At 50.2% G+C, this 69,715-nt stretch overlaps 3 protein-coding genes and 1 long non-coding RNA gene across 4 annotated transcripts; 1 reads left to right on the top strand and 3 right to left on the bottom strand.

Annotated features, from left to right (window-relative positions):
• Positions 1–11,035: 11,035 nt before the first annotated feature.
• Positions 11,036–12,295, bottom strand: LOC144455019 (uncharacterized). The gene is made up of 2 exons (XM_078147894.1): positions 11,870–12,295; positions 11,036–11,216 (listed from the first exon to the last, which is right to left on the bottom strand). Exons 1-2 carry the CDS (start codon positions 12,219–12,221, stop codon positions 11,155–11,157), a joined length of 414 nt encoding a protein of 137 aa, XP_078004020.1. The 5' UTR covers positions 12,222–12,295; the 3' UTR covers positions 11,036–11,154.
• A 12,005-nt stretch (positions 12,296–24,300) lies between these two features.
• LOC110200008 (actin-binding protein WASF3-like) lies at positions 24,301–46,714 on the top strand. The gene is made up of 6 exons (XM_020975093.2): positions 24,301–24,570; positions 25,821–25,938; positions 32,033–32,208; positions 33,616–33,879; positions 37,254–37,645; positions 39,183–46,714. Exons 1-6 carry the CDS (start codon positions 24,437–24,439, stop codon positions 39,338–39,340), a joined length of 1,242 nt encoding a protein of 413 aa, XP_020830752.2. The 5' UTR covers positions 24,301–24,436; the 3' UTR covers positions 39,341–46,714.
• A 3,847-nt stretch (positions 46,715–50,561) lies between these two features.
• Positions 50,562–53,999, bottom strand: LOC110199982 (uncharacterized). The gene is made up of 3 exons (XR_002322133.2): positions 53,567–53,999; positions 52,575–52,709; positions 50,562–51,714 (listed from the first exon to the last, which is right to left on the bottom strand). It is a non-coding gene; the product is annotated as an uncharacterized LOC110199982 (long non-coding RNA).
• A 10,582-nt stretch (positions 54,000–64,581) lies between these two features.
• Positions 64,582–66,011, bottom strand: LOC110199981 (uncharacterized). Its single transcript, XM_020975040.2, has 2 exons — positions 65,397–66,011; positions 64,582–64,727 (listed from the first exon to the last, which is right to left on the bottom strand). Exons 1-2 carry the CDS (start codon positions 65,945–65,947, stop codon positions 64,721–64,723), a joined length of 558 nt encoding a protein of 185 aa, XP_020830699.1. The 5' UTR covers positions 65,948–66,011; the 3' UTR covers positions 64,582–64,720.
• Positions 66,012–69,715: the final 3,704 nt, after the last annotated feature.

The raw sequence follows: 69,715 nt of genomic DNA, 5'->3' as shown, positions 1-69,715 counted from the left end.
CCCGGCACTGGAAGGCTCACTGCTCACTAGGGCCAGGCCAGCTCTTTGCCCAGTTCTGCCCTACAAGTCACCAAGAAAGCAGCCACTTGGGCCCCCCAAAGAAGAGGGAAGCGAGTGTTGCCAAGTGGGCGCCGGGCCGCCCTTAGTCGGGATAGGCAAATGGAAATGTGTTGAGTATGTCACCAGCCTCATTTTTGGTCTTCCTGTAGACCCAGCGCCGGTTGCAGCGACACTTGACCGCACATTTCTTGGAGTTGCACTTGGGGCAGGGGTAGAAGCAGCCAGGGCATTCCACCTTGAGGCAGTCACACAGGTCTATACCATTACTAAGGAGCCTGCCTTTCCAGTCATATTTCCTCCTGTCTTCCTCCCTCTGCCATCCCTTCTAGACAGGTCAGGCCCCTGGGCAGTGGGTGAGCTAGGGCTCCCACCAGCTGCCTGAGCTGCTGTTTCCTCCCTGCCTTCAGGTTTGGCCTCTGCTCCCTGGCGGATACTCTTTCGAATATTTAAGGCTATTAATTGCTCTACCACTGTTTGAATTTCCTTCTCTCCCATTTGATGAAGTTTGAAAGTAGGCCCATCCCCTGTAGCAGCTCCCTCTTGATTGGCACTGGACTTTCTCCTTCGCCTTTGACCTTTGCACTCATTCTGGCAGATCTTCCACTCTGCTCCATTTGGGCCTTGCTGCCTGAAGGCTCTCCTCTAAGTGGCTCCACCTGGACCTTGGGAGAAGAGCACAAAACATGGGAGAGATGTCCTGGAGCAGAAGCTGCTGCTGGCCTTGCTGGGTGCCTGCTCCAGAAAGCCAGACCACCTGGCCCCCAGCCAAAGCAGCCCCCCTCCCCCGAGTTGGTGGTAGTGTGGCCACCACCTCCCCTCCCTCTGCTTTTTTAAAAAAATTTTAGGCAATTGGGGTTAAGTGACTTGCCCAGGGTGACACAGCTAGTAAGTGTCAAGTGTTTGGTCTGAGGCCGCATTTGAATTCAGGTCCTCCTGACTTCAAGGCCGGTGCTCTATCCACTGAGCCACCTAGCTGCTCAACCTCCCTGTGCTTTTAAAACTGCCCCCCCCCCCCACCTCTGGGGACTAGCTCTGCAAATACCCTCTTGCTCAGTTTGGGTCTGCCCATCCTCCCATTGTCCTGGCTCCCCAGTCTGGGTCATCCAATCTCACAGCCCTGGGTGTTAACAGCCAGGCCACCCAGCCTCCTTCCTTCCAGTCGTCCCTCCTGCTCCTGAAGCCCATTCCAAGCCTGCTCTGGCTCACTGCCCTGGGACTTCTGGCAGCCCGGCTCTGTGGCCTATGCACTCCCCTCCATCGGTGCTCTTTTCAAAGAAGCATTCTGTCCACCACTTCAGCTCAGAACTGGACCTACTTTCTCTGGGGCAAAGGAGGGAGGGAGGCTCACCAGGCTGTTGGACTGAGGTCATCTCCTGAGCCCAGGTCATTTTCCCGATTTGGTCAAAGACTCTGTTACCAGAGCTCCTGTTCCTTCTTCTTCACCCTAGTCCCTATCCTTATCTTTGGGAGGCTTCCACACTCCTCTTAAGAGCCTTTCTAAAGATGGGAAGATGGAGCTCTTAGAAGGGATGCTTTGTGCCCTTTGAATGAACCAGAATGGGCTGGATCTGAGATCTCATCTGAGCTGTTCACCTAGAGACGGGCCAGGGAAGTGAGGATTGAGGAAGCAGTGGGGGAGGCGGAGGGGGGGGGAGGGGGAGGGGGAAGCCAGGGGAGACACCTGTTGACTAAAGTTTAGCCAAGAGGCAGGAGAAAATAGGACAATAGCTTGGGAGGATGCAGTGAGCAAGGGAAAACTTTGTAGCAGAAGGAGACCTGGGGATTTGGGACAAGCAGAAGGGACAGAACCAGAAAGAAGACTGTGTACATATATGTGCATGCCAACCCATCTCTATAAACATGGGCAGAACATGAGAGGAGAGCATTGCCCTGAGCCAAGTGCTTCCTTTTCCACTAAGAAATCATTGGGGTTTTCGTAGTGAGAAGTTAGGGGTCAAGGAGAGGGAAGGGTGGTGTCTCATCCCCAACTTACAGAGGGCAGTCACGAGTCCCTGGGTGCTGGTTCTGCACTGTTAGGCTCACAGAAGGGGCAGCCACTTGATGTGCGGGCGATGATCCAGAAAGAGGCCTCTTTGGGTGGGAAGAGGAATGGGTTTCACCAGGGCCTAGGTACCAAACAGAAGTTTGATTCAGAAACACAAATACAGGAGGGAAAAACTGGGAGCAAGCAGGCAGGCTTGATTGTTAGGGTGACGTTTCCTGCAAGTCAGTGCAGCTTTCCTTTCTGTGTCCAGGCAGCCCCCTCTTTGTAGGCCCAGGCATCCCCCCAGTCACCTGTACCCAAGCGATGGCCCTCCTTCAGGGCCGGAAGCCTCTGCCCGCTCATCCCCTGGTCCTAAGGAAGATGCCACGTGGGCAATGACTGAGGGAGGCGGCAGAGGCAAGGAGGACAAGGAGAAATCTCTGCCAGGGAGTGTTTAAATTGTTTTAAATGGCCAAGTCTGGCCTGGAAGGATGGGCCCTCTCCTGGATACTTGGGTGGGGGGAGGCCTGGTGGTGTGGCCATTGTGGGGGGTCATCCAGAAGACCCACCTGTCCTCCAGGTCACCATCTGGCCTGCCACTTGACCTATTTAATTCTTACTTCACCAGCTCTGGGATAAAACCAGGCTCTTCATTAACTAACACTTCTTCACTTAGTCTCCATGAATCAGCTAAGCTCAAAATTCCCTCATCAAATATTATATTAGTTATTATATCATATCGAACATATCAAATACCCTGCAGAAACCACCCCTCCCCATTTCTGATTGGTCAAAGGCCCCAGGGCCACGGGTAAAGGCCTCAGCAGGCCTAGGAGGCCCGAGGCAGCACCTCGCACTCAGACCCCTGAGGAAACGCAGCCATAGTGGCTTCAGTGCCTCCAGAAGCTCCTTCTGGGGCCCTGCCCCCACACCCCAGACCCTTGCCCTCCCACTTAGAGGATGGAGAAGGATCAGAAATGAGGCCTACCTCTCTCAGGAGACCCTCAGACACACCCTGCCTCCAGGTCTCCCAAGGACAGAAAGGGAGGAGCCTGCTCTGCCCCCTAGGGATAAAGGGATGCAGGCGAAGGCACAGGAAGGGGCGGAGAGAGGGGGAGGGGAGGGTCAGAGGGTCACCCACAGGGAGGGAGAGGAGCACAGGGGGTGGAGCAGAGAGGCCCAGAGGTGCTGCTCTGCCCCTAGGGATAAAGGGATGCAGGAGAGGGCACAGGAAGGGGCGGAGAGAGGGGAGGGGAGGGTCAGAGGGTCACCCACAGGGAGGGAGAGGAGCAGAGGGGGAGGAGCAGAGAGGGCAGAGGTGCTGCTCTGCCCCCAGCAGGGGCAAGATGGAGTTAGGCTGGAAGGGGCCTCACAAAGTCATCTAGGAAAACCTCCTCCTTTTACAGGGGAGGAAATTGAGGCCCATGGAGGGGAAGGGGCTTGCTCATGGTCATGCATAAGATCATAGATCTAGCTCCCAAAGCGGGTGATACTGCCCTGGGGGGCTCTGGAACGATCCAGGGGGATGGTAGTAGAATAGGATGCAATTGGGGGCACTGAATAAAAATAAGGGGGAGTGGAAACATAAAGAAAGAAGACAAGTAAATTGTTTTCTTTTTTGTTTTTTTATGAGGTAATTGGGGTTAAGTGACTTGCCCAGAGTCACACAGCTAGTGAGTGTTATGTGTCTGAGCCCAGATTTGAACGCAAGTGTTGGCAGGCGAGGATGTTGAACAAAGTGAGGAAGTCCAGCAGGCATCTCAGGAATATGTGTATTCAATGACTTGTTTACAACATACTATATGGTTATATGGCACAATATGCATCACCAAAATTTCAATGCAGGGAAAAAACCATGAATTTAAAATGAATTATTAAATTTACAATGCATCATGTTTTTAGAAAATTTTTTATATTTTTTTGAAATGATGCAAATTTTTTAAAATAATGTACAGGTTAAGGAAAATAGATTTCCAGGGGCGCTGAGCTTTTTTTTTTGAAAAGGGGCAGTAAGCCAAATAATTTTGGAAACACTGATGAAGAACTTGACCAGACCTAATTGTCATCTTTTAAACCCCTTCATTTTACAGAGCAGGAAAGTGAGGTCTAGAGAGGTCAAATGATGACCTATGGTCATGCAGGCAATTATGCAGAGACAAGACTGGAATCATTTTTAGTAACGAGAGACAGCGACAGAGAGACAGAGACAGGGACAGAGAGAGAGACAGAGACAGACAAAGAGGGAGAGACAGACAGACAGAGAGACACACACACACAGAGCCTGTTAGAGAATTGATGATGCCTGCCTCTCCACTCCAAACTGGGAATCCCCTTCACACTGAACACATGTAGCTGCAGCCTCAGCTGTGGGCCAGAGGTGAGGGCCACAGGGCTCACTCGCCCTTTAAAAGAGATTGGAAATTTTTTTAAAAAAAAGGGAGAGAAATTGGACTGGGATGAAGGAGCCCTCGCCTGTTTGCACAGAAGCCACCTCCTCCACTCAGTGGCTAGATGCTCTCCCATCTATGTACTTATTAACAAGCTCTCCCTCAGTGCTGCCAGGCTGCCACACACTGAACTAGGCACCAAGATCCCCATACAGAAGGGAACAGGACCCCCCCAAGGCCCTTCCATTCTCCCGTGGGGATGCTCTGGCAAAGAGAAATGAAGACAAACATTCCTCCCTGCACTCCTCCTCTGGGGGAAGGGAGGAGGCCACTTTGGGAGCCTCCTCCTGTCCAGGTAACAGGGGCACAACTGCTAGTTACTCTCTTGGGAGCATGAACACAGCCTGGGTTTTGGCCCCTTTCTGTCCCCAACGGTTGGGTGACATTAGGCAGCACATTGACCTTTTTAATTTTTTAATGAGCCTCAGTTTCCTCACCTTTCAAATGAGAGCCTTTGCCTACGGAAGGAGCCCTTCTGGCTATAAAATGCCATGACTTCTGAACACAAGTTTACTCTTTTAAATGACACAACTTTATAGTCGTATCTTCTCTTTGGTAATCAATTAAGTCTGTCTTCTTTTCTATATCAATCAGCAAGTCCTCATGAAGCACCTACTGTGTTCCAGGCACTGTGCTAAGCTCTGGTATTGCAGAGGACACAATCCCTACTCACAGGAGATACATTCCAATAGGGATGAAAATACTTAATAATAATAATAATAATACTATCCACAGTATAACTACAAAGAGTATAAATACATATATACACATACATACATATATAGTAGTTGGGGAAAGAGGGCACTCGCAGGTGGGGGTGGGAATCAGGAAAGGCTTCATGGGGAGGGCATTGCAGGCATGGGGGACAGCCAGTGCAAAGGCATGGAGGTGGGAGATGGGGTGTTGTGAGTGAGGAACACAGAGGGAGCCAGTTTGGTGAAGAAAGGGTGCAGGAAGGGAAGGGATGTCCAATGGAGCTGCAGAGGCAGGTTGGGGCCACTTTGTGAAGGGCTTTCAAAGCTAAACAGGGGAGTTCCTTTTTCACCCTAGAGGAAAGAAGTAGATCACAGAGATTTCAACACGTGGCCCTGAACTGAAAGTCTGGCTTAACAGGGACAGCATTCCCTCTGGAGGGCTTCTCACTAATCCCGCTTTGTTTGGCTTCTCTGTGGAAACATCAGTGTTTGAGTCATGCCTGGGTCACTGAAGGACACAGAAAGAACCCTCTGGTCCCTTGCAAGTACTGAGGCTACGATACATCGAGCATAGGACGGATTTTATTTACCCCACAAAAAACATAGAAGACTCACCTCTGAGCCTGTAACCAGTCAAAACTCTTCTCCTTCCCTCTCTGGTGAGCCTCTAGCATTTTTCAGGGACTTATGTGGCCCTATGGGAAGCCAGGTAGGGTTGTGGTAGATAAGAGTGTTGAGTCTGGAGTCAGGAAGAGACATCTTCCTTGGTTCAAATCCAGCCTCAGGCACCTACTGCAGCGGACCCTGGGCAAGTCCCTTAACCCTGTTTACCTTAGTTCCTCATCTGTAAAATGAGCTGGAGAAGAAAATGGCAAACCATTCCAGTATCTCTGCCAAGTAAACCCCAGGTGGGCTCACGGAGAGTCGGACGCGACTGAAAGGATTCAACAACAAATATGATCCTATAAACGACCAGCTCCCACATACTCCCATAACTCCAGGGTTATGGTGGTAAATATTTAACAACCAGCTCTCCAGGTGTGTGGGGGAGATGTGCACAGAACCCAGTTTTAGGTTTAACCTGTATTACTAACATATTTTCCTTTACTCTCTTTAGTCTCGACCCTGAAAAAAGCAAGAAATAGTGAGTGCCCTGGTTTGTAGTGTTTGCCAATTTCCAAGGTAGCAATATTCAAATGGAAAATTTAAAATGCGCTCCAGCACACCCCTGGATATATCCACAGTAATGGTGCCAAATTGGACCAGGATTTCTGTAAGTGGAAGTCATGAGGAAAGACTTTATTGATATATAATTAGCCCCACGATGCTGAGAGTCCAGGAACATGGGACGGACACCCAGTTCAGTTCATGTCCACAGCAGAAGGTTATCCTATTCACAAGCTGCTTCCTTCATGTCACCCTGATGCTATCAGCAACACATTCGCTTCCGTGGTTCCTCTGTCTGGGCACGCCAGGAAACTTCAAATCAAAAGGCTTTGAATGAGATTTTAACCTGAATTCAGCCAAATGTATTTGTGAAGTAGACACCTTATAGACAAACATTAGCTGGATATTTCTTAAAGCAAAGACTATCTAAAACTGTATCTACTGGAGATGCCCTAGACACTCCTTCCTTGACCTTTCTACCACCCCACATCCCTCTTCCCTTTCATTTTTAAACTTTCCCGAAGGGTTGACTTCCCCCAATGTTTCCATTTGCTCACGCCCCTCTCTCCTCTACGTTCCTCCCCCAAAGCTCTACAGAAACTGCTTTCTTTGAAGTCACTGATGACCTGCTAATCACCAAAGCTAATGGCCCGATCTTTAAAACAATAGTAAATTGAACTGGTTCTTTTTGCTTTTACAGCACCAATCTTGCTCCCAATGCCTCTTCCCCTCTCGCGTCCCAGATAACTATTCCCCAACAAATACTATTTTACAAGAGAAAAAAAAGGAAAAAGCAGAAGAGACTGTTAAAAATCAGGAAAACGGATCCATATGGTCTCTTCTTTGTAGAAAAAACAAGTGTTTTATTGAAAACCTGATAATGAATACCACCTCTAAACTTGTTCCTCATAATTTACAGTTAAATTCATTTATTTCAATAAATAAAATATAATTTTCTCGCTATCTATGATTAACATAGCTCCCCTCCTGTCCCACAATCACAAAAACTACCGTCAGAAAAAACAAGTAAACACGTTGGCCACATCCGGAAGCCAAGTCCAGGAAACTATAACTGGTTCAGAATCGATCCTTGCCTTAGTCACAGCTCTGAGGTCTTTCAGACCTCTCTGGTGATCAGTATTGTGTTAAGCTATCACACGCTCCCCTAGTTCTCCTCACTTCCCTCTGCATCAAGTTATAGGCGGATCTCCATACTTTTCCGAATCCCCATAAACTGACTTTTTTCTCAGTCCCCATTCTCCATGGCCCCTCTGCAGCATCGGACACCCTGACCATCTCTTCTCCTTGGCCTTATAGACACCACTTCTCCTGGTTCTCAACCTACCACTCCCCAGTGGATGCTTCTTGGTTTCTTTGTAGGGCTAATCACCCTCTCCCAGACCTCTTAAGATGCTGCCTCTAGCCTCCCTTGAGAATCCCTGAGGATCTTCTCCACTCCTTTAGCAGCCCCTAGCACCTCCCCACAGATGAGCTCTCTTCACAGCTCCAGCCCCATAAGGCCAACGGTTTTCAGGACATCATCACATAAGCTGAGCCCAGCATCTTTCCACAGAGCAGCTGCATCCTCACTTCACTGTTCCTTCCAATGTCCCCTGTTCAAAGCCTTAACAAGCTCCCTCCTCTCTCACTTCTCACATCCCCTTCACTTACCAACTCTGACTCTTCCCTCCTCCCTGGGATAGACATCTCGCATGCGTGTCTTCCTCTCTGTTCCTGCTGTGACTGTGCATCTTTCTTTGTGCTCCTCATGGACTACTGCAATAGTCCAGACTCTCCCCCATCCAACGCATCTTGCATGCCAATGCCAGACTCATCTTCCTGTTCATACATCTGTGGTGGTTTGCTCTGCTCAAAAACCTTCCATGGCTCCCTATTGCCAATTGAGTCAAAGAAGGGTAACCTCCTTTCCTGGCATTCAAGGCCTCTGCAATCTCACTCCCTTATCTTTCCTGCCTTATCTCAGGCCACTCCCCACCAAGCTAGCCTAGGCTTCAGCCAAACTGGACTCCTCTCTTTTCTTGGAACCCCCTACCCTTTCCCCCCCTCTCTGCCTTTGCTCATATTGTTCTCCATGCCTGGACTCCCTCCACACACACACCCCTCCCCGCACTGCCCTCTCCTCCCTTCACCTGTTCAATTCAATTCCTACCACCCTGCAAAGTCCCATTCGAACCTTACCTCCTCCCCACTGATCTCCCCAAATGGAAACGCTGCTTTGCCTCCAAGCCCCAGCCAGCTCTTTCCTTATATATGTCTCTAGGCCACTAATCAGGTGCCATTTTCAACATGATCGTTCTCTCTGGGTCTTACCCTAGGAGAGTCGGTCTCGTGGTGGCAAGCCTGATTGCAGTGTCAGAAGGATCGCAAGGCTTCCCAAGGTGTCCCACCTGACTGCTAGCTCCCTGCTTTGTTGGAAGGCTTCGGCATCCAGCGGGGCAAGTTTGCCAGGGTGGGTGAAAGTGATTCATAGGAATGATTTCAGTGAATCTTCTACCTTCGCGAGGTCCGGCGGGAGCAAATGATGGTAGCTTGTGGCCTCTTCCCTCATGTGAGATGCAAGACAATGGGCTGTGGGCAGGGCAGACAGTTCAAGCAAATCTGTGTGGAGTCTCATCAGCGGAGTAAACGGAAGCACAATGCCAAAAGAGCAAGAGGTTCTTTCCGCTGAGGGTCTTCACTGGAACTGGGGCTTTAGACATGGCCTGGTCCCGAATGAAGACCGGAAGTCCTAATGCCAAAGTCACTGAGGTGCCCGGAGCAAGTCACATGATGTCTCAGAGACCCAGGCGACTCCCTGAGACTAACAGGCCAGGAGGTGTGTGGGAAATCCCCATGGACTGGTTCTCAAAATGCCTACAGTCTACTGTGGGGGACACAAGTCACACACGACTTGGGACTCAGCGACCCTTTCCTGGCATGACTGAAGGAGTGCAAACCAGTGTAGAACACAAAGGGTGAGGGGCTTTAGAGCAAAAGAGGGGTTAGGTGAGTGAGGTCAATTCAAAGGTCATGTGATCAGCTACCAGGCTGGGATGTGCCGGTCACTGGCCTGCTGCTGGGTAAGGTGAGGAAGTAAAACGAGGCACAGTCCCTGCCCTGAAGGGGCCTCCTGACAACCTGCGGGTCGAGTGTGTGGGGATAAGACATGTGCGTGTATGTATGTATAAGTACATGTATATATATATAATCAGGTCTGTGACAGGTCACAATCACACACTCTCTCCATGCTTAGCAGATGGACTTTGTGAGTGGTAGTAAAGTGAGACAGACAGACAGACACAGAGACATTAAGACAGAGTTAGAGACACAGACAGAGAGACAAAAGGAAAGAGACCACATGAGACCGAAAGAGACAGAGTCAAAGACAGAGAGAGAAGGAAAGAATAATCATTTTAGAAAACCTAGCAATAACACATCAGTCTGGACTGGCTTGGGGAAAAACGATGTTCCTGAGAAAACATGTCTTCTAAGTCCCCTGTCTAGCCTTTGAGAGTCTGTGGCCCACACAGGTGCACACACATGTGGCGGGCACATGCACACACACACACAAGCTTCCTGCCCCCTCCCCATTCCTCCTCCCCCACCCTCCCATTACCCTGGGAGCTGCTCTGTTGTCCTCTCAGCAGGCACCTTGACTGTTCCTTCCACAGTAACCACACAGCTCATTGCTGGGCTGGTCCCTGAAGCCTTTCTCCAGCTTGGTAGGGTACCTTGCCATGACCACCAGTGGAAAAGATACTTACTGTGACTTCTAGGAAGCAGGCTAATGGTTCCTTCTGAGACTTGGCTGTTGTTCATATTTGCTCTATTTGACTAATAAAGTTGGATTGCACGTTGGAGAGGTTTCAGTGTTTAGTCATTGAGGAAAGGTGTAAGTAGCAGTGTCTCTGCCTTAAAGGTAAATTGGCTAGAAGCATGCATCATGCATCCCACCGGCTTGAAAACTTCCAGTGCAGGAACTAGCCAGTTCCAGGGACCACCCCTTCCACTCCATGGAGGCCAAATTCCCCCTGCAATTTCCAGCCATCCCCCTGCTTGACTCCCTGGGTCAAAGGAAACAAGGTCATTCTTCTCCCACAAGCCAGCCCTCCAATGAGAGCTGCCCACCCACCTGGAAGAGGGTGAGCAGGTCACCTGCTTGACCTTTCTCCAGGGTCACTGTCCCCATCTGCCCAAGACAGGCTTGAGGCCCTTACCCACCCTGTTTTGCCTGCATGGACTCTGGCCAGCTCACCAAGCCCCTTCCTCTCTCTCCCTCTTGTGCATCCCATGGATCTTTGCTGTTCCCCTTCTTCTCCCTCACCCCCCTTTCTCTGTGTATGTGTGTGTGTGTGTGTGTGTGTGTGTGTGTGTGTGTGTGTGTGTGTGTCTGTGTCTGTGTCCTTGGGGAGGAATTGAGATCCTAGCAGTCTCTAACATTGTTTCAGGGGAATAACCAGAGAGGTGTAGCTGGGCATGCTGGGCCACAGGAGAGGCCTCTCCAGAGGACCACTGTTGGAGGCCCTTCTCCATCTGCCAGGTGCCTACAGGTGAAAGAAAACTCCTTGAGGCAGGGACTGCTTGAGCTTTGCCCGTGGGTCCCCACGATTAGCACAGTGCCTGGCACAGACAGGGTGCAGCCTCCTCCCTCCCTGTTGTTCTGAAATGAAGGCAACGATAAATTAACTTCACAAACTTTTTTTATTCTTTTTTATCTGCTTTCACTTTAACAATATATATTCTTCTGTTGTGGAATCTCAAAACTATCTTAAATATATATGCATATATATTTTTTTCCACTTCATAAACTGCAGAAGGGAGACTCTGAGAAGAGTCCCAGGAGAATCCAGACTCCTTTAATACCTGCAACAAGATGAGAGCAAAAAAGCGTTAGGCAAGTGGTAGTTGTCAGAAAGTCCAACTCTAGAACCAGGGAACCATGTAGACAACATCACAGACACAACATAGGACAGACACCTACATGACCATCTAGACGTGAGAACAAACACATGACAAATGGGAGAAAGATCCTTTTTCTTTGTTCTTTTGTTTGTATATCTAGCACTAACTGAAACAGGAAAGAGTTTTAGGAACCTGGAGAATTCTGGCCTGGCTCTAGGGATGGCTGCAGCTGGAAGGGGGCAGGGCAGGAACCACATTCCACCTTCTGTGGAAGGAAATTCTCAAGTTCCAAAAGACTCAGCTTTAGGAGAGACGTCGGCAGGAAATCTCAGGCAAGATGGCCGCTTGGGGTCCTCTATGGGTGGAAGCCCTCTTGGTTTTCACCTGCATTTTTACCTAGCCTGGGCTCAGAGTGAAGGCATTTGGGAGAAGAGGGAGGCAAGCTCCCGGGTGCTCATGGCAATACTGCTGGGAGCCACAGGAGTCAGGATTGCCAGGCCAGCTTCCTCTCCAGGCAGGGATGCTCAGCCAGGAACAGAGGCACACAGAGACACACAGAGACACAGAGACACGACACACAGAGACACACAGCCACGTGGAGCTCAGGCCCTTACTTAGCATGGGGAAATGGGAAGGTGCTGACCACATTTCCAATCTCGTTGGCACTGGCCTCGTAAATCCACTTCTGGGTGTGGCAGTAGGTTGGCCCACACTTGATGGACTTGCACTTGGGGCATCGATACAAGAAGCCCGGCGCTTTCTCTCCAGGTAGTCACGGAGGTGTTCTACATTCAGATTCCGCCTGCGGTACTTCACACCTTTCTTGGCTCGTGGTGGCTTCAGGTGGTTGAGCTGAGTGGGGACCAGCTTGGTCATAGGGCGCGGCTTGGGTGGCAAGGCCCCTGGGGCAAGCTTGGCCAGGGGAACCAGCTCGGCCATGGGGACAAGCTTGGCCACAGCGGCCATATTGCCACGGGGGCCCACTGCAGGGCGCTTGGCTTTTACCTCCCCGCCGGTTGGCTTCTTCTTCTGAACTTTTGCTTTCTTCTGGCCTCAGCTCTGATCTGATGCTCCTCTTTAACCACCTGCTTCTTGGCCTGCTTCTTCTGCTTCATCATAAGGCGTGCCGATTTCCTCACAGCCACATCCTCCTTTTTCTTACACACTTGAGAACGGGTAATCATTTTCGGTCACTGGAAGGCAGCTTCTCTTGCTGCCTCGAGCTCTCTTGGAAGTGGCTGCGGGACCTTGGGAAGGACAGCAGGCACATAGGGTCACTAGAGGCGAGTGTATGCATACTGGTGCGAGGGACATTGGATTCAGGGACCGAGGCAGCGCAGAGGTTGAGGGCACTGTCCAGGCATGGAGCCTGGGATGGGTCGCTGCAAAAGGGGAGTTCCTTGACCACCTCTCCAAAGGAGGGAGAGGGAGGATGGGAGAAACCAGACTGAGGAGGCCACCTGAAAGGAAGAGCCAGGCCTGGCTCAGGCCACATCTCCTCTCTCTCCTTTGTTTGTTCTTTCCCTGCTCCCCAATTCTCATTCCCCGACCTGGCTTCAGCTCTGTACCAGGACCATCAAAGCAGCTGACACTAAGGCCTGAATGGGGTCCCCTGTCCTCTCCACAAATCTCCTCTTGGTTTGGGTCTGGCTATCCCCCCGTTGCCCTGGCTCCCTGGTTTCGGCCAGCCATTCTCCCAGCACTGGGTGGAAAGGCCAGCCTACTGCTGCTTCCTCCTCCTCCTCTTCCTCTATTTCTTCCTTACTGCAACCCTTCTAGGCCATCATGTGGCCCATTGCTGCTGCTCTTCTGGAAGCCCTGTTCTGTGGCCTACCAGCTCTCCTCTGTCCTTGACCTTTTCAAACAACATTTCTTCAACCCCCTTCAATGTAAGGGAAACCTTAGCCTCTCAGAGCTGGGTGGGGGTAACCAGCTTTTCTCTGGAGCAAGGCAGGAGGAGGTGGGGAGAAAGCTACCCTGGGAGACCCCCTCCCACCCCCATCTTTCTCCTACTGAAAGCGAGCATGGGGCTGGGGTGGGCCTTCAGTGGATGAAGCTACTCAGCCTCCATTGCCATGGGGTGGGGGAGGGCAGGAAAGACCTGATCTCCTAGAAGAGAGGCCAAAGGAGATGAAGAGGCAGTTTTCAGATAAAGCAATGGAAGCTCTTCAGGCAGGCTGGGCTGTGATCTCCTTGTCCAGGGAGAAAACTCCCCCTTACTCCTCCCTGGAGGCCTACTTTCTCTGCACTTAGAGTCTTAGAGATTTGCTTAGAGCAGAGGTGGAACAGTCCCTGAGGTGGGGAAGTCCAAAGCAGATTCAAATGGAATTGGGAAATGCTGAGCAGAATAAACAACAGACTTCAAAGTAGATAATGCTCATTTCTGCCTTTCTAAGTCAATTTGGCCCTCAGGGAACCTTTTCCATTGGAGGTTGAGGCCCCTGGCCTGGGGCCTCCTGAAAGGTGGTAGCTTGCCCAAGGCCTGACTTGCCAACATGTGCTTTGGGGCTTTGAGGCCAGACTGATTTATTATAAGGGAGGGCTTGTACTCAGAAATGGGGGATGGATGGAGGTGATAACAAATGGGGGACATAGTCTAGTTCTTCATCGAAATTGACTTAAGTGCACGTGGTCAGACAGCAGGTTTAGATGGTGTGTTCAATCCAATAGGTTTGTACAAGCCGGTGTTTCCATTAGGGGAGTGAAGGGGAGGGGGTTATCACCTGACAAAAAAAGAGCAAATTTCATTTAAATGTCCAGCTGGGGAAAGAAAATGTGCAGAGGGACAGGCAGGGCCATTTTGTCACTGCTTGGTTAAACACAACATCTCTTCCTTCCAAAACACCAGCATTTAACACAGCTCTGAGTTCAGAGCTGGCCTCAGGCACTTGCTAGCCGTGGGACCCAGGGTAAGCCGTGTCACCTGTCTGCCTGACTTTGCTCAACAGTAAAATGGGGCTAAGAACAGAACCTGACTCCCAGGGCTGTGGTGAAGCTCAAATGAGAGACTTGTAAAGGACTTTAGCATAGTGCCTGGCCCACTGTAGGTGGGAAGAAAGGCTTCTTCCTTCCCTTCCTCCTTCCCCTGGGTTTTGTGATGGTTCAGTCCACAGGAACAGAAAGACCTGAAACCTTTCCAAAGGGGAGGCTGGAAGCAAGGCTCCCTAACTTGACACTTTGGGATCTAACTCCTAAGTGCAAGTTAGCATTTCCTTCCTCTTTCAGTGAAAACCAACATGATTCTGAGAGGGGTCTTGGGCCTCGCCAGACTGGCCCTGGTACGAGGCCAAAAATGGCTAAGAAGGCCTGCCAGGGCCAGTGGTCAGGAGACCCTCCCTCTCTGGAAAAAGGCCCACCCCTTTCATCTGGGCCCTTCACTGAGAATCCTCAGCTGCTGACTGAGCCCTCCAGAGGCAGTGAGAGGGGCAGGGCTGGGCAGAGAGGCTCAGAGATAGAAGCCCCTGCCTCTGGGGCAAGGACAGGAGCTGGGCTCAGACTGGGACTGTCCCAGGGCCTCCCTACAAAACAGAGAGCTCTCTAGAGGCATGAGGGAGAGGAAGAAGGCCTGGGCAGGACAGTGCTGAGTGGCTACAGACACCAAGGGCCCTGGCTCCCAGTTGTCTTGCCACCCACTGCATCTGGGCTTTCACTGGTAGGGGTAACTTGCCTTTGGAGTCTGCTGCCAGATAACTCGTTGTCTTAGACAAACCTGGAACAAAAACCAACACGGGTGTAAATGAGCGACATTTCTGCCAAGCCAAGAGAGCCACAAGAGGGACCTCCCCTGCCCTAGGGTGGTTCAAAGCCTGAGAGATTACAGAGGGTCCCACGGCCAGGAGTGCACACTCTCCTTGCTGACTGCAAAATCAGCAGGTAGGTGGTTCCTTCTCTGTGCCTGGCAGTGAGCGAGGTAGGTCCTGGGGAGCCAAAGAGAAGAACAAAACCGTCCTGGTCTTCAGGGAGCTTACATGATGCTGGGGGATACCACCTGCCCTCGCCTGAGGGAAGAGAAAACCTATGTCCTCAGAAGGCATGACTGAGTCCAAATGTTCAGCTCCCAGATGTCCATTAATCCAAGTGCTGAGGCATGAATTCTTTGGGCTCTAAGGTTCCACTTCGGTCAGTTAGAGATCACCGAGTCCTACCAATTCATTTTCTAGAAGGGGAAACTGAGGCTCTGAGAGGCTAAATGCTATCCTTGATCTCATAAAGTTCATTCATTGCAGGACTGAGGCCAGAACGCAGATTTCCTGATTCTCAGTTCAATGTTCTGTCTGCCTTTGACTGGGCAGATTGAGAGGAACGGGGGTTTAGGTCTGGGGGAGGACGATCAGCCTGTCTCTTCCTGCCCTAGTCCTGGACTGATGGACCCTCTGCAGGACTCTTTCTACAGAGGCAACTATGTGGTCCGGTGGATAGAGCACTGGACTTGAAGTGAGGAAGCACCTGAGTGCAAATCCCGCCTCAGACCAAACACTTGACATTACTAGCTGTGTGACCCTGGGCAAGTCACTTAACCCCAAATACCTAAAAAAAAAAAAAACCCTTTGTACAGTCTAAGGCCCAGCAGGTACACGCCATTTTAGGGGCTCTTGCAGAAAGTCAATGGGAATAGGTGGCTGAGGGGAGGAGTGAGCCCCGGCAGCAGCTAGGCCTCCCCTCCTGGCCAGCAATACACAAGGGTCACCTACCTCAGTGTGGGCCACCTCTCTCAAGCCAAGCCCTAGGGTAATCAGGGGTCTCTTTACCTACTTCCTCATTCATCAATAATAACATTTCCACCTATTTTTCCATGATTCACCTAAATGCAGAACCTTCAGCCCTCCAGCAAATATCATTTATATAACAATGAAATAAAATAATAATCACATAATATAATATCATATTATATTAAATCATCCCCTATTGAATGCCCTGCAGAAACCACCCCTCCCCATTTCTGATTGGCAAAGGCCCCAGGCCACGTGGTAAAGGCCTGAGCAGGCCTAAGAGGCCCAAGGCAGCACCTCGCACTCAGACCCCTGATGAAACACAGGCATAGTGGCTTCAGTGCCTCCAGAAGCTCCTTCTGGGGCTCTGCCCCAGACCCCAGACCCTTGGCCTCCCACCTAGAGGATGGAAGAGGATCAGAAATGAGGCCTACCTCTCTCAGGAGACCCTCAGACACCCTGCCTCCAGGTCTCCCAAGGACAGAAAGGAAGGAGCCTGCTCTGCCCCTAGGGATAAGGGATGCAGGCAAGGCACAGGAAGGGGCGAGAGAGGGGAGGGGAGGGCAGAGGGGCACCCACAGGGAGGAGAGGAGCACAGGGGGAGAGCAGAGAGGCCCAGAGGTGCTGCTCTGCCCCCTAGGGATAAGGGATGCAGGAAGGCACAGGAAGGGCAGAGAGAGGGGAGGGGAGGGCCAGAGGGGCACCCACAGGGAGGGAGAGGAGCAGAGGGGAGGAGCTGAGAGGGCCTGGGTGCTGCCCTCCCTAGGGATAAGGGGATGCAGGAGAGGGAATGGGAAAGTGCAGAGAGAGGGGGAGGGGAGGGCCAGAGGGGCACCCACAGGGAGGGAGAGGAGCAGAGGGGGAGGAGCAGAGGGCCTGAGGAGCTGCTCTGCCCCTTGCAGGGCCAAGACAGAGTTAGGGCTGGAAGGGGCCTCCCAAGGTCATCTAGGAAAGCTGCCCCTTTTACAGGGGAGGGCTAATGCTTGCTCAGCATGCCCAAGGTAGCAGGATGAATATTGGCATTCTCCAGCTTTGATTTTGATGGCCTCCCCTAACCCTCTTTACAACTGGAGAAACTGAGGCCCAAGGTTGTGGGCAGCTTGTCCACTGTGGTCCCTTCTTACAAAAGGTGAAACTGAGCCCCAGCGACCCCAGAGGTGCCCTGTGAGGTGTAGAGCTATTTTATCCAAGTGGAAACTGAGGTCCAGAGATGTCTGGCACTTCCCCAGTCACAAGCCCAACCAGAAGCTTGCTGGACTCCCAGGCTCTTGGGGGGCAGGGGTGGGGGGTTGTCGTTAACTCAACAGGACGTCTGTGTGTTGCTGGCCTGGGTGGGGGGAGGGACAGGGCAGAAGAAGCAGAATGCCAGTCCAGCTGTAAGCTCTGTAACCCTCCTTGGTGTTTGACCCGGTAGTGCCTGCCAGAAAAGAGCCCGACATCCTAAGGGTGAGCGGCATGGGGGAAGCAGAGGAGGGAGAAGCCAGTCGATGACTTGAGCAACAATGTTTACCGAAATCCAACTGGTGCCAGCCAAGTGCTTTGTAATCAGGCAGTCAGTCAACAAACCCTGAAGCTCCTGTGTGCCAGGCACTGGGCAGGGGATTCAAATACAAGCAAAAACAGCCCTACCCTTAAAGGGCTTACACTCTAATGGGGAAAGGCTCCCTTTACAGCAGTAGTGGAGCTGGTGGACCCCTCCCCAGAATGCAGCGTCTGGGAGGAGGAAAAGGGGCCAACAAGGGTGAAGGAAGGAGACTTTGTGATAGGTGGGGGAGGAGTCTTCTGAAGGAGCTCACACTGTAGGAGAGGAATAATCACAGACATTTATATAGTGCCTACTGTGTACCAGGCACTGTGGGGGCCATCTCCAGTTGTCCTGATTATGTATCTTGCCACTGGACCCAGATGGCTCCAGAGGAGAAAGGGAGGCTGCTGACCTTGCCCTGCCCTCCCTCCCTTAAATCCAATTCACTTGCAAGTCATGGCACCACCTCCCTGATGTCCTGGTCCTCTTCCAGAATGAAGGACAAACAAAAACTGGGGGGGTTGGGGAACTGAGGCCCTCGAGGTAAAGTGGCCTGCCTTAAGGTATTTGAATAGTAAAGGGGCAGAGAATTCAAACTTGGGTTTTTATTTCTTTTCTATTTTTCTTCTTAATGATCCCCTTTATAATATATATCATATATATAACAGCCCTCTTTATCACAGATATCTTATACATAACAATATATTATCAGAATCCCCCTTTATCATACATGTGGTATGTATAACAATATATTATTACAACAACTCCCTTTATAATATATTGTATATATGTCAATATGTTATTATAATGACCCCCTTTTCCCCTTAGAAACCTCCCTTACAACAAGTCTGTACAGTTAAGTGCGGCATGGCCCTCACCTAGACTCCTCATCTGCACAGTGAGGAGGCTAGAGCAGGTGACTTTGGAGATCCCCGCCCCCATCTCCAAGTCCATAGAATGGTGAGAATGGACCAGGACATTGGCTGTGTCTGAAAACGTCTGCCTTATTCTGTCCCTGTGCCGAGAGGACGCCTCCACCATGATGCTCCTCTGAGGTCTTGCTCCGAATTCGAGAATCTTTTCTTTGCAGGGTAGTTCTCATTGGGTACATCAGTCTCCTGTCATTCATGTATAGAGCACATCCTAAATTCAACTGGATAAACGTGTAGGGCAGGGCTTACCTGTTATGAGTGTCCACCCCACCCCAAATTTGGGGGAGGGCCTTGTACTCTGTATGTACATATTCCCCTACCCCACTCCTTAAAGCACACATATGCTCTCATATATACACATATTACCTCATGTACACTCATTCCCAATATACTTTAATGCACGTGCTCACTCCTGCACACACTTCCACATGTGTATACAGACTCACAGACATGTAAATGGAGATGTAGGATGCACTTACCAACATGTATCTCCTATCACAATTCCAGATGATGCAGTAGATAGAGTACCGGGCCTGGAGTCAGGAAGACCTGAGTTCAAATCTAGCCTCAGACACTTCCTAGCTTGTGACCCTGGTCAGGTCACTGAACCTCTGTCTGCTCCAGGTTCCTCATCTGTAAAATGGGGATAGTGATAGTACCTACCTCCCAGGTTGTTACAAGAATAAAATGAGATATTTGTAAAGCAGTGGTGTCAAAGTCACTATACATAAGGAATCCTGCAAGCGTGTATGCACTTAGAAAACTACATGTTAACATTATCTACGTTCTGTTGTATTTTTGTGCTAAATATTTCCCAATTACATCTGAATTTGCATTTGGCAGCACTTGGGAGGGTCCATGGGCAACGTGTTTGACACCTCGGCAAGCCTCAAAGTGCGATATAAATGCTAGCGATTGCTATTACACAGACACGGGCTTGTACATAGCTTCTCAGTACCTGGTGATGGGCCTACTGATTCTCCCCGACGACAAAAAGCTAGCTGCTTTAACAATGGAATCCACTTAGCTTAATTACCTACAAAATGCTGGGAAGCAGCATTCAGGTGCAGACATCCCAGAGGAGTAGCTCCTCTACTCTGGGCTATGTTGGGTAACTTAGAGTTGGGCAGGACGTTGGAGGCACAGTCTGGTTGTAGGATTCGACACGCCACAGGCTGATAATTCAAGGCTACATTTCTCTGAGGCCCCTCGAGGTAAAGTGACCTGCCTTATATATATCACATATGTATAACAGCATATTATTCTAACAGCCCCCTTTATCATATATCATATATATAACAATATATTATTATAACAACTCCCTTAATAATATATATGTATTATATACATAAAACAATATATTATTATAATGACCCCCTTATAACAAGTCTGTACAGTTAAGTGTGGCATGGCCCTCCAGCAGGTGACTTTGGAGATCCCCCCCGCCCCCCCCCCCCCGTCTCCAAGTCCATGGAAGGGCCTATACCCTGCTGCGATACAGGCTAGAGAAGGGAACCTGCTACAGGCATCGTTTTCTCAGGGGCCAGGAACGTTCCCTGGGTTTTGCCCCTGGCCCAGCTTGTCTGTTACAGGTTGTCCTAGCCTACCAGCTAAACCACCTGGACCCAAACAGACCATAGGTACCAAGATTCTCTTTCCAGAAATTGTTCCATGCATTGCTTGATGGGGATTTCTACCCCCTAGCATCAGTGTGGGTTTGCTTCATGAAACGGATGTGTAACTGTATAGTGACAGCTGGCCTTTGGGCCAGTCACTTCAACTCTCTAAGCCCAAGCTCCTTCCCCTGTAACATAAGGAAGTTGGTGGACTAGATGACCTTTGAGGGTTCTTTCTAGCTTTGTGATTCTAGAATCAGGCATTCTCGAAGGGCCCTTCCCATTCTGATGGTTTGTGGTCCAAGAGTTCTTCCAGCTCTGAAATCCTGTGATAACGCTCTTCTGATCTCTGCCTATGGTGGGTGCTGAAGGCCGGCAATACTGTGTTTCAACTACTTGCCTAGTGCGTAAAGGAAATCAGGCATTGGGCCTAGGTCCTACAAGACAGCCTTAGGCTTTTCTTTCTAGTTGTGTTCTGGTTCCCGTGGGATAGCTGGGCTAGGGCTGGAGCTCCGTGTGTATGTGCCAGACGCAAACACTAGGCTTCTCAGGGCTGGTGATGGGCAGGAATGTGCATGGGGCACTGTGAGTGGGAGCAGTGCACATTATGTGGTGGGAGTGGGTTTCTGGTGGCCCACGGAGTTTTGACGATGACTCGAACGTTGGTTTTTCCACGGTTGAGGTCACTGGTGAGTAGCAGTTACTTCAAGTTTGCCATCTAGTGGCCATTGCCAGAGCAAATAGCTTGGGGAGGGGGTGATAAAAATAAAATAATGCTTTTCTAGAAATGAGACTAGTTTTAAAAGACCAGCTTATAGGTCTACAAATATTGGCACTGCAGGAGAACCCCTGTATTACTGCCGAGGATGAAGGCTGAGGCCAAGATGCCTGTCGGAGACTTTCTGCATCATACTGTGAAAGGATCCTTACGTCCTAGAACAAGAACAGGAAGGGGCCTCCGAGGTCACCTCATGCGCCCCCCTCAACTTACACAAGAGGAAAGTGGAGCCCAGAGCAGGGAGTATGACGTCTCCGAGGTCACTCAGATAGTAAGTGGCCCGAGCAGGACTCAAGGCTCCAACTCCTAACTCCTAACTGCAGCACTGTAATTAGCGCTCCTCAATCTGCCACTTACCAGCTGTGTGACTTGGGGCAAGGCACTTCAGTCTCTGTTTCTCAGTTTCCTCATCTGTAAAATGGGGATAATTGTGCATTTTCTGCCTTCGTGTTGCGAATAAGTAATTATGTAGGCCTTAAAATCCTACAGACATGTGAGCTGCTTTTACATATTTGGGAGCCATTAGCATCCTTTCCTGTGTCTTCCAGGAGCTGGCCCCTTCACTCATCCACCCCTCTCCTAAACCTGCAATTGCTCCCCCCCTATCTCCTGGCTGCTTCCCTGCTGCCCAATAAATCTGCTTGGCTCCCTGCCTTATTTACCAAGCTTTCCCTCAAGTCATCGCTCTAGATGTCTCTTCCCTCTCATAACCAAACTCCTAGAAAAAAATGTTTTTACTTGTTCCCTTCCTCACCTCCCGTTCCTCACACCCTTGGAATCTAGCTCCTAGACTCCCCACTCAGCTGAAGCTGCTCTCAGCCTTTTCGTGGACCTCCTCCTTCTTGTTCCTTCTGCAGCTTTGGCACCATGGAGCGCTGCTTCTTTCTCGATGCCCTCCATGCAGGTGACTGCCAGGTGTACATAGCCAGCCTCCATCTCCTTGCTGGCCTCCATCCCTGCATCTCTGGCTGTCTGCTTGGTTCTCCCCATCGTATGTCCCGTAGGCATCTCTCCTTACCAGTTCTTCTTCCATGTGGCTGCCAACTTGAGATTCCCGCAGCACGAGGTTAACCATGCCACTCCCCTGCTCAAGAAGTGTCTTGAGGAGGAAATACAAACTCTTCTCCCTGGCATTTCAAGCCATTTGCAATCTGGCACTAGCCCGTCTTTCCAGTCACCCTAAAACTGGCTTGCTTGGTATTCCCCATTCCCCACCTCTGTGACTTTGCCCAGGTTGTTGCCTGTTCCTGAAATGTTCCCCTTCCTCACCTTCACCTTTTGGAGTCCTTTGCTCCCTCCTTATCATGCCAGGTCATGTTCAGAATCTTCCTGACAACTTAAGTGGAAGCCGTTCCATTTCCTGGCATGGCGCTAGTAGACGGTCCAGGTTTCACAGGCATACAACAATGAGGTCAGCACAACAGCTCGGTAGACCTTCAGTGTGGTAGTCAGTCTAATACCTTTTCTCCCCCACACTTTCCTTTGGAGCCTCCCAAACACTGAGCTTGCTCTGGCAATGGGTGCGTCTACTGTGCCTGGCAGGATAAGGTACTGGACACTGAGGTCCTTTCTCCAGCTGAACTGCTGAGCATAACTCTGATGGGCTGGTCACGTTGTTCGAATGCCAAATATACACTTGTCTAAAAGACTGTTTTACAGAGAACTCACACAAGACAAGTGTCTCACGTGGTGGTGAGAAGTGATACAAAGACACTCTCAGGGTCTCTCTGAAGAGCTTTGGAATCGGTTGTGAGACATGGGAGACACTGGCATAGGACCGCCCAGCATGGCGTGCCCCCCATCAAAGAAGACGCTGTGCTCTGTGAGCAAAGCAGAATCCCAGTAGCACAGAGGAAACGTGAGTTGCACAAATCCAGAGACATCTCCATTGCAAATGTTCTAACGGACTGCTTGGGCCCAACCTGTGGTAGAGCCTTCGGGGCTCATGTTGGACTGATCAGCCCCAGCTGGACCCCAACATTGGGATGTTACTGGGCGTCTTAGACAATGAAGGGGGAACAGCACCAACTGTACTCCAAAATTACTTTATCTTGAATCCATTTGTATTTGCGCATCAACACACGTGTTGCTATTCCCCTAATAGAATGTAGACTGCTTGAGAGCAAGAACAATTGTACTGGTAGGGAATGAGATTTGAACTCCGTCTGTGGTGTGGGCAGGTGCTTTATAACGGGGATTTATCGACTCTTTCTTTGTTCCCAAGAGCTTCTTTGAAAAGAAGGGCCCAGAGAAAGCGGGGATCTTGTCACCAAGAGCAGGGAGCATCCTGAGTCTTTAGATGGACCTAAAGGCCTGTCTCCATTCTGCAGGCTGTGGAATGTCAAGCCAGAAAGGACCTGAGAGCCAGGTGACCCTAGAGGTCATGTCGTCCAACCCTCTCATTTTACGGATCGGGAAACTTGCCCTGCATCAAAGTCTGTGGCAGAGCCAGGGCTAGAGCCATCACAGCACTCCCTGTGCCACAGAGGCCCTTTTTAGTGCCAGCCAAATCAGCCCCATTTGGAAGGGATGTCCGGGGGAGGCCTGCAGCTGAAGGGGAAGTGGGCCCACGCTGGAGCCTCAGAGGGCCCCTAAAGTGCTGAGGAGCTTCTAGTACTGGTCTGACGCTGACGTGCCGTGTGACCTTGCACAAAGAAATCCCCCTCGCTCCTTAAGGCTCAGTAGGATTCCAGATGCTGTAATTCTAGGGGATTCTTAGTGTACCTGACTGATCGTCAAATGAGTCCCAGGAAGGGGATTGGGTGCTTAGCGAAAAAGCCAACAGGCAGCTAGGTGCAAGGAGGGACTGCAGTTACATCATAGATGATAGTTGGTGAGATAGAAGAGACCTTAGGGGTCACCTACTGTATACCCCACAATTTTACAGAGGAAGAAACTGAAGCCCAGAGAGGTCAGGTGACTTGCCCAAGGTAACACAGCTGGGGTTTGAACCCAGGTCTCCTTACTCTCTGGTACCAGAGTCAGTAGCGCCTCACTGCCTGCCTAATGTGGTTCTTGCTGCTTGAAGCAGGAAGGAGGACAAGCTTTGGGAACGGTAAGGTCAGAGGCCATGGAACCTTCTGGATGCTCTTCCATCTAATCCATAGAATGATACCTCTTGAGGTATCTGGGACTATCCAGCCAGGATCTAAGCAGGCAGGCCCGGGAGGCACATGGCCACATGCAGTTTGTGACATGGGAGGCATCTGTACGAAGACTGGGCGGAACTGGACGAGAGGCCGTCAGCCAGCAGGGGCCACGTCCCCACTCTGGGGTGGACTCTCTTCTTCTCCTCTCAGATGAGAACTTCTTTCCCTTTCTCAGAGTCATGTTTTTAAATAACTGAAGGAAATGCTCAATGTCAGCTGGAGGTTGGTGAAAATGAGATTGTAAATTTTTCCTCATCCAGTTTCATGAACCCCCTCCAACTCCATCCACAGACCCCCCCCAAGGGCTCTGTGGACCCCCAAGTTATGAACTCATCCAAATCCATTCACAGACCCCCTCCAAGGGCTCTGTAGACCCCAGGTCATGAACCCCTTGACTAGATGATCTGAAAGGTCCCTTGCCACTCTAAATCCTGTGCTCCTCGGCTCCGCAGTGTCCCTGCAGGATATCAACATGAGGAAGGCTTTCCGGAGCTCCACAATCCAGAATCAGCAGGTGGTATCACGTAACTCCATCCCCAACCCTGTGATGGAGATGTACCAGCGGTGTGACAAGCCCCCGCCTCTCAACATCCTCACGGCCTACAGGTAGGAGGGAGGGTAGGGCCCCTGGCGACCAGGATAGGTCTGGAGAGTGAGAGCAGGTGGAGCCCGAGTCAGGATCCTGTTCTATCTCCTGGGGCTTTGGCTTTGGTCAGGAGTGCCGGCCTTAGAGTTGGGGCACCTGACCGAGCCCTGGCTGGGTCCTTTCCTAGCTGTGTAACCTGGGGCAACTCACCGCATCTCTTATAGCTTCAGTTTCCTCATCTGATAGGACAAAATAATAGCCTTCCTGCCGTACAGGGTCATGGGGAGCAAAATGCTCCCTGGCCTTTTTTCCCCACTTATTGAGAATATGTGAACTGCTGCCATGAAAGAGGTTGCCTTTGGCTCCATGTTGAGCCGCCGTCTCACCTGGGTAGTGACCGTTGCCTGCCCAGGCCTCATCACCTTGACTGGTGGGTCAAGCGTTCCTCCTCGCTTCTTGGCTCAGAGCTGGGGGCATGTAAGCGTGAGTACTAAGATCCCCTCCACACCAGAGAACACCTCTCAGTTAACAGTCGCGGCTGGTGATAATAAAGAAGAGCTGGCAATGATTTAGAGTTTTTATGATTATGAGGTTTATGTTACGAGCTTTGTATCTCCTTCAGTGCCTCTGCACAGTAGGCACCAAATACATCTTCACAACAACTCTGGATTATGATCCCTATTTTACAGATGAAAAAACTGAGACCCAGAGAAGTGAATGACTTGCCTTAGGTCACACAGCTAGTAGGTGGGAAGATGAGGCTTCCTGACTCCAAGATCTCCTGACTCCAAGCTCAGTGTTTTTTCCCCTACACTACTGCTATTACCTCCACATGCTTCCCCGGGGAGCACACAGCCTCCTTGCTTATGCCAAGTAACACCCATCTTTCAGGAATGTGCTTTGGAGGGCAGGTTGTTTGGGGGTTTCTTGGGAAGTGTCTGGTTGGTTGAAACAATGGCTTCATCCACTGCCTGGCAGTCGGGAGACCTAGTGTTAAATATTTTCTGAGCCTTCTAGATCTAAGCTCCCATCATCCCAACAAGAGAGGGCATTTTCTGTCCTTGGGGGGTGTCCCTGGAAGGCAGCAAGCTCAAATTTAACTGGGCCTCATGGCTTTCCGATGTGGGTTCGAATCACAGCTAACTGTGTGACCTTAAGCAAGTCTCTTACCCTTTCTAGGCCTCATTTTGCTCTTCTGTAAAATACAGGGGGCAGACTAGATGCCAGCTGTTGATGAGCTCACTAACATGCCCTTTTGGGTCCATTTCAGAGATGACAAGAAAGATGGCCTTAAATTCTATACTGACCCATCATATTTCTTCAACTTGTGGAAAGAGAAAATGCTTCAGGCCACTGAGGATAAGAGGAAGGAGAAACGAAGGCAGAAGGTACATGGGTGGGGGCGGAAAGAGAATTAGACATGAGAGGAGCTCCCTATCTCTCATGGTGCCAGGAGTTAGAAGTCCTCTTGGCTTGGGCCCTTGTTGTGTGACCTTGGATAAGTCACTTCTTTCTGAGCTACAGTGTCCTCATCTGTAAAATGAGGGAGGCGCATTAGATGGCCTCTTAGATCCCTTATTATCTGTGATTGCGTGTGTGTGTGTGTGTGTGTGTGTGTGTGTGTGTGTGTGTGTGCTCATGTATGTGTGTGTGTGTTAGGGAGAACCCTGACAAGAGGTGGCAGGACCAGGATGATGAAGGGACTGGAAGCCCTGCTGTGTGAGAGTCAGAATTTAGTTTGGAAAAGGAAATGCTTTGTGGGGGGCCATGGCAGCAGTCTCCAAGTATTTGAAGAGAGATTAGCCTTTTCTTTGCTTGGTCCCAGAGGACTAGCAACTATGTGGGGAAGTTGCCAAGAGATTCTGGTTCAAATCTAAACTCTTTTGGGGGAATTACAGATCGGGGTGTCCTTTACAGGTGAGGGCCAGGGCCCATGCAGTCCCGAGATTCCCCAATCAGAGCTAGTTCCTGGTCAGGCTGTTGCAACGCTGCTCCCCAGAGTGGTCTTCATTGCTCAGGAAGCACCTTCTCCTCAGAATCCATAGACGCGTAGCTCAGCTACTCAATTTGGAAGGCTGCAGACTTTGGCTTCAGTGACATCAGCATTTGTCCCTTCTGTCCACCCACCCCCGCCAATCCCTCTTGACCCTCCTTGGACTCCCAGGACCCACCTGGCTTTTCTGTCAATCCTAGGCTGGACTAAGGAAGGGAAGGACCCTGTTGTCCTCGGCCCTGATCAGCCTGCATATAAAATATTGTGTTCCGTTCTGGAGGCCACATTTTAAGGACTTTGATTAGCTGCAGGACAACCAGGTTAGAGAAGGTCTCTGGGAGCCCACCACGTGAAGATCGCTTGAAGAGACTGAGGAAAGAGAAGACACGATAGCTGTTTTCAAGTATTTGAATGGTAAAGGACTAAAAATACAACGTGACCCAGTGACAAAGAGCTGACGTGTTAGTTCCATGTCAATGAATTCCCTTTGTGAATCAGTTTAGTTGGTCTCTTTTGCTGGCTCTGTCTTCCACCCCCTAACCGTGGGTGTTCTTTTCTCTCTACATGCTATCTACCCATGTGATTTCATCAGCTTCCTTAGGGTCATGTATCATCTCTACATAGATAACTCCAACGTCCAAAGCATTTTATAAGCCTTTCATGTAATATCAGTGATTATTAACCCTGATCTGTCCCCTCGTTACCAGCTGCCGGGAAGACATCTCTATCTGGATGTCCCATTGGCACCTCAAAATCAAGATGTTGAAAACAAAGCTCATTGTCTTCCCCTTAAAACCTGCTCCTCCCCTACACTTGCCCATTTTCATAAAGGTACGACCACTAATTCCTGTTCTACCTCCAGACCGTCCTTTCTGCCTGCCCGCGTGGATTCCTCATCACCTCCTTCCTGGAGCGTCGTAATGGTATCCTTGTCTCTTGTCTCTAGTCTCTCCCTTCTCCCATCCTTCTTCCACACAGCTGGCAAAATAATCTTCCTAAAGCGCAAATTCCATGCTCGGAAATCTTTAGTGGTTCTCTGTTGCCTCTAGGATAAAGTAACTTGTCAGCCTGGCATTGCCTTCTCACCCTAGCCCGTAATATCTAGCTGGCCCCAGATTGGCTCATTCTTCGTTGGCGTCCCATCCAGTCATCCAGCCAGCCATCTTGCAATCTGCCCCCCAATCCTATCACCACCCAATGTCCCAGTTTCCCACTGTCAGCCTCCTCAAGTAGAGTAGTCAAATCAATATGTCTCTGTGCAATAAGAACAACGAATAAAATGAGACGATTCAGACGGCAACTCGGTCTAAGGAAAACGATTGCTCCCTTCTTAAATTCATCAAACCGATACCCAATTTTGCTTCAGGTTTGCTTCAGACCAATATTGCTTCAGGAAAGGATATCTTCTTAATTGGCTGCCCAGTGGATGACTTCGCCATCCTTGCTGACTTAGACCAAAATTCCCTTCCTTAGCTACCACTTCCCTCCATGTTTTGTCTTCCCCATTAGAATATCAGCTCCTTGTGGGCAAGGGCCATCTCACCCTTGTGTTTGTATTCCTAGCACTGAGCACGTTCCCTGGCACGGAGTAAGTGATTAATAAATGGTTTTTCTGTTCATTCCTTTAAAGCCCTTCCCAAGCTAGCTCCAACCAAACTTTCAAGGCATATTTTCTGTTACTGTCCTGTATTCATTGTATACTCTAGCCAGCCTGGCCTGGTAGCCGTTCCTTGAACCCAGCCTCTCATCTACCTTCACCACGCTTTTGTACATACTGCCTTGCCTGAAACGTAAACCTTGTTCACCTCTGCCTCTTCGAATCCTTGGTTTCCTTCAAGGATAGAGTGCTGAGCCTGGAGTCAAGAAGACCTGAGTTTGAATCTTGCCACAGGCACATCTTTAGCTGTGTGACCCTAGGCAAGTCACTTAACCTCTGTTCGCCTCAACTTCCTTGACTGTCAAATGGAGAGAATATAAGCACCCACCTCGCAGGGTTGTTGTGAGGAACCAATGAAATAATATTTGTAGAAAGAGCTTACGACAATTCCTGGCACATAACAGGCACTGTGTAAATGCTAATTATTATCGTTATTATTGTTAAAGGTTCAGTTTATTTGACCCACCTACAAGAAGCCTTTCCTGACCCCCCCCCCCCCCACTGGTTAACACTCTCTCCCTCCTTGAGGTGTATTGTTTATACTTACCTGTTTGTGGTTTCCCTGGAGGGCAGGGGCTTCTTGGCTTTGTCTGTGTATTCCCAATGCCTAGTGCTGTGCTCAGTACACAGGAAAAATGGAATAAATGCTTGGTGAATTTATACTGCACTGACTGTATCCTCCCGTCCTTTGAAAAAGCCCTCATTTCCTCTGAGCACCCACGCCATCTGCCCTTCAGTCCCTCTCTTCCCCTTTATAGCTAAACTCCTCGAGGACGCTGTCTCTAACAGGTGGAGGGATAGAGGGTTGCAGGGAGCCCCAGATGGGTAGGGAGGCCTCCGTGGATGGTGAAGTCAAAGGGAGGCTAGACGTCCATAGTCTCTTTTCCTGCCATCTTTCTCTGAGGGGAGACTTTCATTCCTGCCGGGAGGGGAAGCGGGAAGTTGGGGCCAGAGGCCACCGTTCTACTCTCCGCAGAGAGAGGGGGTACTGACTAGAAGTCTATCTATCTGCTTCCCTTGATATTATTGTTAGTCTTGGGGATGTGACTTTTGATCACTTTGTCATTTGGAGGGGGAAGGTCTACATCCGGGGCTTACTGCTTTCCCTCCTAATACCAGTTCCGCAATGAACACCACGGCAAATGGCAAAGAAACCACTTTATCCAAATCATAGCAAAACAGAAATATGAGGGGGTACACGCACAGGAGAATCTACACCAGGCGACACAGTGAAGGAGCTCGCCCATTGGAAGTGAGATAACAGCTACACCAAGAGAGAGGCTCTTGGAGCACAGCCAAGGGGAAGTTCCCCACTCCTCTAGAGCAGCAAGCTGGGATGAGAGCCGTGGTGGAGACTGCCCACCCCTCTCATGTCTTCCTAAAGTCTTTTCCTTCAGCAAGGGTTGAAGTGGGATTGGCCTCTTCCGTTTTCTTTCTCCAGGCTAGGAGCCAGGAGCTCCTGAATGATGAGTCCCCAAAGGGGAATTTAGCAAAGGCTAGAGCTCTCTCAGCTCTCCCTAACTCGCCTCACCCCTTACACAAGGCAGGGCCTTCATCTCCCCCCATGAGAGGAGAGTCCCATAGCGATGGGCTTTGGGATGGGCTTACGTAGGTGCTTCTACTTCCTCTCCTCTTTTGCTTCTAAACCCTGCGCAATGTGGCTTCCAATCTCATTTAACTGAAAACTACTCTCTCCAAAGTTTCCAGTGACTGCCAGATCACCCAGCCTCACAACCCTTGTGCCCTCTCTGCAGCCTTTGACCCTTGGTGAAGATGACCTTCTCCTATGGGTACTCTCTTCTCTCTAGGTTTTCATGACACTGTCTCCTGGTTCTCCTCCTATCCATCCAACTGCCCCTTTCTTCTCAGTCTTTGCTGGCTCTTTAGGTCACACCCGCTGAGAGTGGGGGTCCTCCGGGCTCTCTCCTGGCCCCTTCTCTTCCTCTCTCTCTCTCTCTGCATCTTACTTGGTGATCTCAGCTCCCATGGTTCAGTGATCATGTCTCTGCAGATAATCTCACATCTCTTGGTGAAGTCCTAATTGCCATTCTCACACACTTAACACAGCTCAGATCCTGACTTGGGAAGGTCTGAGGCAGGAAAGGAGAACTTTTTGTTTTCATCAGAAGACTGACCTGACAGGACTCAGAGACATTGAAATGGACTGTGGAGGAAAGTGGTAGCACCTTTTAAATTAGCTAGCTTCCTATCAAGTCAACAAGCATTTATCAGGCACTGATTGTGTGGCAGGCACTATGCTAAGCTCTAGAGATTTTTTTCTTTCTTTGTAGAAAGGCAAAAGCAATCCCTACCCTCAAGGGGGAGAACACATGCCAACAACTCTGGACAAAGAAGATATAGACAAGATAAATTGGAGGTGGTCTCAGAGGGAAGGCTGAATGCCTTAAGAGGGTCAGGAAAGGCTTCTTGCAGAAGGTGGGATTTTAGCTGAGACTTGAAGGAAGCCAGGGAAGGGAGGAGGGAGAGAGTTTCAGGCATAGGGGGGCAGCCAGAGAAAATGTTCAAAAAATGTCAGAAGATGGACTGTCCTGTGCAAGGAAGAGCCAGCAGGCCAGTGTCACCGGATCACAGGGTATGTGGGGGCAGGGGGCGGGTAGGGGGAGGAAGGTATAAGAACACTGGAAAGGTAAGCCTTTAAAACGCCAAACAGGATTTTATATTTGATCCTAGAAGTGATAGGGAGCCACTGGAGTTTATTGAGGGGAAGGGGGTGAGGTGGCCAGACGTTGCTTTAAGAAGATAATTTTAGGGGCAGCTACATGGCACAGTGGATAGGGCACCGGCCCTGGATTCAGGAGGACCTGAGTTCAAATCTGGCCTCAGACATTTGGCACTTACTAGCTGTGTGACCCTGGGCGAGTCACTTACCCCGGATTGCCTCCCCCCCAAAAAAGCAAAAACAGAGAGAGAGAGAGAGAGGCAGCAAGGGTGACGCTTGGGCCATGAGCCTGAGTCACTGGGAAGATGGTGGCAACACTGGTGGACAGGAATACGGAATAGAATTATCAGTCTGGTCGGGTTCAATGAAACAAACCCTGTGCTTATGCTGGGTGCCGGACACACAATGCTAGACACCACTTAGGCTCTTTTCTAAAAAGCCAACACTCCACTGGGGAAGGGCCAAGCACAGAAGCTACCATGATGCAAAGGAGAGTCAGGCAAAGTGCTTCAAGAAACCTGAGGAGGAAGGCGTTCACGTAGGCCTTGTAGAGGGGGGATAGCGTCTGAGTGAATTCTCAAAGGAAGGGAGAGACTTCAGTGGGGGGCTCTGTTCCAAGATGGAAGATGCCATGAGCAAAGGCACAGAAGGGGGAGAGGGCAAAACAAGGTCAAGAATCAGAGAGCAGTCTTGTTTGGCTGGAGCACAGTGGACGTGAAGGGGAATAGTTTGGAGCCTCATTGTCAAGGGCCTTGAATACTAGGATCAGGGGATTGTACTTAATCATGTAGGCAACAGGGAGCCACTGAAGGTCTTTGAGCAGGGGAATAACAGGATCTGGAGAGAGGAGCCTGGAGGTAAGAACACCAATCGAAAGGCTCTTATGAGATGGACGATTCTTCCTTTTGTGCTGCCTGGGGCTGTGGGGTAGTCTAGCGGACTCTTTCTTCAGGTTCCTTCCTGGCCTAGTGCTTACTTTGACGGCCTGCTTGCTTCGAGAGGAAAGCTTTGGTGTCGTGGCTAGGTGACTGTCATTCATATGTATTGGACGGCCTCAGCTGCCCTGTAGAGGTTGCAGGAAAGAAACAGGACTGGGTTGGGTTTCTGCTGACCAACATGGGGAAACTGAGGCATGTTTGTGCTGATCCTTAGGAACAGCGACTGGTGGAGGACTCCACCAGGGAGGTGAAGAAAGTGCGAAAGGCACGGAATCGGCGGATGGAGTGGAGCATGATGGCATATGACAAAGAGTTCCGACCCGACAACAGGTTCTCACCATCTCCGTATCACATGGCCTCCTCGGAAGGATCGCTCTCTCCAGATAATAGGCAGGTGTTACCTATTATTACCTACTCAGCCCTTGGTTTCCCCCTTTTCTATTGGCAAAAAGTGTACTATGTGTGATGCTAGCACACAGAAGGCGGACACCTTTCTAAAACAATCCCTTCTCCCCCTGCCAGCAAAAGATCCCAAGACCTCATCTACCTTTCCCCAGGCATAAGGCATTCATCCTTTTTAAAAAATGTTGTAAAAAAGAATTCATAATGCACTTCAAAACCAATGAAACATACAACTCCTTATGCTGAAAAACCAAGCTTCTGGTACACTACGGACACATCAGCGTCCATGTCCCTTGCCGTTCTCTGTTCATTTGGGTAAAGTCCAAATGTGTTGCTTCGTGAGATTCTTTCCACATTGGAATATTCCATTACATTGCTATCCCATTCAATCATTCACCTAAAATTTGGGCTTTCAGGGTGTTTCCTGTTCTCTGCATTGCCTATAAATGCTGCTGTTCATTTTAACATCTTTTTTTCCCCTTTATAATAACACCCAAGAGGCAGTTTGGTACAGTGGCTAGAAAGCTGGCCTTAGAGGAGAAAGAGCCGGGGTTCACAGCCCCAAGCTGGATGGATGTGAGAAAGTCACGTAACCTCTTCCTGCCCCACGCTAACTCTCTAAGATTCTAAGTGATGTGCCAGGGGACGGTGCTCCTCACCCTGATGAAATCCCACTTGCAGCCTCTCTTCCCTCTAAAAATGATCACATTCCGAGCAGATTCCCAGTGATGAGATGGTTGGGCTAAAGGGTACAATTATCTTGGTGACTCTTATTGCATACAACCAGATGCTCTCCCAATATGATCCTACTCATTTTAATTCCACCAGCAATATGTGAGGATACTAGCCACCTTTTAAAACTTCCAGGGATTGAAAATGGCTCAGTCTCCAGGAATCTGCGCAGTCCTGTTGAGGGGGTTGGGATTTATGGCAGGGAAGGGCCCTTCATCTTTGGAGGCTCTGGCAAAGTGGAAGGTGGTTATTGCCCATTGTTTTTGTCCAGACCCCCACCCTGACGTATACTCCTGTGCTCTCCAGCCCCATCTTTTTTATGGCCAAGGCAAACATAAGTGAAGCCAGATTAGAACTTCCTGGATGATCTCTAGGAACACTATGACAATAACAATACCTTGAGAGGCAGTGTGGGGCTATGGAAAGAGCTGTGTGGTTAGTGGCAATTTCCTTCTTTATAAAATGAGAGGATTAGGAAAGGTGATTTGGAGGGCCCTGTTCAGCTGGCAGTCCTATGACATGTGATCCCATGGCTCCCTCTTTGAAGCACCGCCCCTGCCCATGCTGTTGCTAGCCATCCCGTCCTTGACTCTCTTTCCCATTTGCCCCTGGCTCCCATGGTTCACACTGGGATGCGACTGTCGCTATCCATGTTTGCTCTAGGTCTTATGCATCAGACATCGGTGATCACTCCTACCCAGCCAGCCCCAACCATCCAGCCCAGCAGGTGTTGGCACCCACTCCTCATCTGCCCATGGAACACAAGGAGATCATCCTGGCCCCCAGCCAGCTCCCGGAGCTGACCTACCGGCCCACAGCCCCAGGCAGTCGGCAGAACAGCCTTGGCCGAGTCCAACAGCCTAATGTGCCGCAGCCTCCAGATCCGATACTGAATGGCCCCAGGCCTCAGCTGATGAAGGACTATGGGTAGGCTATCACGCTCTATACCTTCTACCCCGCCTTTCTCTTGTTTGGGTACGGGGACTTGGCACCAGGGAGGTCAGTGACCCAAGGGCTTATCGCACTAACCCTATGGCAGGTTGCCAGGTAGCTCCCATTCCTAAAGAGATGGTGCCTAGAGGTGAGCTCAGCTCCTTTGCGATGCAGAGTCTCATTTGTCACCATTGCTCATTCTGCACCAGGGCCTGACCTGAGCCATCCACCCACACATGGCCCAGCAGCACACAGAGGAAGGACGGCCAGGGCTAGTCCAGAGTGCCTCACTGTTTCCTCCTCCTCCAGCTGCTGACACGGAATTCTTCACTAGAATTACTGCCGCTCCTCTGACCCAAGCTGGCTTCCAGCCACATACACTGGTACTTTACCTGCTTCTTGGTACCCTTGGTACCCCCACTTTCTTGCTCAACACCCTTACACCTTCCATACAAGCAGCACCTGTTTCCCTCTCTGTCTTCCACCCCACCCCCCATCCTGATAGCCTATGAAGTAGGCAGGTCAATTATTGTTATACCCATCTGACAGATCTCCAAGGTCCCTCAGAACTTAAAGGCTATAAACCTCTGAGGCCAAGGATGGTAGGGCTCTTGTCCAAGGTCATAGAGCTAGTGAGAATCAGAGCAAACAACGGATAGAGTTCTTCTAATTCCCAGCCCTGTGTTCTGCCTGGACTGTATACTGTTGACTCCTGAGAGATCTTGGACAAGTCGCTACATTGCCATGCATATAAGCGCTTCTGTTTAGAAACTAATGATAGTTCTTTTCACCTTTGCTCTGATATTCACTTTATGTGTAATTCTCAAAAGTCATTTAACTGATCTGAGCCTCAGTTTCCTCACCTGTAGATTGGTACTAGCAATCTTTGCAGCCCATGCCTGCCTTACAGGGCTGGTATAAGGAGGGAACTTGGTAAATCCTCAGATACTGTAGAAATGGCAGGTGTTGCCATGTTTATTTTGCCCAAACCAACATTCCTTTCAGTTCAGCCTTGTTCCTGTTGGGCCCCCAGCCTTCAAGGCTAATGCTCAGTTATGTAGCAGAGGAAAGCTGGAAAACCTTCTCTGGGGCCTCCTTTGTTGCCATTGTCCCCAAGAAAGATCAAAGGCTCTAGTCCTTTGTCAGTGCCCAAAGAATATTCAAGTTATTTGGGGACTATGGACAACGTGCTGGTCTCTAGCTTCAGGGAACCTTACTGGTCCACATCTTCCAGGCCCAGTTCAAAGGGAGAGAGGTAGGTCAGCACATTGGTAGTAACTGAGCTGCCACTGGAAGGGGCCCTTGCTTGGCTCAGTCCGGGACCCCGGCCTCTGGCAGCTCAGAGTCTGGTTTGTGGTACCACCAAGAGTCCAGTGACGGAGGGAATTTGTTCACCAAGCAACTACATACAGACAGTACCTCAAAGGGCAGTAGAGAATGGCAGCCCTACCTCTGACTCCCCAGCTCTACGAAAGGTCTGCTTATGGTCTGGGGAGAGGCCCCATATAGCCCAAGGCCTCTTGAGACCTGTTGTATTGGTCCAAATATAAGCTGTACTTTCCCCCAAATATTGCTTGTATAAAACCTGTTGTTTTCAGGGTATGTATAGGTATATGTGTACATATCATGTTTTATATGATATTACACGTACACTTTTTCCACCTCCTTCAAAATAATCTCATTTTAGGGCATGGCCTGTATTTGGACAATTTTGGTCATATTTTGGGTCATATTTTATTGGTGTAGGGAACTTTCAGTGTGGAAACTCCCTCTGCCAGTACAGTGCCACTCCCCAGATCACCCCCTTGTCTGTGACTTATGGTTTCCGAGAGGACGTGCGCCGATGCCTCCTGACCCAAAGGCCAAGGTCCTCACCACCTGCCACACTGAGTAACTCCTAGGAATTCTTTTGCTCTTTCTGTTTTGAAACCTGGATTCCTTCCTAGCACCTTGACATCCTGCTTCACAAGGAGCAGGTGAGCAGGATATTTTGGGGTAAAGTTGTAATTTAGGATTGCACCCAACACATTTCTGGGTGTTGGGTACAGAATTAAGGGGCCTGTATTCAAATCCTGACTATGAGGTCTTGGGCAGATCTCGCTTCCTCTCAGCCTCAGATTCCTTATCTGTAAAATGGGGTTGGAAACATACTCGCTGCCTTACAAGGGCACATAGCAGCATATTATTAGTGGCAGATGAAGGGCTTCCATCCTTACACTCCTTGGTCCCATCATCTTCGCTATTGGCTTGTACCTCCCTCCTCTAGCTCAGCTCATTCTGCTCAAGGCTCCCCTGGAGGGGTGTGGATCTTTCCCAGACCCTCCGTGGTCCTTCCAGAGGTCAGGGGTAATATCATACAGTGCTGTAAGTGAGCCAAACTCTTTATCTACATGAATGAACCTCACTGGTTCCTCACAACAACTATTATTATTCCCCTTTTACAGATGGGTATACTAAGGTTTAGAGAGTTCGAGTGACATCCTGGAGGTCACTCAGCTAAGTAAGCTTTGCAGGGGATTGAACCCCAGCTGTCTCTGATTCTAAATCCATCACTGGAGCCCTACTGTGCTTCCTCTCTAAAGCCGATCCACCATCACCTACAGGGTACAATTTCAGAGCTGCCAGGAGGGCCTGTGTCCCTGCAAATCTCACCTTGCCTGTTGGAAGACATCTGAGATTGAGTTATTCAAGCTGCATCTCTTTAGCTGAAGTCTTTATTCCTTAGTAAAACGTCTGTCTCTCTGAGAGGAGTCATACTTGAAGCTATGGGTCATTTGTATCTTGGGAAAGGATCAGAAATTCCCTCCTACTGACCTCTCTGGGAAGAAGTGTGCTCTTTTGTAAAGTGAGGGGGACCGATGAACTCAGACATTCAGTGATTCTCTGATGGCACAGAGGGGGATGGGCATGGGGGCTCCTGGAGAGGAGGATGGGCCCCCACTAGCAGAACAGGCTGGGGCCACTGGGCCAAAGAGCAGCATTACCTAGTAGGCAATTTTTCTGGAAGAAAGGCTCTTCCAGGGAGCCTAGTCAGTGTGCTTGGGACCCCTCCTCTCTCTGGGCCTCACTTTCCTCTTCTCTGAGTCAAAGAGGTTGGATTAGATGAGCTCGAAGGACCCTTGCAGCCTTCAGAGTTTGAATCTGTGAATCCTTGGGGCTTATGTTGCTTCTTAAGGGTCAGGGACTCTGCCCTCTCTCTCCCAGTGATAAAGAACCTTAGAACGGCTGACTGAACATCATCTCAGAGACCTTCTCACTGAGCCATCGGAAAGGAACCATGACTTGTCTGGGTGCACACGGGTGGTCAAGTACTCGGATTCAAGCCCAGTTCTGATCTCCTAATCTTCTCCCTCTTCTTCTGCTTCCAGGTCCCAGCCAGTGCCCATGGCCGATTTCTTTGTACCACCTGCCCCACCACCCCCACCTCCAGTGATCCCCTCGGCCCAGACGGCTTTCGACAGCCCCATCTCTGCCCCGCCTGCTCTTGCACCTGCCGCCACTGCCACCCTGGCCCATCCTGCCTACACACCCTCCCCACCCCCAGCCCCACCCTGCCCATACTCTGTATCTCCCCCGCAGACTGGCCCCATGGGCCCTCCTGCAGCTCCTCCTCCACCCCCGCCTGGCCCCCCAATGGCCACGGCCTCCCCGGCCCACTCAGCCTCCCCGGGTGCTGTACTATCTGAACCACGGAAACCTCAGATCCCGTTGATACCGATGAGTGATGCCAGAAGTGATCTTCTTGCTGCCATTCGGAGGGGTGAGTATGATGGAGAGAAAGAGGCTGGGAAATCCAGCAATGGAGCACTGCGGCCACCATCCTGGCAACTGAGTAGAGTATGGAAAGGGAGATTTCCCAGGGACCTTAGCAGCTAATGAGATTTTTGACAACATGACCATTTTGTGGCATCTCCATTGACCGCAATTTCATCCATGTGGGCACTGTGTCCACGGACACCTTATTTTGCGGTCTTCAAGAGGTGATCGGCCAAAAAATTCATCCCTCTGTGGCCGAGTTGGTAATGTACCTCTAACCCCGCCAGGCTCTCGTGATGCCCTCACTCTAACCCTTTATAACTTGGAAACAATTTTCAAGGACCCAGGGTGGTCTCCATGCCATGGGGAGGAGACGTGAGAAGACTCTAGTGGAGTGTGGGGAATGAAAATAGCATTTGAAGGGTTACATAGCACTTGACTTACAAGCACTCTGAGGTCAGTGGTACAGTGGAAAGAGTAGTCGTGAGGGACCTGGGTTCAGGCCTATCTGTGATATTTATTAGTTATGTAACCACTTAACTTCTTTGAGACTCAGTTTCCTCATCTGTAAAATGGGCGTGCTTTCCCCCCCACATCACAAAGTTGTTATAAACAGTAAATGAGATCATGTACAGATAATGCAGCTACGGACAGCTAGGTGGCGCAGTGGATAGAGTGCTGAGCCTGGAGTCAGGAAGACCTGAGTTCAACTGTGGCCCCGGATGCACACCAGGTGTGTGACCCTGGGCAAGTCACTTAACCTCTGTCTGCCTGAGTTCCCTCATCTGTAAAATGAAGACAACAAAGGATATGAGCAGCATGGCACTTACCTCCCAGGATTGTTGTGAGGCTCACATTAGGCAACATATGTAAAGTGCCCTGCTGACCTTACCTAAGGCCCCATGTAACTGCAAATTGTCAGTGTTGTCACCTGCTTTATGAACCTTAAGGTGATGGAAATGTAAGTTGTTTAATAGTAATACTAATAGACTTGTGATCTCATCAGTGTGGCAAGCCACTTCCATTGATGCAGATGACAATCCATATTTCCTGGGGCCTTTGGGTTTGCTCTCTGAGTGCTAGCCAGGGCTGTACTCCAACCCAGATTGGAGCTTGGTAGGATGTGCCCAGGCAGAGCCTTCAAGAATCCATGGTCACTTCAACACCGTGCTGAGGCATCAGAGGAGAACCTGGGTCATTGAGGTGGGAGATGTTGGTGTTGAGCCCTAAGAGATCTGCCGTTGAGCCAGTGACCTCAGGAAAGTCACTGAACTTTTCAGCTAAAGAGGCTTGGACCAGGTGGTTTCTGAGGTCCAGTCCAGCCATGCTATTCTGAGCTTAGAAGTTCCCTTGTGGATGACCCCAGCACCTTTGAGAGTTACTGGGCAGTCCTAGGCCCTGAGTCCTTTATTCCTTCCTGGAGTCTCTGGCAATCGAGTGGCTGTCATCTGTTGGGAATGATGGGATTCAGGGGAGGTGGTGACGGGCTGGATGTGACCTACAGAAGGTGCTGAGCATCCACCTTTGCTGTTTCCCTGCAGGTATCCAGCTGCGGAAGGTGCAGGAGCAATGGGAACAGGAGGCCAAGAAGGAGCCCGTGGGCAATGACGTGGCCACCATTCTCTCCCGGCGCATTGCAGTGGAGTACAGCGAGTCGGATGATGACTCCGAGCTGGATGAGAATGAGTGGTCAGACTAAGGGGACGCTGGGCCGGGCCGGGCTGGGCCGAGCCACGCCAGGCGGGCCACTGAGCGTTCTAGTGCGGCTCCCTCCCTCTACCCTCTTGCCTCCCCCCTAGCCAGCCCTGCCCTGCTCTGCCCTGCCCCCACCCTGAGTTCCCTCCCAACAAAGGTTCCCTTCCTGCCCGCCCTCCCCCCCGTCCCCCACCCGCACCCCTACCCCTGCCTGGGCTTCTGCTCCAGTATGGGGGTAGGCAGCAGGGGTGGGGAGTGGGGGGAGGAGAGCTTTTGAAAAATAGATTTTCATCTCTTTGGGCTGATTTAGATATGGTCCTATGTGTAGGCAGGGAAATGAATTAGATGGCTGCTTAAGATTCCCTTCAGCTCATGGCTTTTTGGAGAAGGGGGCAGCTCAGCTTGGCATGTTTGAGCTAATGGGAGAAGGCATTTTCTCACCCTGGCACCCCATCTCCAGCTCTCCCCACAGTTCTGTGGAGAAACTTCTTGTCCAGAGAGGCCTGTTGGGCCCAGCTGTTTATGGAAACAGCTTCTGCCTGGGAGCACAGGGTACTTCTCCAGAGAGTAGCATGTGTGACGTGGTCCTTGTGTTCTGAGCCCTCGGGGGTCACCAGGGTCCTTTCTGCACAGCCCTGGGAATGAAGAGATGTCCCCAGGCAGGCACCAAGCAGACATCAGAGAGCATGCCACCTTGCTTATGCCCAAGGAGGCAGGTGTGGTGTAGGGGGGAAGGACGTCGGAGTAGAGGCTTATGTATGTCCACAGGTAGTCAGCCTGTTGGCTGACTTGGAAACGACAGGACCTGTGTTCAAATCCCTGTTCTGACACTTCCTAGTTGGGCAGTCTAGTCAAAATTCCTTCCCTTCTTTGGACTTCAGTCTTATCATCTGTAAAATTAGGGGTTTGGATCAGATGACTTGGTCACTTCTAAGTCAAGGCCTAGGCTTCTATGGATGGATTCTTTACTTAGTAGGTCATCCTTTTGGGGGGGGGGGAGGGAGAACTGAGTAATTAGATTTTGTCTGTGTAGGGAACTCCCAGTGTGTAAATTCTGTCCCCTGAGGCAGAGTGGCACCTCATCTGTAACTTCCAGTTTGAGAGAATTGCCCAAAGCACTGAGAGCGGCCTGGACGTGGCAGAGACAGGACCTGATATGCCTTGTCCATAACCAAGGCCAGAGGTAGGAATGCAGAGTGTAACTGGGAAAAGAGTCGCCGTGGAGGCTTATACTGCCAAGGGTGCCTGCTGCCTGGGCCTCCCAGAGGGGAAGATGGCAGCCTTCAGTGGGTCTGGGCAGTGTCTGTTGATGGCCACCTTAGGGCTGGCTCCTACCCTCTGGGTGCTGCTGTCTAGTCCCTGTGGTAGCCCAGTACAGCCAGAGAACAGAGGCCCCAGGAAGGAGGGCGGCTGAGAGCCCCGCCCTTCTCAGGCCTGGCCACTTCAGTTCCAGTCAGCAAGTGTCTAGGAAGCACCAGCCATGTACCTACCACACACTGCCCTAAGCCCTGAGGAGACAGATAGAAGAGTGAGACGGTCCCTGCCCACAAAGAGCTTCAGTTCCATTAGGGGAGGGCTATAACATACACAGATAAGTTAATACAGAGTAATTGGGGAGCAAAGAGGGAGCACTTGCAAATGGGAGGGGGGGCAGGAAAGACTTCCTGTAGGCTGCAGCACCTGATCTGAGCCTGGAAGGAAGCTACGGGTTCGAAAGAGGTGGAGGTGAGGAGCGAGGGTGTTCCAGATATGGAGGGAGCACAGAAAGAGGACCGAGGAGGCCAGTCTGGCCCGTCAGATTGTCTTCTGGGATCCTCACTTGAAGAAGGCCATTGGCCATTCATTGGCCAGCTGAAGCTGTCCTGAGGGGAGCACCAGGAGGGCAGAGGAACCAAGGCTGGTGAGACTGGAGCAGTGGGGGCGGGGGGAGTGACAGAGGCAGCTTGTAGAATGGGTGGGACTGGCCTTAGGATGAGCCGGCAAGGCGGGGAGGGTGCTGTATCTATCTGGCTGTCCTAGGAGTCCCCGCCTCCCACACACATACACGCTTCCCCAGAGATACCTGGAAAGAGCTTGGGGGAGCCCTTTCTCGGCCTTTCCCTCTGGCCTCTGGCCATCCAGGACTAGGATGGGGCTGGGATGCTCTCAGTGGCTCTGTAGGCATAGGCTCATGGCATGTGGGGCTGCAAGGGCCTTAGAGATCACTTCGTGCAAGCTTAGAGAGAGGAGGTAACTTGACCAATGTACCACATGTAATAAATAGCAGAGACAGGATGAAGATAAGGTCCCCTTGCTCCAAACTGAGTGCTCTGTCTGCTGTACGTGTCTGCCTGAGAGAGGGAGCCAGCCAACACTCCCCACCTCTTAGCAGCACATGGGCCTAGTCATATCATGACCGCTGAGTGGCCATGTGCCCAAGTGTGAGTGTGAGATGTTTCCTCTGTGTCCCCAAGAGTGTCAGGATTGGGCTTTTCAGGGACTATGAGGCCAAGATCATTTGAATCAGACCAGGCTAGGTTTGGGGAGTGCTTTCGTTTCTGCTTATAAAAATCGAGTCTCCAGAATGGAAGGGAGCACCAGGCCCACCCAGCCCCTAAGCCACAATCCCCTTGCTAACATCCCCACAGGGGATGCCAATGTCTGCCCTCCAGTGACAGGGAACTCCGTAAGGCGGGTTCCACTTTGGGACAACTCTAATTGTTAGGAAATGTTTCCTTCTGTGGAGTAGGTGGGGGAGGAGCAGGGGAATGGCAGCATCCAGAAGACCTGAGTTCAAATTCCACTTCCTAGCTGTGGGGCCCTGAGGACTCCCCCTCTGGAGCCTCAGTTACCTCCATTGTGAAACGAGGGGGTTACACTTGATGGCCTCAAAGGCCCTTCCAGCTGGAAATCTCTGCTCCTGTAATGTCCTTTCACTGTCTCCTGGCCTGGCTTGGAGCATGGGACCTTAACAAGCAGAGTAACCTCTCTACACCTCAGTTTCCTCATGTATCATTTGATGTTTTGCCTGGCAGGACCCTTTAGGCCACTGCTATCCCTGCTAGGCCCTGCTAACTCTGAGAGGATGAGAAAGTGCCCTTCTCCCCCTCCCTACACCTCCCCCCATCTTTATCTCCTCCCATCATCCCGCAAGCATGTACTATGGCTCCTAAGCCTGCAGACAGAGTTCTCTCAGAACATGTCCCAGAGTCCCCCAAGCCTGCTGTGCTTCGTGCAGACAAGTATGGCTGGTGGCCGGTCCCCACTACTGCTTGGGCTTAAGCAGGCCATGTAGCCATTCCCCAAGCTGGGGTGTTTGGGCTCCTGGGTGCTCAAAGCCAACAGAGACTTAGATGTACTTTCGAGCTGGAATGACCCCAAGCCTCCAGCCCAGGCTACAGCAGTGGCCTGGCCAGCCCCTGAGGACATGGGAACCCACACTTTGGGAATAAAGGGGCTTCAATGGAGGTAGCTGCCCAGCCCCCGATGCCCCCAATGCCTGATGGCCCAGAAAGGCCGTAGAGGAGCTGCAGTTGACTCTCTCACAGCCTGGGGGGCCCTCAGCCCAGGATCAGTTGGGAACTTGCAATGAACACCTTGGCCAGAAGAAATGGGCAGCTAAAAGAGCCAGGATCCCAGCCTGCCCCACCATGGGACCACAGTCCTCATGTTTTTCTTTTCCCAAACACCCCCAATCTACTTTTTGTAAGCTACTTCCTTATCGCTTTTAGAAATGAATGTTCAAAGTTTGTTGCACAGAGAATGGGTAGAGAGAATTAGCTAGGTTCCCAGTTCCTCCTCCCTCCCCCATGGATGGTTTGACGGAAATGGGCACCCTACAGACCCCAGAGTGTACCCGAATCAAAGGCAATGATGGAGCTGTCTGTCAGGGACCTTAGAGCACAGAACATAAGACTGCGAGAGCTGGGAGGAACCTTAGAACATAGAATATAAAGGATGTAATGGAGCCTAGGATATAGAATGTCAATACTGGAAGTGACCTTAGAACACAGAATGTCAAAGGTACCATAGGACATGGAGTGTCAAAGCTGGGAAGGACCTTAGAACATGGAATTTCTGAAGGGGAAGGAACCTTAGAACAAATAACGTCAAGGCCAGGAGGGGCCTTAGAACCCAGAATGTCAGAACTCTCAGAACAAGGCCTCCAGAAATGGGACTGAGGGTCTGGGCCTAAAGCAGGGGTGTGAGCACCAGGAGGAAGATGAAGAGTCTCAAAGGGGAAGCCAGAGTCTCACAGAATCTTGGTACCTCAGAGATCTCTGTCTGCGCAGGACCCCTTCCTGCCAGGATACTTCCTCTGCTCCCCCAGTGTCTAGCTATCATCTGAACCTCAGAGTACCAGGGCTTGGGCCCAGCCTTCCTTTTGAGCATCTGGTCAGAGTCCCAGCATCCCTCCCATACTTAGCACTCTAGCAGAAGTTGGGGTCATCCATTCTCCAAGGCCAGATGCTAACAGATGACTGCCTTGTAGGCCAGCCTCCCACACCCCCAGGAGCTGAGCCTAACTGCACTGTCCAAGCCAGGAAACTGATGCTGCCAAGACAGAGAGGGCAAAACGGAAGTGTGGCAGTGTCTTGGCCTACAGATAAAGGCTTTGGGCATAGGTGCATATGGGCAGCACCATGGAAAGCTAACCGAGCTCTGTGACCTTGGGCGAGTCACTTCCTGTCCTTGGGCTTGCAGCTCTTCTCTGATGGCCCCTCTAGCTCTAAATTCTGCCTCTTCCTCCTACCCCCAGTCCCTTTTGCTGCTTTGCATGAGCTTGGCCTCATATTTGTACTTCTTTATCTTCATGTGGCCTCCTCAGGCTTGCTGGTGGGGAGCAGGAGTGGTGCTTCGAAAGACCCAAACTTTGCTATTGACAACTATCACGCCTCCTGTTGTGTGAGTTGGGCCTCTCTTGGCTCTGACACATGTGGAAAAAAAATGGAATTCAGGTTAGAGCCAGCCTCTCCATCCCAGGAAGGAAGGGGGTGGTGTTTCCCTGCCCAGACTGGTATGGCTCTAGGGGCACTGAGCGTCTTGTCAGCTACTAAATTGTTTTTGGACAAGTAGACAACTTACACGTATATCATTCAGGTCTGCTCCACCCATATTCAAGAAGAACAGCCTTCTGGGACCCCTAGATAAGTGAGCAACTGTTCCACTCTCCCCACTCTCTCTCCCATGCCTGGTGTGCATGAAAGAAGTCTAAAGTACAGGGAGGGTGGGCATGACTGGCTTCAGGCTGAAGCAGTGGCTCAGAGAAGGCTTCCTGGACACCAGAGCTGGGCCTTGAGGACCAGCCCCCCAAATTCCCCAAGCAGTGACATGAGGGCAGCCTCTCTGGCCAGACTGGGCTTTGTGCGCCCAGTGGATTTGCCCGTGCATCTGCTTGGGTGGCCCCCTCCCTTGGGATGGATCCTGATTCCATGGTTTCCATCTCTCTCCCTGGCACAGGGAATTGAACCATCCATGTCTCCTGCCTGTGGACTTTGGCCATGTCCCTTCACCTCCCTGTGACACATTTTCTTCATCTGTAAATGAGGGTGTGGAACTAGGTGATGTCTCTACAGCTCATGATCCCTTGCAAAGCCACCTGACCCATTCAAATTACTTGGGATCTGTGGTCTAAAAGGCAGGAAAAAAACAACCAATCCAGCTGTTTTTTCACTAGGCCATCTCCATCTGCTCAATCTTACTGATCCTTCAAGCCATGTTGGCCAAGAAACTGTCCCCTTCACCCTCACAGCCAACCAGCTAGAAGTGATCTCATAGCACTTGATTCTCACCTATGTACACAGCGTACTCTAACTTGTATTAGTTATCTGTGTTTTGTCTTGCCCCTTCCAACTAGAATGGGAGCTCCTTGAAGGCAGGGCACCTGAAGCACCCAGCACAAAGCTTTTCGCTTAGAAGGTGCTATAAAGGTGAGTGGGAGAAAGGAGGTAAGTCTGACTAGGAGTGACAATGTGAGAACGTGAAAGGGTCAGAATTGTTCTGTTGAGAGCAGCCAAGGTTAGTTTCTGAGCAGTAGCTTGGTACGGAGTGGGAAGAGGGAGAGGGTAGAGTTGAGCCTTGGCCTCAGAGCAGTCTAAAGGACTTTAGAAGTCACCTAGTCCTTTTACCCTTTCATGTTACAGTTCAGAAAACTGAGCAGAGCCCAAGGGCACTGTGGGAGTGACGGACCTAGGTTCCCATTTGCCTGGCACTTTCACAGCTTCCTGCTAATCTTATCCTCACCAGGGGCACACTGGGAAGCCCTCCGAGCTCCATTTTTACAGAGGAGAACTCAGGTCCAGAGCGGAAAGTGCCACAGTAACCCAAGTTGGCAACAAGGGCAGTGGCAGGAATGTAGGGTCCCGGCCCTTTATTCAGGGTTCTTTCTGGGCTCCACTGAATGCATGTGATCTTACACACACACACACATACACACACACACAATCACATCTCTGGATGGATTGGGCCATGGCTATGGCCTGGAGCTGGCAAGTGGTGAAGAACCCCTTTTGACCTGTGGGAGGGTGGCTCAAAAGGCTATCAGAGCTTTGGAGAGGGAAGTAAGCTTAGCAGCAGTTGGTGAGAAGAGATCCTTCAAACCCCCTCCCCCCATTCCCACTCCACCAGGCCCTCCACCACCTCCTATTAAAACCAGTCTTTCCTTCCCCCTGCCCCCCCCAAAAAAAAATCTCCTTTCCTTCCGTGGAGACTTTCCAAGCTGGCTTGGCCTACAGGTAGGAAAGAGTGGTGGTACTGTCCCCCTGCAGTTCTGTGGAAGCCCTCACTTCTCCTGAATTCCCCCTGCTCTCTCTATGCACCAAGACTGAGAGGACATGTACCCGCACCCTCCCAGCCAGACCTGGGCACCGGCACATTGGTGCCTCCTGCCTGCCTCGAAGGTTCCACTTTCTGAGAGTGGTGAGTCCAGGCTGGCCTTGGTTTCAGTCGGGGTGGCTGCCTGTCCAGAGAGAACCCCGTGGGCTTCAAACTTGTGAATTTGCACACGCTTCAAGCTATTTGATGATTGATCCGCATTATTCTCAAGCTAATGTTTAAAAAGCCATCCCGCATCAGGCGGGATCGAAGCCCTTTGCATTTAGTCAATAGATGTTGCTGCCTGTATCTACCCACTGTGCGCAGTTTGCTCAGTGTGAGCAAGTGTGTCTTACCCAGTGTTGTGGGTTCTGCTTGCCTTGATGTGGACCCCAGAAGGTACCAGCTGAATGGTTGCTAAGCAAGCTCCCCTCAGTGAGAGGGAAGAGAGCAGCTTTTCAAGACCTGTGTGTGAACTACATTTGTGAGCAACATATATCCGACCTAATCTCCCAAACTGCTGACACTTTATGCATGTGGTAATAAAAAGACCAATAAAGATTGGCTTTGTGTGGGCCTCTGCCAAGTCTCTGTGATGTGTGGTTGGTTTGTGTGTCTGGAGGGAGGGAAGAGGGTGGGGAAGGGATGGTAATGCTGGATCACAACAAGAGCATCAGACAGCCCTTGGACCTGGCCAAGTCAAGCGCTATCCAAAGCAGGAAGCCCCTCTGGGATGACCTTGACGAAGGATCCTGCAACCTCTCTGCAGCAGATGCACAATCCTCGGTCTGCCACTACATGAACTCACTAGTCCCGTGACCTCTGATCTTAAGAACAGACTCAGTGCCCTGCTAAAAGGTACTAACCTGTTCCACTTTTGGATGGCCTTAATTGTCAGAAAAGTTCCCCTCATATCAAGCCCAAATCGGCCTTTTTGTGATTCCTACCCATTGTTCAGAGATTCATAGAGCGTTCGAGCTAGAAATAACTTTAGAGACCTAGTCCTATCCCCTTATTTCAGAGAAGAAGCAACTGCGTCCCAAACCGGGGAACAGCCTGCCCAAGGTAGCAAGAGGCAGGTCTAGGATGTGAACCTTAAGCTAGAAGTGGGACCCTAGAAATAAAAGACTTTTATAACTACAAAGAGCCTCAGAACATAGAATGTCAAAAGGAGGGGGACCTTGGAAAACAGTCCATGGGATGTTACCAACTGGGAGGAAATTTAGAATATAGGATGAGAGAGCTAAACGGAACTTTGAAAAATAGACTGTAGATAAAGAAACAAGAAGTGACCTAAGAAACAATGACTATAAACACTACTGAGCAGAATGGGAAGACGTATGACCTGATGCAGAGTGAAGTGAGCAGAACCAGAAAAACAATATGCACAATAGCCACAACAACGCACAGGGGGAAGCAAAACGAAATCTAAACTGACTCATACGTACTTACAACGGCCAAGCATGGCTGCAAGAGAAGAGATGAGAAAATCACCTCTTTCACTGCAGAGCGTGTGGAACATCACATGTACTGCCTAACTCATTTTATATATGGCTTAGTTTTGCTTTTTTTAAGTTTTTTTGGTAACTCTTTGCAATAGGGGGAGGCTTTCTGGATAGGGAAAAAGGATATATTTGAAAATGAAGGTGACCAGAAAAATCAAGAAAAAACTTTTTTAAAGAAAATATGGCATAGAATGTTACAACTAGAAGAGAAACAGAACGAGGCAGCAAGTTGGTGAAGTGGATCAAGTGCTTGGTCTGGAGTCAGAAAGACCCGAGTTTGAATCTAGCCTCAGTCACTTACTAGCTATGTGACCCTGGGCAAGCCATTTAACCCCTGTTTGCCTCAGTTTCCTCAGCTTTAAAATGGGGATAGTAATAACACCTACCTCCCAGGGATGTTGTAAGGATAAAATGAGATATTTGTAAAGTGCTTTGCGAAACTTAAAGTGCTATATAAATGTTAGCTTTTAATCAAAATAGAATGTTAGAGCTAGAAAGAGTCTTATCAATCTATGTCAACTCACTCTTCTTACAGAGAAGGAAATCTCAGCCTGCAAAGGGGAAATGGTCTGCCCCAGCTCAGCCAGGGAGTTAATGAGCCAATCGGCAGAATCAAGTTCTCCACAATTCTGCTCCCATGCCCTTTCCAGAGAAGACCCTAGCACGATGACAAAATGTGTCCGAGAAAAGTGGATTTGGGGAACAAGAGTGAGAACTTTGCAGTTTTGCCTGGAACCCCATTATTTAAATGTGGCAATGCATACATGTGGCAGTGATGAGCTGTTCTTCCTGTCTTATCTGCAAGAAGAACTTGGGCTATCTAAAAGAACTTTCCATGGCCATAAGGGGCATCTAAAAACTGAGTGCCTAAAAACTTTGAAATATCCCTCTTAGAAGTAAGAAAATGCAGTGAGATTCCCAGGCTGTCACCAGCATTTCCACTTTCTAGTAGAAAAGTCCTCCTGCCACTGCTTTTCTGGCAAGACCCCGATCACAGTCCTAAAATGACAGCACTCCCCCAGAACTGGGAGGACGAGCAACAAGAGATCCAAATAGCTGTGTCCTTCAATCCACCCAAACGGGACAATGCCATCAAAAGAATTGGCATCTGGCAGGAATTAAGCTGATTTGGCTGGGAAATGAGAGGCTTGGACTTGATCTCAAATGTTCTGAGTTCTAAGATCTAGTTCTAATATACTCTGTTCTAAAGTTCCGCCACTAATTCTAACCCCCTTTTCTTTTAAGGTCTTCCCCATATCTGACATTCTGTGTTCTGGGATCCATTCCAGTTTTAACTTCCTACATTCTAGAGTCCCTTCCATTTCTGACATTCTGTGTTTGAAACTAATGGCCTGTTCTAAGTTCCTTTCCAGTTCTGACCTGGTTTGTTTCAAGGTCCTTCCCAGCTCTAACATCCTCTGTTCTAAACTCCCTTAACAGTTGTTACTATTCTAAGGTCCTTTCCAACTCTGACATTCTATGTTCTTTGTTCAACTGAAGTCTCTAAGGTTCTGCCCATTTTTATGTTCTCCGGTTCTCTAGCTACCCAGACATGTTCTCCAGCACTTACAGGTTACCCCATAATGCTATAACTTGCTATACATAAGGAAATGTGTCCGGGCTGAGCCGCTCCATCTGACTAGGGCTCCTCAGTAAATACTAATTTGGTCAATTTTACATATTCCTTCTTGTGATGAAGCCTAGGAAGGCTAGAAAAAGGTGATAGTATGTGCCACAGGCACCCTTCTGAGTCCGTGAGGCTGTTCCCAACACGCAGTGTTATCACCCAAAGTTGGGACAGCATTGGGGGTTAAGGAGCCTGACTACCCAGGTCACTGGAGGAAGAAATGGGTGTGAACTCACCTGGCTGCCTTGCCAGCATCTGAAACTTGGAGATAAAAGCCAAAATTAGAGACAACAAGAACAACAATAATAATAGTGGCCACGGATGTTGCTGCCCAAGGCTGTCCTCCAGGAGGCTGTTTGTAGGAGTGCATCAGAGACCCCCATCGTGGTCCCATCTCCAGTGACGCTGGCAGACATGGGAGGAAGGATAGGAGGGCTACCAAACAGCCAGTCTAGGGGCAGCTAGGTGGCTCAGTGGATACAGCACCGGCCCTGAAGTCAGGAGGACCTGAATTCAAATCTGGCCTCAGACCAAACACTCAACACTTACTAGCTCTGTGACCCTGGGCAAGTCACTTAACCCCAATTGCCTAAAAAATAAACAAAGAAAAACCAACCTGTCTGCCTGAAGGTAGCTGAACTTGCTAACCATTAAAAATTCAATTTCCATCCCTCCTCTGGGCCTCTGCAAGCAAGTAAGGGAAAATGTATGTAGCTTTGGAGGCTCTCCCTGAGAGGCAAAGCTTGAATGGGAAGAATCCACCTGGTGCCCCTTGTTCTGGCTGGATGACCAAGTTTCACGCTGTCCTCTGCGTGAGGCAGGCCTGCCTGCCCTCCAGAAGTGATCTTTCTTGGGTTTTTTTTTTCATTTTGTTCACTTGTTTTCAGTCACCTCTGCCTCTTTGTAACCCCATTTGAGGTTTTCTTAGCAAAGATACTGGAGTGGTTTGCCATTTCTTTCTCCACCTCATTGTATAGATGAGGAAACTGAGGCGAACAGGGTGAAGTGTCTTGCCCAGGGCACACAGCTAGTGTCTGAGGCCGGATTTGAACTCAGGAAGACGAGCCTTCCTGATTCCAGGCCCAACACTCTGTTTGCTACACCACATGACTGCTCCTATTTTTTGGTTCACTAGTTTTCAGTCACATCTGACTCATCATGACCTTTTTGGGGTATCTTTCTGCCCTTCACCCTATTGGTCAGGAGCTCCTACCTCCCCAGGTGTACCCCACTGGACGTGGTTGCCCAGAGCCGCGCTTGGATTCTGAATTGAAGGGAATTCTTTGACATTAAAAACCAGCTTTGAATTGGTAAAAGGGGTTTATTTTTTTTTTTTGTCTTTAAATGCTATTACTTGAACAATACTTATCCATTTTGTCTATGAAGACATCTGAATAGCTTAACAATTTATCTACTATCACTCAACATGAAAGATTCATTTGGAGAAGTCAGAAAGAATCCAAAATACAACAACATAACAACAAATACAACTGTTACAAGCAAATATCTGCCACCATATGGTGGATATGATCTTATTATCACATTCAGTAGCAGTTAACACTTAAGTTGTTCTTTGTTTTTTGTTTGTTTTTTACCGTCAAGCACTAATGACAACATGAAGAACAGTAAACTCCTGGCTTTAGAAATTGAGGCTCCTTTCTTTTTCCAAACTTTAAAGACATCTGAACTGGCTGACTGTGGAAAGATGGCAGGGCAAGAAAGACTTGCTCTCTTTTCCACACCAAAAAAAAAAAAATCCTAAAATGATGGAATCCTTTGGGGAGGATGGCGTTGGTCCCCAAAGCTGGAATGATCAGTTGACACTAGGTCCATTCCAACTCTTTGCCCAAGGCCTAAAACTCATTTTTTAAAAAAAGCCAGTTCAACCCTCGACAGAAAGGGGAGCCAAGTGTCGCCAGGACCTTATTCAGGAAATGCAAAGGGAAACGCATTGACCAGCTCGCCAGATTCATCCTCCAGCTTGTTATAAACCCACTTGCGATTCCGGCGGCACTTGACTCCACATTTCCTGGAGTTGCACCTGGGGCATGGGTAGAAGCAGCCGGCACAATCAACCTGCAGGCAGTCACACAGATCGATACCATTACAGATCAGCCTGCCTTTCCGGTCATACTTTCTCCTGTTTTTCTTGGGCCCCATGAATATTTTGGGGTGGTAAGAAAACACATCAGACCTCTGCCTAGGTGCTGGGCCAGGGTTTGCAGCAGCTCCCTGGGGCTCCTCTTCCTCCTGGATTTCAGAATCGGCAACTGCTGCCTGGGATACTGCATTTCTCCCCTTGGAGGACACACCTGCTGCTTCCTTCTCTGCCCTCTCATCAACTTCCTCTTGGTTGGTATCGGACTCTTCACTGCGCATGTCAACGTCTCCACTCATTTTCGATAATTGGTTGCAGGATCCTTCTCCTCTCTGCTTTGGGGTAAGCTCCTGGATCTTAAGAATGATAGTACAGAACACGTCATCACTAAAAGTACATGAGTGTGACGTAAAAGCTGATTCAGAGGCTGCTAATGCCACAAACTGAGGAAAAACAACATTTGAAAGATTATTTTAATTTTTAAAACATTGCTATGTCTCCTGTGAAAATTCAACAGAACCATCATCATGAGCTGGACATTAGTTGATTTTCAAACTTTCTAAAAACTCTCATCAGCTGATGATCAATGATTGAAAAGACTCCACGTGCAATCCTAGCCTGAAGATAATGCAAAGAGCAAAGTTTTGATGCATATGGGACAGCTTTCACATGGCCCCACAAGAAAAAAAAAATTAGCAGAGCTAGATCAGGTGATCAAAGTGTCAAAGGAAGAGAATCCCCTTTACTATCCACAGCTCTGAGAAAGAAGCATCCATAATATGTTAAATGCAATTCGAGGTTACAGGATGCTCTCATCACGTCAAAATTTGGATGAAAAATTTGTTATTCAAACTTCACAAAACAAAATGAGTGTAAAAGAAACTTTAAAATATCAAGGTTTTTTTTTTACAATTGGTAGCATTTATGCATCTGAAGTTATTAGAGCTTAAATCTGCACCAAGATCTTTGGGACGGCCTGCATGGAGCCAAAAGGAGACTCTGAGATTTTTCTGCTAGCAGAAGGGACAGAACCAGAAAGAAGACTGTGTACATATATGTGCATGCCAACCCATCTCTATAAACATGGGCAGAACATGAGAGGAGAGCATTGCCCTGAGCCAAGTGCTTCCTTTTCCACTAAGAAATCATTGGGGTTTTCGTAGTGAGAAGTTAGGGGTCAAGGAGAGGGAAGGGTGGTGTCTCATCCCCAACTTACAGAGGGCAGTCACGAGTCCCTGGGGTGCTGGTTCTGCACTGTTAGGCTCACAGAAGGGGCAGCCACTTGATGTGCAGGCGATGATCCAGAAAGAGGCCTCTTTGGGTGGGAAGAGGAATGGGTTTTCACCAGGGCCTAGGTACCAAACAGAAGTTTGACTCAGAAACACAAATACAGGAGGGAAAAACTGGGAGCAAGCAGGCAGGCTTGATTGTTAGGGTGACGTTTCCTGCAAGTCAGTGCAGCTTTCCTTTCTGTGTCCAGGCAGCCCCCTCTTTGTAGGCCCAGGCATCCCCCCCAGTCACCTGTACCCAAGCGATGGCCCTCCTTCAGGGCCGGAAGCCTCTGCCCGCTCATCCCCTGGGTCCTAAGGAAGATGCCACGTGGGCAGTGACTGAGGGAGGCGGCAGAGGCAAGGAGGACAAGGAGAAATCTCTGCCAGGGAGTGTTTAAATTGTTTTAAATGGCCAAGTCTGGCCTGGAAGGATGGGCCCTCTCCTGGATACTTGGGGTGGGGGGAGGCCTGGTGGTGTGGCCATTGTGGGGGGGTCATCCAGAAGACCCACCTGTCCTCCAGGTCACCATCTGGCCTGCCACTTGACCTATTTAATTCTTACCTTCACCAGCTCTGGGATAAAAACCAGGCTCTTCATTAACTAACACCTTCTTCACTTAGTCTCCATGAATCAGCTAAGCTCAAAATTCCCTCATCAAATATTATATTAGTTATTATATCATATCGAACATATCAAATACCCTGCAGAAATCACCCCTCCCCATTTCTGATTGGTCAAAGGCCCCCAGGGCCACGGGGTAAAGGCCTCAGCAGGCCTAGGAGGCCCGAGGCAGCACCTCGCACTCAGACCCCTGAGGAAACACAGCCATAGTGGCTTCAGTGCCTCCAGAAGCTCCTTCTGGGGCCCTGCCCCCCCACACCCCAGACCCTTGCCCTCCCACTTAGAGGCTGGAGAAGGATCAGAAATGAGGCCTACCTCTCTCAGGAGACCCTCAGACACACCCTGCCTCCAGGTCTCCCAAGGACAGAAAGGGAGGAGCCTGCTCTGCCCCTAGGCATGAAGGGATGCAGGTCAAGGCACAGGAAGGGGCGGAGAGAGTGGGAGGGGAGGGTCAGAGGGTCACCCACAGGGAGGGAGAGGAGCACAGGGGGAGGAGCAGAGAAGGCCTGAGGTGCTGCTCTGCCCCCTAGGGGATGCAGGAGAGGGCACAGGAAGGGGCGGAGAGAGGGGGAGGGGAGGGTCAGAGGGTCACCTACAGGGAGGGAGAGGAGCACAGGGGGAGGAGCAGAGAAGGCCTGAGGTGCTGCTCTGCCCCCTAGGGGATGCAGGAGAGGGCACAGGAAGGGGCGGAGAGAGGGGGAGGGGAGGGTCAGAGGGTCACCTACAGGGAGGGAGAGGAGCACAGGGGGAGGAGCAGAGAGGGCCTGAGGTGCTGCTCTGCCCCCTAGGGGATGCAGGAGAGGGCACAGGAAGGGGTGGAGAGAGAGGGAGGGTAGGGCCAGAGGGGCACCCACAGGGAGGGAGAGGAGCAGAGGGGGAGGAGCAGAGAGGGCCTGAGGTGCTGCTCTGCCCCCTAGGGGATGCAGGAGGAGGGCACAGGAAGGTGGAGAGAGAGGGAGGGAGGGCCAGAGGGCACCCACAGGAGGGAGAGAGCAGAGGGGAGGAGCAGAGAGGGTCAAAGGTGCTGCTCTGCCCCAGCAGGGGCAAGATGGAGTTAGGCTGGAAGGGGCCTCACAAAGTCATCTAGGAAAACCTCCTCCTTTTACAGGGGAGGAAATTGAGGATTATGGAGGGGAAAGGGCTTTCTCATGGTCATGCATAAGATCATAGATCTAGCTCCCAAAGCGGGTGATACTGCCCCCTTGGGGGCTCTGGAACGATCCAGGGGGATGGTAGTAGAATAGGATGCAATTGGGGGCACTGAATAAAAATAAGGGGGAGTGGAAACATAAAGAAAGAAGACAAGTAAATTGTTTTAGTTTTTGTTTGTTTATGAGGTAATTGGGGTTAAGTGACTTGCCCAGAGTCACACAGCTAGTGAGTGTTATGTGTCTGAGGCCAGGTTTGCAGATCCTCCTGACTCCAAGGACGGTCCTCTATCTACTGCGCCACCTGCCTGCCCCAAGAAGACAATTTTGAAAAACCACTGGAACATGTTTCATCTGCTGTGTAACAGAGTTAAAGTCATAGTGATTACATTATTTTCCAAATACACACAAAAAATGCAAGTTGTAACTGATTGGCAGTCAAGTCCACTGACAGGTGTGAACAAGCAAGTGTTGGCAGGCGAGGATGTTGAACAAAGTGAGGAAGTCCAGCAGGCATCTCAGGAATATGTGTATTCAATGACTTGTTTACAACATACTATATGGTTATATGGCACAATATGCATCACCAAAATTTCAATGCAGGGAAAAAACCATGAATTTAAAATGAATTATTAAATTTACAATGCATCATGTTTTTAGAATTTTTTTTTTTTTTTGAAATGATGCAAATTTAAAAAATGTAAAGTTAAGAAAATAGATTTCCAGGGGGCGCTGAGCTTTTTTTTTTTGAAAAGGGGGCAGTAAGCCAAATAATTTTGGAAACACCTGATGAAGAACTTGACCAGACCTAATTGTCATCTTTTAAACCCCTTCATTTTACAGAGCAGGAAAGTGAGGTCTAGAGAGGTCAAATGATGACCTATGGTCATCAGGCAATTATGCAGAGACAGATGGAATACATTTTTAGTAACGAGAGGACAGCGACAGAGAGGCAGAGACAGGGACAGAGAGAGAGACAGAGACAGACAAAGAGGGAGAGACAGACAGACAGAGAGACACACACACACAGAGCCTGTTAGAGAATTGATGATGCCTGCCTCTCCACTCCTCCAAACTGGGAATCCCTTCACACTGAATACATGTAGCTGCAGCCTCAGCTGTGGGCCAGAGGTGAGGGCCACAGGGCTCACTCGCCCTTTAAAACGAGATTGAAAAATTTTCTTTAAAAAAAAGGGAGAGAAATTGGACTGGGATGAAGGAGCCCTCGCCTGTTTGCACAGAAGCCACCTCCTCCACTCAGTGGCACAGCCCTTGCTAGATGCTCTCCCATCTATGTACTTATTAACAAGCTCTCCCTCAGTGCTGCCAGGCTGCCACACACTGAACTAGGGACCAAGATCCCCATACAGAAGGGACACAGGACCTGCCCCCAAGGCCCTCCCATTCTCCCGTGGGGATGCTCTGGCAAAGAGAAATGAAGACAAACATTCCTCCCTGCACTCCTCCTCTGGGGAAGGGAGGAGGCCACTTTGGGAGCCTCCTCCTGTCCAGGTAACAGGGGCACAACTGGTAGTTACTCTCTTGGGAGCATGAACACACGCCTGGGTGTTTGGCCCCTTTCTGTCCCCAACGGTTGGGTGACATTGGGCAGCACATTGACCTTGTAAATGTTTTAATGAGCCTCAGTTTCCTCACCTTTCAAATGAGAGCCTTAGCCTACGAAAGGAGCCCTTCTGGCTATAAAATGCCATCGCTTCTGAACACAAGTTTACTCTTTTAAATGACACAACTTTATAGTCGTATCTTCTCTTTGGTAATCAATTAAGTCTGTCTTCTTTTCTATCATCAATCAGCAAGTCCTCATGAAGCACCTACTGTGTTCCAGGCACTGTGCTGAGCTCTGGTATTGCAGAGGACACAATCCCTACTCACAGGGAGATGACATTCCAATAGGGATGAGAAAATACTTAATAATAATAATAATAATACTATCCACAGTATAACTACAAAGAGTATAAATACATAAATATACATACATACATATACAGTAGTTGGGGAAAGGGGCACTCGCAGGTGGGGGGTGGGAATCAGGAAAGGCTTCATGGGGAGGGCATTGCAGGCATGGGGACAGCCAGTGCAAAGGCATGGAGGTGGGAGATGGGGTGTTGTGAGTGAGGAACACAGAGGGAGCCAGTTTGGTGGAAGAAAGGGTGCAGGAAGGGAAGGGATGTCCAATGGAGCTGCAGAGGCAGGTTGGGGCCACTTTGTGAAGGGCTTTCAAAGCTAAACAGGGGAGTTCCTTCTTCACCCTGGAGGAAAGAAGTACGTTTTGGATCACAGAGATTTCAACACGTGGCCCTGAACTGAAAGTCTGGCTTAACAGGGACAGCATTCCCTCTAGAGGGGCTTCTCACTCATCCCGCTTTGTTTGGCTTCTCTGTGGAAACATCAGTGTTTGAGTCATGCCTGGGTCACTGAAGGACACAGAAAGAACCCTCTGGTCCCTTGCAAGTACTGAGGCTACGGATACATCGAGCATAGGACGGATTTTATTTGACCCCACAAAAAACATAGAAGACTCACCTCTCAGCCTGTAACCAGTCAAAACTCTTCTCCTTCCCTCTCTGGTGAGTCTCTAGCATTTTTCAGGGACTTATGTGGCCCTGTGGGAAGCCAGGTAGGGTTGTGGTAGATAAGAGTGTTGAGTCTGGAGTCAGGAAGAGACATCTTCCTTGGTTCAAATCCAGCCTCAGGCACCTACTGGCAGCGGGACCCTGGGCAAGTCCCTTAACCCTGTTTACCTTAGGTTCCTCATCTGTAAAATGAGCTGGAGAAGAAAATGGCAAACCATTCCAGTATCTCTGCCAAGTAAACCCCAGGTGGGCTCACGGAGAGTCGGACGCGACTGAAAGGATTCAACAACAAATATGATCCTATAAACGACCAGCTCCCACATACTCCCATAACTCCAGGGTTATGGTGGTAAATATTTAACAACCAGCTCTCCAGGTGTGTGGGGGAGATGTGCACAGAACCCAGTTTTAGGTTTAACCTGTATTACTAACATATTTTCCTTTACTCTCTTTAGTCTCGACCTGAAAAAAGCAAGAAATAGTGAGTGCCCTGGTTTGTAGTGTTTGCCAATTTCCAAGGTAGCAATATTCAAATGAAAATTTAAAATGCGCTCCAGCACACCCCTGGATATATCCACAGTAATGGTGCCAAATTGGACCAGGATTTCTGTAAGTGGAAGTCATGAGGAAAGACTTTATTGATATATAATTAGCCCCAAGATGCTGAGAGTCCAGGAACATGGGACAGACACCCAGTTCAGTCAATGTCCACAGCAGAAGGTTATCCTATTCACAAGCTGCTTCCTTCATGTCACCCTGATGCTATCAGCAACACATTCGCTTCCGTGGTTCCTCTGTCTGGGCACGCCAGGAAACTTTCAAATCAAAAGGGCTTTGAATGAGACTTTAACCTGAATTCAGCCAAATGTATTTGTGAAGTAGACACCTTATAGACAAACATTAGCTGGATATTTCTTAAAGCAAAGACTATCTAAAACTGTATCACTGGAGATGCCCTAGACACTCCTTCCTTGACGCTTCTACCATCCCACATCCCTCTTCCCTTTCATTTTTAAACTCTCCCGAAAGGTTGGCTTCCCCCTGTTTCATTTGCTCAGCCCCGTCTCTCCTCTAGGTTCCTCCCCAAAAGCTCTACAGAAACTGCTCTTTTGAAGTCCCTGATGACCTGCTAATCACCAAAGCTAATGGCCCGATCTTTAAAACAATAATAAATTGAAGTGGTTCTTTGTGCTTTTACAGCACCAATCTTGCTCCCAATGCCTCTTCCCCTCTCGCGTCCCAGATAACTATTCCCCAACAAATACTATTTTACAAGAGAAGGAAAAGGAAAAAGCAGAAGAGACTGTTAAAAATCAGGAAAACGGATCCATATGGTCTCTTCTTTGTAGAAAAAACAAGTGTTTTATTGAAAACCTGATAATGAATACCACCTCTTAAACTTGATTCCTCATAATTTACAGTTAAATTCTTTTATTCCAATAAATAAAATATAATTTTCTCGCTATCTATGATTAACATAGCTCCCCTCCTGTCCCACAATTTCACAAAATAACTACCGTCAGAAAAAACAAGTAAACACGTTGGCCACATCCGGAAGCCACGTCCAGGAAACCATACCTGGTTCAGAATCGATCCTTGCCTTAGTCACAGCTCTGAGGTCTTTCAGACCTCTCTGATGATCGGTATTGTGTTAAGCTATCACACCGCTCCCCTAGTTCTCCTCACTTCCCTCTGCATCAAGTTATAGGCGGATCTCCATACTTTTCCGAATCCCCATAAACTGACTTTTTTCTCAGTCCCCATTCTCCATGGCCCCTCTGCAGCATCAGACATCCCTGACCATCTCTTCTTCCTTTGGCCTTATAGACACCACGTTCTCCTGGTTCTCAACCTACCACTCCCCAGTGGATGCTTCTTGGTTTCTTTGTAGGGCTAATCACCCTCTCCCAGACCTCTTAAGATGCTGCCTCTAGCCTCCCTAGAGAATCCCTCGAGGATCTTCTCCACTCCTTTAGCAGCTTCCCCTAGCACCTCCCCACAGATGAGCTCTCTTCACAGCTCCAGCCCCATAAGGCCAACGGTTTTCAGGACATCATCATAAGCCTGAGCCCAGCATCTTTCCACAGAGCAGCTGCATCCTCTGACTTCACTGTTCCTTCAATGTCCCCTGTTCGAAGCCTTAACAAGCTCCCTCCTCTCTCACTTCTCACATCCCTTCACTTACCAACTCTGACTCTTCCCTCCTCCCTGGGATAGACATCTCGCATGCGTCTCTTCCTCTCTGTTCCTGCTGTGACTGTGCATCCTTTCTTTGTGCTCCTCATGGACTACTGCAATAGTCCAGACTCTCCCCCATCCAACGCATCTTGCATGCCAATGCCAGACTCATCTTCCTCGTTCATACATCTGGTGGTGGTTTTGCTCTGCTCAAAAACCTTCCATGGCTCCCTATTGCCAATTGAGTCAAAGAAGGGTAACCTCCTTTCCTGGCATTCAAGGCCTCTGCAATCTGTCACTCCCTTATCTTTCCTGCCTTATCTCAGGCCACTCCCCACCAAGCTAGCCTAGGCTTCAGCCAAACTGGACTCCTCTCTTTTCTTGGAAACCCCCTACCCTTTGCCGCCCCCTCTCTGCCTTTGCTCATATTGTTCTCCATGCCTGGACTCCCTGCACACACACACCCCCTCCCCGCACTGCCCTCTCCTCCCTTCACCTGTTCAATTCAATTCCTACCACCCTGCAAAGTCCCATTCGAACCTTACCTCCTCCCCACTGATCTCCCCCAAATGGAAACGCTGCTTTGCCTCCAAGCCCCAGCCAGCTCTTTCCTTATATATGTCTCTAGGCCACTAATCAGGTGCCATTTTCAACATGATCGTTCTCTCTGGGTCTTACCCTAGGAGAGTCGGTCTCGTGGTGGCAAGCCTGATTGCAGTGTCAGAAGGATCGCAAGGCTTCCCAAGGTGTCCCACCTGACTGCTAGCTCCCTGCTTTGTTGGAAGGCTTCGGCATCCAGCGTGGGGGCAAGTTTGCCAGGGTGGGTGAAAGTGATTCATAGGAATGATTTCAGTGAATCTTCTACCTTCGCGAGGTCCGTGGCGGGAGCAAATGATGGTAGCTTGTGGCCTCTTCCCCTCATGTGAGATGCAAGACAATGGGGCTGTGGGCAGGGCAGACAGTTCAAGCAAATCTGTGTGGAGTCTCATCAGCGGAGTAAACGGAAGCACAATGCCAAAAGAGCAAGAGGTTCTTTCCCGCTGAGGGTCTTCACTGGAACTGGGGCTTTAGACATGGCCTGGTCCCGAATGAAGACCGGAAGTCCTAACGAGGCCAAAGTCACTGAGGTGCCCGGAGCAAGTCACATGATGTCTCAGAGACCCAGGCGACTCCCTGAGACTAACAGGCCAGGGAGGTGTGTGGGAAATCCCCATGGACTGGTTCTCAAAATGCCTACAGTCTACTGTGGGGGACACAAGTCACACACGGCTTGGGACTCAGCGACCCTTTCCTGGCATGACTGAAGGAGTGCAAACCAGTGTAGAACACAAAGGGTGAGGGGCTTTAGAGCAAAAGAGGGGTTAGGTGAGTGAGGTCAATTCAAAGGTCATGTGATCAGCTACCAGGCTGGGATGTGCCGGTCACTGGCCTGCTGCTGGGTAAGGTGAGGAAGTAAAACGAGGCACAGTCCCTGCCCTGAAGGGGCCTCCTGACAACCTGCGGGTCGAGTGTGGTGGGGGATAAGACATGTGCGTGTATGTATGTATAAGTACATGTATATATATATATATATAATCAGGTCTGTGACAGGTTCACAATCACACACTCTCTCCATGCTTAGCAGATGGACTTTGTGAGTGGTAGTAAAGTGAGACAGACAGACAGACACAGAGACATTAAGACAGAGTTAGAGACACAGACAGAGAGACAGAAAGGAAGAGAGACACACAGTGAGACAGAAAGAGACAGAGTCAAAGACAGAGAGAGAAGGAAAGAATAATCATTTTAGAAAACCTAGCAATAACACATCAGTCTGGACTAGCTTAGGGAAAAACGATGTTCCTGAGAAAACATGTCTTCTAAGTCCCCCTGTCTAGCCTTTGAGAGTTACTGTGGCCCTCACAGGTGCACACACATGTGGGCGGGCACATGCACACACACACACATGCTTCACTAGCCCCCTCCCCATACCTCCTCCCCCACCCTCCCATTACCCAAGGGCAGCTGCTCTGTTGTCCTCTCAGCAGGCGCCTTGAGTGTTCCTTCCACAGTAACCACACAGCTCATTGCTGGGCTGGTCCCTGAAGCCTTTCTCCAGCTTCATAGAACCTGTGAAAGCCTCGTCCTGGGGCATGGGCATCAAGGACCCCGCATTCCCCATCCCTTCTCCTCCTGTGCTGTTGCACAGACTAGGCTATGAGAAGAGTGTCCAGGCATGCTTGGCAAGTTGAGACGAAGTAGAAAGCCCCTGTGGCTGGGGGCATCAGAGTCAGAGGCAGTGGCCTATGTGACAGACAGTGCTGAATCTGAAGGTACAGGATCTGGTTTCAAATCCTGGTTCTGCCCCGTACGTTCTGTGTGGCCTTGGAAATATCACTTAACCTCTCTGGCCTCAGTTTCTTTGTCTGTGACACGAAAGAGCAGCACTGGATGACTATGACCCTATAGTCTCTAGGGTCCCTTTCAGCTTTGACATGCTCTCATCCATAATGGCTTCATAGAGGAGGTGGCATTTAAGCTCGATCTATGTTTTCTACGTCCCATTCTCCCTCCTCCACTACCAAAAACTTCAGCAGCGCCCTTCCAACAAACATGCACTCCAGGAAAACAAATCCTTGCATTGGCCATGCCCAAAAAATGCCTGTTGCACACTGCGCTCTGAGTCCCCAACCTCTGTCAAGAGGTGGGCAGCAGGCTTCATCATTGGGCTTCTGGAATCATGGCTGGTCGTTGCCTCAAGTTCTTCCAAAGCTGTTTGCCTTTGCAACCTCCTTTCTGTCCTGTCCACCATTCTCCTGGTTGCACTCACTCCCCTCTGCATTCCGGCACAATGCTATCCTATCACAAGCACATATCTTCACTTATTCAGCTATTCTCCAATGGACAGGCACCCTGTCAGAGGCCAGTTCTTTGCTCCCACGAAAGAAGCTGCTGTCAATTGATTGGTACCTATGGGTCTTTCCCCTCTTAGCCGGCAGATGGGGAAGACAGATTGGTCAGTGCATGAACTGACGGAGAGTATGGTGAGAAGTACCAACAGAATAATTTTTACAGTAATTTTACAATTGGTGGCTACCAAGGAGAATCCCACTGGCTTTGGGGCCAAGCTTTGCTTGCCAGAGGCCATGCCTGCTTTCCAGAAAGATCCCTCCCCATGTTGGCACTTGCTTCCTTTTCTGAAATCTTCTGATACCTGGAGCCTTCCATGAGCCACCCAGCCTCATTGTCACCTCCCTGTCTCTGATATCAGGAGTCAGAAAGCAGTCCAATGCAGCAGATCAAGGCCCTGTAAAGATCAAGGCCCTGGGCTGGATCGAGTCTCAGGGATGCTCCTAGGGGCAGACTATCCCAGGATGGGGTCAGCTTGTGGCATTACTTTGGGAAGGCTTGGGTGGCTATACAGTCCACTGTCTTCGGGTGGGTCAGGCATGTGGGGAAGGATTGGACTGCAGCCTCCGTTGCTAAGACAAGGTCCCAGCTGTCTCCCATCCAGTTCCGAGTGACCAGAGAGCGGGGGATGCTAAAGCTGATGAGAGGCTTCTCCATCTGGCAGCCATGGTGGTTATCTCTGTGCTGCTGTCTCTGCCTTCCCCTCCGATTTCCTCCCCCACACACGGCCTTTTAACTGTCTAACATTCACTTGGATGAAAGAAAATGTGCCCATAATAAAGACTGATTGCTCATAATTAATTATCAGTGGCTTGTGTGGCTCTGGTGAAGGCCTCCACATCACAGCAATAGACCGGGATGCCTGGGCACCAGAAGAGATCAGAGAGATCAGAGGAGCTCCCCTTTCTCTTGCAGTTCTGCAGCCTTCATGCAGGGTCCTTACTGGCATGGATGCTGCTTCCTCTCTTCCCAAAGAGTCATGGACTTTGAGAACTGAAAGGGAGAGCCATCCAGCAGCCCACCCCAGCCCCAGAGGAGGAGAACGTGCCTGGCAAATGGCCATCTAGCCCCTGTGTGGGGAGAAGTTTCACTGCCTTATTAAGATGAAGCCTCTGTGTGTGATCAAGTGGTGCTGAGGAAGCTGTTTTTCAGTACAAGATAATTGTTTGTGTGTTAGGATCCAGAAGACGACACATCAGTTGGTAAGTGCATGCAGACCCTCGGAGAGGACGGACCACCAAAGGAAGAAAAAACCTGATAAATATAATACTTTATCATCATCTTACGTGTCGAACGACCACTCCAGTGATGTATGTAGTGAACAAAGGAGAGCACGCGTGGACAGCACAAGGCGAAGGCCCTGGAGGCCCCAGCCAGCAGCCTGCTGCCAGGGCCAATCTGAGACACACCCGAGCTTTGAGCAGCCAGTGTTTGCTTGTGGGCTGGGCAGATGTAGGGAGACTTGCTGGCCCCCCACTTCGGGGGGGAGACACATGGCCTCTGTTTGGGCAGAGGGTACCTTGCCATGACCACCCGTGGAAAAGACACTTACTGTGACTTCTAGGAAGCAGGCTAATGGTTCCTTCTGAGACTTGGCTGTTCTTCATATGGTTTGCTCTATTTCACTAATAAAGCTGGATTGCACGTGTGGAGAGGTTTCAGTGTTTAGTCATCGAGGAAAGGGTGTAAGTGAGCAGTGTTTCTGCCTTAAAGGTAAATTGGCTAGAAGCATGCATCATGCATCCCACCCGGCTTGAAAACTTCCAGTGTGCAGGAACTAGCCAGTTCCAGGGACCACCCCTTCCACTCCCATGGAGGCCAAATTCCCCCCTGCAATTTCCAGCCATCCCGCCTGCTTGACTCCCTGGGTCAAAGGAAACAAGGGTCATTCTTCTCCCACAAGCCAGCCCTCCAATGAGAGCTGCCCACCCTCCCCTGGAAGAGGGTGAGCAGGTCACAATGCTTCACCTTTCTCCGGGGTCACTGTCCCCATCTGCCCAAGACAGAGCTTCAGGCCCTTACCCACCCTGTTTTGGTCCTGCGTGGACTCTGGCCAGCTCACCAAGCCCCTTCCCTCTCTGTCCCTCTTGTGCATCCCCATGGATCTTTGCTGTTCCCCTTCTTCTCCCTCACCCCCTTTCTCTCTCTGTGTGTGTGTGTGTGTGTGTGTGTGTGTGTTGTGTCTGTGTCTGTGTCGGCCTTGGGGAGGAAGTGAGAGCCTAGCAGTCTCTAACACTGTTTCAGGGGAATAACCAGAGAGGTGTAGCTGGGCATGCTGGGCCACAGGAGAGGCCTCTCCAGAGGACCACTGTTGGAGCGCCCTTCTCCATCTGCCAGGTGCCTACGTGGGCTGAAAGAAAACTCCTTGAGGGCAGGGACTGCTTGAGCTTTGCCCGTGGGTCCCCAACGATTAGCACAGTGCCTGGCACAGAGAGGGTGCAGCCTACTCCCTCCCTGTTGTTCTGAAATGAAGGCAACGATAAATTAACTTCACAAACTTTTTTTATTCTTTTTTCTGCTTTCACTTTAACAATATATATTCTTCTGTTGTGGAATCTCAAAACTATCTTAAATATATATGTATATATATATATTTTTTTCCACTTCATAAACTGCAGAAGGGAGACTCTGAGAAGAGTCCCAGGAGAATCCAGACTCCTTTAATACCTGCAACAAGATGAGAGCAAAAAGCTTAGGCAAGTGGTAGTTGTCAGAAAGTCCAACTCTAGAACCGCAGAAACCATATAAAAAACATCACAGACACAACATAGGACAGACACCTACATGACCATCTAGACGTGACAACAAACACATGACAAATGGGAGAAAGATCACTTTTGTCTTTCTTCTTTTCCTGTTTGTATATCTAGCACTAAGTGAAACAGGAAAGAGTTTTAGGAACCTGGAGAAATTCTGGCCTGGCTCTAGGGATGGCTGCAGCTAGAAGGGGGCAGGGCAGGAACCACATTCCACCTTCCGTGGAAGGAAATTCTCAAGTTCCAAAAGAGTCAGCTTTAGGAGACGTCGGCAGGAAATCTCAGGCAAGATGGCCGCTTGGGGTCTCCTATGGGTGGAAGCCCTCTTGGTTTTCACCTGCATTTTTACCTACGCCTGGGCTCAGAGTGAAGGCATTTGGGAGAAGAGGGAGGGCAGGCTCCCGTGGTGCTCATGGCAATACTGCTGGAGAGCGACAGGAGTCAGGATTGACAGCCCCAGCTTCCTCTCCAGGCAGGGATGCTGAGCCAGGAACAGAGGCACACAGAGACACAGAGACATACAGAGACACACGAGACACACACACAGAGACACACAGCCACGTGGAGCTCAGGCCCTTACTTAGCATGGGGAAATGGGAAGGTGCTGACCACGTTTCCACTCTCGTTGGCAATGGCCTCGTAAATCCACTTCCGGTTGCGGCGGCAGGTGGGCCCACACTTGGTGGACTGGCACTCTGGGCATGGGTAGAAGCAGCCCAGGCAATCTTCTTCCAGGCAGTCACAGAGGTCTTCTCCATTCAGATTCAGCCTGCCTCTCTGGTCATACTTCTGCATCCCTTTCTTGCCTCGTGGGAGCTTCACAGGTGGTTGAGCTGAGTGGGGACCAGCTTGGTCATAGGGTCCGGCTTGGTCGGCAAGGCCCCAGGGGCGAGCTTGGCCACAGCGGCCACTATTGCCACGGGGGCCCACTGCAGGGCGCTTGGCTTTTACCTCCCCGCCGGTCGGCTTCTTCTTCTGGACTTTTGCTTTCTTCTTCGCCTGAGCTCTGATCTGATGCTCCCCTTTAACCACCTGCTTCTTGGCCTGCTTCTTCTGCTTCATCATGAGGCGTGCCGATTTCCTCACAGCCACATCCTCCTTTTTCTTACACACTTGAGAACGGGTAATCATTTTCGGTCACTGGAAGGCAGCTTCTCTTGCTGCCTCGAGCTCTCTTGGAAGTGGCTGGGGGACCTTGGGAAGGACAGCAGGCACATAGGGTCACTAGAGGCGAGTGTATGTATACTGGTATGGAGGGACATTGGATTCAGGGACCGAGGAAGCTCAGAGGCTGAGGGCACTGTCCAGGCATGGAGCCTGGGCTGGGCCTCTGCAAACGGGGAGTTCCTTGACCACCTCTCCAAAGGAGGGAGAGGGAGGATGGGAGAAACCAGACTGAGGAGGTCACCTGAAAGGAAGAGCCAGGCCTGGCAAAGGCCACATCTCCTCTCTCTCCTTTGTTTGTTCTTTCCCCGCTCCCCAATTCTCATTCCCCGACCTGACTTCAGCTCTGTACCAGGACCATCAAAGCAGCTGACACTAAGGCCTGAATGGGGTCCCCTGTCCTCTCCACAAATCTCCTCTTGGTTTGGGTCTGGCTATCCCCCCCGTTGCCCTGGCTCCCTGGTTTCGGCCAGCCATTCTCCCAGCCCTGGGTGGAAAGGCCAGCCTACTGCTGCTTCCTCCTCCTCCTCTTCCTCTATTTCCACGTTACTCCAACCCTTCTAGGCCATCACGTGGGCCATCGCTGCTGCTCTTGTGGAAGCCCTGCTCTGTGGACTACCAGCTCTCCTCTATCCTTGACCTTTTCAAACAACATTTCTTCCACCCCCTTCACTGTAAGGGAAACCTTAGCCGTCACAGCTGGGTGGGGGTAACCATGCTTTCTCTGGAGCAAGGCAGGAGGAGGTGGGGAGAAAGCCTACCCTGGGAGCCCCCTCCCCAGCCCCCCCCAGCTTGTCTCCTACTGAAAGCGGAGGCATGGGGCTGGGGCGGGGCCTTCAGTGGATGAAGCTACTCAGCCTTCATTGTCATGGGGTGGAGGAGGGCAGGAAAGACCTGGTCTCCTAGAAGAGAGGCCAAAGGAGATGAAGAGGCAGTTTTCCGATAAAGCAATGGAAGCTCTCCAGGCAGGCTGGGCTGTGATGTCCTTGTCCAGGGGAGAAAACTCCCCCTTACTCCTCCGTCTGGAGGCGGGTACGTTCTGTGGACTTAGAGTCTTAGAGATCTGCTTAGAGCAGAGGTCGAACAGTCCCCTGAGGTGGGGCAAGCCCAAAGCAGATTCAAATGGAATTGGGAAATGCTGAGCAGAATAAACAACAAACTTCAAAGTAGATGATGCTCATTTCTGCCTTTCTAAGTCAATTTGGCCCTCAGGGAACCTTTTCTATTGGAGGTTGAGGCCCCTGGCCTGGGGCCTCCTGAAAGGTGGTAGCTTGCCCAAGGCCTGACTTGCCAACATGTGGATTGGGGCTTTGAGGCCAGACTGATTTATCATAAGGGAGGGCTTGTACTCAGAAATGGGGCGATGGATGGGGGTGATAACAAATGGGGGAAACAGTCTATTTCTTCATCGAAATTAACTTAAGTGCACGTGGTCAGACAGCAGGTTTACACGGTGTGTGCAATCCTATAGGTCTGTACAAGCCGGTGTTTCCATTAGGGGAGTGAAGGGGGAATGGTGGGTTATCACCTGACAAAAAAAGAGCACGTTTCATTTAAATGTCCAGCTGGGGAAAGAAAATGTGCAGAGGGATGGGCAGGGCCATTTTGTCACTGCTTGGTTAAACACAACATCTCTTCCTTCCAAAACACCAGCATTTAACACAGCTATGAGTTCAGAGCCGGCCTCAGGCACTTGCCAGCCGTGGGACCCAGGGCAAGCCGTGTCACCTGTCTGCCTCAGTTTGCTCAACTGTAAAATGGGGGTAAGAACAGAACCTGCCTCCCAGGGCTGTGGTGAAGCTCAAATGAGCGACTTCCAAAGGACTTTAGCATAGCGCTTGGCCCCCTGTAGGTGGGAAGAAAGGCTGCTTTCCTTCCCTTCCTCCTTCCCCTGGGTTTTGTGATGGTTCAGTCCACAGGAACAGAAAGACCTGAAAGCTTTCCAAAGGGGAGGCTGAAAGCAAGGCTCCCTAACTTGACACTTTGGGATCTAACTCCTAAGTGCAAGTTAGCATTTCCTTCCTCTTTGAGTGAAAACCAAGATGATCCTGAGAGGGGAGTCTTGGGCCTCGCCAGACTGGCCCTGGGGTACGAGGCCCAAAAATGGCTAAGAAGGCCTGCCAGGGCCCAGTGATCAGGGAGACCCTCCCTCTCTGGAGAAAGGCCGCACCCCTTTCATCTGGGCCTTCACTGAGAATCCTCAGATGCTGACTGAGCCCTCCAGAGGCCACTGAGCAGGGGCAGGGCTGGGCAGAGAGGCTCAGAGATAGAAGCCCCTGCCTCTGGGGCAAGGACAGGAGCTGGGCTCAGACTGGGACTGTCCCCAGGGCTCCTACAAAACAGAGAGCTCTCTAGGGGAGTGAGGGAGAGGAGGAAGGCCTGGGCAGGACAGTACGCTGAGTGGCTACAGACACCAGGGGCCCTGGCCCCCAGGGGTCTTGCCACCCACCGCATCTGGGCTTTCACTGGTAGGGGTAACTTGCCTTGGAGTCTTCTGCCAGCTAAGTCTTTGTCTTGGACAAACCTGGAACAAAAACAGACACGGGTATAAATGAGTGGCATTTCTGCCAAGCCAAGAGAGCCACAAGAGGGCCTCCCCTGCCCTAGGGTGGTTCCCAGCCTGAGAGAGCACAGAGGGGCCCGGCCACGAGCGCACTCTCTTTGCCGACTGCAAAATCCGCACGTAGACGGTTCCTACTCTGTGCCAGGCACTGGGCGAGGTAGGTCCTGGGAGCCAAAAGAGAAGAAAAAACCGTCCTGGCCTTCAGGGAGCTTACATGATGCTGGGGATACCACCTGCCCTCGCCTGAGGGAAGAGAAAACCGATGTCCTCAGAAGGCGTGACTGAGTCAAATGTTCAGCTCCCAGATGTCCATTTAAGGCAAGTGCTGAGGCATGAATTCTTTGGGCTCTAAGGTTCCACTTCGGTCAGTTAGAGATCCACCGAGTCCTACCAATTCATTTTCTAGAAGGGGAAACTGAGGCTCTGAGAGGCTAAATGCTATCCTTGATCTCATAAAGTTCATTCATTGCAGGACTGGGGCCAGAACCCAGATTTCCTGATTCTCACTTCAATGTTCTGTCTGCCTTTGACTGGGCACATTGAGAGGAAGGGGTTTAGGTCTGGGGGAGGACGATCAGCCTGTCTCTTTCTGCCCTAGTCCTGGACGGATGGACTCTCTGCAGGACTCTTTGTAGAGTGCAGCTAGGTGGTGCAGTGGATAGAGCACCGGCCTTGAAGTCAGGAAGCACCTGAGTTCAAATCGCACCTCACACCAAAAGCTTGACATTTACTAGCTGTGTGACCCTGGGCAAGTCACTTAATCCCAATTGCCAAAAAAAAAAAAAGACCCTTTGTGCAGTCTAAGGGCCCAGCAGGTACACGGCCATTTTAGGGGGCTCTTGGCAGGAAGTCAATGGGAATAGGTGGCTGAGGGGAGGAGTGAGCCCCCAGGCAGCAGCTAGGGCCTCCCCTCCTGGCCAGCAATACACACAGGGTCACCTACCTCAGTGGGCCACCTCTCTCAAGCCAAGCCCTAGGGAAATCAGGGGGTCTCTTTACCTACTTCCTCATTCATCAATAAATAACATTTCCACCTATTTTTCCATAATTCACCTAAATGCAGAACCCTCAGCCCTTCATGAAGTATCATTTATATAACAATGGAATAAAATAATAATCACATAATATGTCATATTATATTAAATCATCCCCTATTGAATGCCCTGCAGAAA

Source organism: Phascolarctos cinereus, unplaced genomic scaffold (assembly GCF_003287225.1).
Source record: "Phascolarctos cinereus isolate Bilbo 61053 unplaced genomic scaffold, phaCin_HiC Scaffold_8;HRSCAF=390, whole genome shotgun sequence".
Lineage (NCBI taxonomy): Eukaryota > Metazoa > Chordata > Mammalia > Diprotodontia > Phascolarctidae > Phascolarctos > Phascolarctos cinereus.
The sequence above is the reverse complement of the archived record's forward strand: the minus strand, read 5'-3'. Positions and strand labels throughout refer to the sequence as shown.

Excerpts from the sequence above, each read along its gene's own strand:
- LOC144455019 (XM_078147894.1), bottom strand. The coding sequence starts at position 12,221 with ATGGCCGCTGTGGCCAAGCTTGTCCCCATGGCCGAGCTGGTTCCCCTG. Across the intron at positions 11,217-11,869 it reads TTCCCATTTCCCCATGCTAA|GTATTAAAGGAGTCTGGATT; the intron begins GTAAGGGCCTGA and ends ATCTTGTTGCAG.
- LOC110200008 (XM_020975093.2), top strand. The coding sequence starts at position 24,437 with ATGAGGAAGGCTTTCCGGAGCTCCACAATCCAGAATCAGCAGGTGGTA. Across the intron at positions 32,209-33,615 it reads TCGCTCTCTCCAGATAATAG|GTCTTATGCATCAGACATCG; the intron begins GCAGGTGTTACC and ends TGTTTGCTCTAG. Across the intron at positions 37,646-39,182 it reads TCTTGCTGCCATTCGGAGGG|GTATCCAGCTGCGGAAGGTG; the intron begins GTGAGTATGATG and ends GTTTCCCTGCAG.
- LOC110199981 (XM_020975040.2), bottom strand. The coding sequence starts at position 65,947 with ATGATTACCCGTTCTCAAGTGTGTAAGAAAAAGGAGGATGTGGCTGTG.